The sequence below is a fragment of the Urocitellus parryii genome, chromosome 6 (genome assembly GCF_045843805.1).
Source record: "Urocitellus parryii isolate mUroPar1 chromosome 6, mUroPar1.hap1, whole genome shotgun sequence".
NCBI classification, from domain to species: Eukaryota; Metazoa; Chordata; class Mammalia; order Rodentia; family Sciuridae; genus Urocitellus; species Urocitellus parryii.
In genome coordinates this window covers 172,779,974-172,851,474 of record NC_135536.1, presented here as the reverse complement: position 1 = coordinate 172,851,474, position 71,501 = coordinate 172,779,974, and the positions used below count along the sequence as shown (strand labels likewise).

The 71,501-nt window shown below is 46.9% G+C and overlaps 2 protein-coding genes across 2 annotated transcripts in view; both read right to left on the bottom strand.

The window, feature by feature from the left end:
• Nucleotides 1-37,974: 37,974 nt before the first annotated feature.
• Nsfl1c (NSFL1 cofactor) lies at nucleotides 37,975-59,709 on the bottom strand. The gene is made up of 9 exons (XM_026402109.2): nucleotides 59,566-59,709; nucleotides 56,995-57,092; nucleotides 51,147-51,221; nucleotides 48,342-48,507; nucleotides 47,607-47,699; nucleotides 46,140-46,249; nucleotides 45,654-45,791; nucleotides 41,155-41,319; nucleotides 37,975-39,684 (listed from the first exon to the last, which is right to left on the bottom strand). The coding sequence occupies exons 1-9, from the start codon at nucleotides 59,668-59,670 to the stop codon at nucleotides 39,522-39,524; spliced, it is 1,113 nt and encodes a 370-aa protein (XP_026257894.1). The 5' UTR covers nucleotides 59,671-59,709; the 3' UTR covers nucleotides 37,975-39,521.
• Nucleotides 59,710-70,345: 10,636 nt separating this feature from the next.
• Sirpb2 (signal regulatory protein beta 2) overlaps nucleotides 70,346-71,501 on the bottom strand; it is a 4,543-nt gene continuing 3,387 nt past the window's right edge. Inside the window, exon 4 of the mRNA XM_026402133.2 lies at nucleotides 70,346-70,950. Within this exon, the coding sequence (XP_026257918.2) occupies nucleotides 70,850-70,950 (101 nt within the window). The 3' untranslated portion in view covers nucleotides 70,346-70,849. The remainder of the gene's footprint in view (nucleotides 70,951-71,501) is intronic.

Here is a 71,501-nt window from a genome sequence, read left to right as displayed (position 1 = left end):
TGCTAAATTACCAAGGCTGGCCTTGAATTTGCAATCCACCTGCCTCAGACTCATGATTCACTGGGATTATAGGGTGCGCCACCATGTTGCGCTGTAGCATTATTCTTGACAGTGTCTCAGAAGACATCCTGTTGGAGACCCTGTGCCTCCCAATGAGTCCAGCAGCAGCCATTTGTCCTAGCGCCATCTTCTCTTTGGGTAAGCATCGGGGGCATCTGTAGAGTGTGTGAGACCTAAATTGGAGTCTCCACCATGCTTAAAACACTCTTGCACAGGGGGCCCAGATCCAGAGCCCAGGGTAAGTGGAACATTGTCCGTCACCTACTGCCTATTGTGGGAGATGACTACTCTCTTTATTAATTAACATAATAAAATGTACTGATCTTAAGTGTACAGATTAGTGAGTTGCAAAAATCATGTATGCTGATTTAACAAACACCCAAGCAAGATGCAGAGTACTACAAATTAAGGTGGCAGAGTTTACCACCCTGAAATATGTCACTTGTTTGGAGCTGAAGGCATTTGAGAAACAGCAGGTGCAAGAAGAGCTTTCTGACCTCCCCCTTCCTTCCTGAAAGCTGGAGAGAAAACGCCCCTGTAAAAGCTGTCCTCCTTGTACCAGGAGGAAAGGAGCCTTCCTACTGCAGAGCCCGGGAGTAAAGGGTGGGAGAATTCTGGAGAATTCTGCCTTTAGTCTCCCCACACATTTTAGCTATTCTCCCATTAATTGCTTCTCTTGTACAACTTAATTTTTGCCACTTCTTTGGGTCTTCATTTCCTTCTGAGCACTTGTGTCATGTATTACATTTATATACTTTTCTTCTGTTAATCTGTGTCAATTTTATTCCCAGGTCTAGCCAAAGATCCCCAGAGGGCAGTGGGAAAGTTTTCTTCCTGCACACCTGTGTAGAAAGTCCCCTATTGTCCCTTTCCAGTTAGACACCTTCCCAAGAGGTGATCATGGTCCAGATTTCTATCCCCATAGGTTAATCCTAGAAGAGTGCTGTCCCGTAGAAATTTCTGGCATGATGGAAATATTCCATATCTAGACTGACTAGTATAGCACCTACGGGTCACATATTCAGCCCTTAAATGTGGTTAGTGCGGATGAAGATGTGACATTTTTTTGGGGGGGGGTACCAGGGATTGAACTCAGGGACACTCAGCCGCTGAGCCACATCCCTAGCCCTATTTTGTATTTTATTTAGAGACAGGTCTCACTGAGTTGCTTAGTGCCTCGATTTTGCTGAGGCTGGCTTTGAACTCATGATCCTCCTGTCTCAGCCTCCCAAGCTGCTTGGATTACAGGCGTGCACCACCTTGCCTGGCTAAGACATGACATTTCTATTCTGTATAATTTTACTTAAATTTGGACAGCCTCATGTGACTAGCAGCTACCCTATTGTACAGTGCTATCTGTCTTCTTTGTCTCAACATGGTTTTAACATTATTTCAGTGTGCCTCAGCAGCTTCTCACTGCTGAGTAAGGTTTTCACATTTTTTTAATTTTTATTTTTAATTATATGCCAATTATATATGTGTATATATATCATAGAATGGACCATTTAACCTTCTTAAGTGTGCAATTCAGTGGCATTAAGTCCTTTCACATTGTTTATTGTGTGACTGTCACCCCCATCTACTCCAGAACTTTTTCACTTTCCCCAAGTGAAACTCTGTGCCCATAAAACTCTAACTCCAAAGTCCCCCATCCCCAGCTCCTGGCAACCATAACTACTCTCTGTTGTTAGATGAGTTTTCGTTGCCAAGTTAGATTTTTGCTGCTGTAGAGCATTCATCTCTCTCCATCTCACCCTGCATTGCGTAGGAGCTGATCCTTGAAGGTTTGCTGTGCAGAGTGACAGTTCATCTACAAGCTTTGGCTTCTGCACATTCTGCATGACTAGAGCAGGCTTTTTGCAGCAGAGCCTTCCCTTCTATTTCTTTGAATCACACTGGATGCCCCGCCATGTGGTTGATAGAGACATGTCTGCTCACGATGAGTTTTTGGCATCTGTTGAGGAACTTGGGTAGGACACCAGCATTTGCTGAATTCTCAGGAGTCCTAGGCAAGTTCTCTCCAGTGTGTCAGCAGGCCCTCCATAGCCCAAGGTCATCTAAACCTGAGCTCCTCACTACGGCCTGGGCCAGAGCTCAGGAATCCACCCTCAGGGCTCCTTCTCTATTTGTCTCCAGGCCTGTTCTTTCCCAATAGCTGAGGACTAAAATGAGCCATGCCTCCCAAAATTTGACAGAAAGTTGGGAGAAGAGACACTGTTTGCATTTGAAGGCTCAACTAAATTGCTGAAGTCATGGTCAGGGTGTATTGATCAACTTTTATAAATAGGCCCATCACGCAAACACGTGAACACAACAGAGAGTATGTTTATCCCATGGAACATTCCAGGGTGAACGCTCCAGCAGGGGTGGGTGGGTGCTCTGTTCCACATGCCCACTCAGGGACACAGTCTGCCAGTTTCAGAACATGATCCCAAGATGACTCTACTTTGGGTCACTTCAGCTGAAGAGCAGGAAGAGAGAGCATGAGGAGTGGCATGGGAGGATTCTTGGCCAGGACCAGAGTGACACCAATCACTTCCATTTAAGAGAATTTAGTCATGGAGCAATACTTAACTACAAGGGAGGCTGGGAAGTGTGCTTGGTAAGGAGAGGGGACTGGATTTTGGTGATCACTAGGTGTGTTTGAGAGTTTCTGAGCAATAACATTTTTATAGGAATCTTCTATGGGGACTTTCACTTTTGAACTTTGCTTCCTGAGTCTCTCTCTCTCTTACACACACACACACACAGTAAGCACACAGTAATAATCAGCTGTCACTGTTCCCAGTTGATTCTTCTTTTTTTTTTAAATCTTTTTTTTCAGAGTTTTTTAATATTTTTTTTTTTAGTTTTCGACAGACACCACATCATTTTTTTTTTGAATTTTTAATATTTATTTTTTAGTTCTCGGCGGACACAACATCTTTGTTGGTATGTGGTGCTGGGGATCGAACCCGGGCCGCACGCATGCCAGGCGAGCGTGCTACCGCTTGAGCCACATCCCCAGCCCTGATTCTTAGTTCTTACTCAGCATTTACTAAGCAATCCAAGTTCCCCATCTAGATTCACCTAGTGGGAGAGAAATCCTCAGCTAGTGAGCGGGAGTGTTAGGCTGTCTAGATAAGTAGGTTTTGGGCTAGACATTGCCATCTGCCCCAATCCTTCCATCCTCTCCTTACTGCAGAACCAGATTTTGTACAAAGCAGCGAAGCACTTGTCTGACGCCCACCCACCACCCCTCCCCAGGCACTTGTTGAGAGCCACAGCCCAAGGGGCCTCAGCAAATTTCCAGCTGCCAGCAAACTTCTAGCTGCCAACTGATTGGCTCCTCTGCGGTGATGCTCATTAGGCTGTCTCCCCGCCCTTTCAGACCACAGAGCTGCTCATTGGGGGACTTTTTTTGGCTCCACCCACGTGACCCAGCCAATCGGCCTCAAGAGCACGAGGAGTGGGGGAGGTGGAGAGGCTTGTGGGAAGCTGGTGGTGGCAGTTGGGCTCTGAGGGTTTTCCTGAGGAGCTGTGTGGTGAGGTGTGTGTGTTCTTAAAATAAAGTTCGTTTCTTTTGACAAGTGGCTCCTGAATTGTGCCCAGCCAGACTGCAGCAGGCACTCACTCTTGCACAGGCTCCTATGCTGCTAGAAGTTGTTGGGTAAAAGGTTAATAAGAGAAAAGCAGAGGTGCCCTGGCTGGGGCTTCTGGAATGCCATCGTATTCCTACTAGAGGAGAAAAAAAGACATGGCGGGTTGGCTGGTCTTCTGCTCTGTCTTCCCCTCCATCTTCTGCCTTCTTTCTATCCAGGGTGCGCTCATGGAGTAGAGCAGTCACCTTGAATCCAGGAGGGGGAACAGATGAAGGAAATCTGAATCAACTGTAACAAAAAGTGTTACTGTGGTGTAAGATACTAATACTAGGGGAAATGGGGGTGAAGATGGAATGGGAAACTCTTGGGACTAGCCACTCAGTTTTTCTATAAACCTAAAACTGTCTCTTGGGGCTGGGATGTGGCTCAAGCGGTAGCGCGCTCGCCTGGCATGCGTGCGGCCCGGGTTCGATCCTCAGCACCACATACAAAGATGTCGTGTCTGCTGAAAACTAAAAAATAAATTAAAAAACAAAACAAAAAAAACCTATCTTTAAAAATAAAGTGTATAATTAAAAAGTATATTTTCAAATGGAAATTATAGAAATAAAAAATATGATATGTGTTGGGCAGAATAATGGTCCTCAAAGATGTCTATGTCCCAATCCCTGGACTCTGTAAATATGTTGCTTTGCCTGGAAAAAAGGCCTTGAGATGAAGAGATTGGCCTAGAGTATCTTCACATCATCTATCTAATAATACAGGCCCTTAAAGGAAGAGACTCTTTCTCAAGTTTTGTCAGAGAGAGAAGTGACTATGGAAGAATGCTCAGAGAGATACAGCATTGTTGACTTTGGAGGTGGAGGAAGGGGGCCATGAGCCAAAGACTATGGGAAGCTTCTAGAGGCCTGAACAGTTAGGAAACTGATTCTCCCCCAGAGCTCTCAGGAGGGAATGTAGCACTACTCACAGTTTAATATCAGCCCTGTGAAACCTGTGCTGGAGTTCTTAACTATGGAAGAGTAACACAGTCTGTCTGTGTTGTTTTAAGATAAGAAGTTCAGACTTGTTACTACAAGTCTATGGCAGCAATAGAAAAAACTAACAGAACTAAAAAATTCATTGAATGAGCTTAATAACAGAGTGGAGATGACAGAGGATAGAGTTAATGAACTCAAGAATGGAGTAACAGAATTCACCCAATTGGAACTAAAGGAAAAAGAAAAAGGGGTAGAACCTCAGGGAACTATGGGGGCAAAACCAAAATATCAGCATTTGTGTTATTGGAATTCTCAAGGGAAGAAGGGAGAGTAGTGCTGAAAGAGCACTCAAATACACATGCTCCTTGATTTATGGGATTACATCCTGACAAGCCCATCATGATTTGAAAATATTTTAAGTAAAAAATGTATCACACCTGATCTGCTGAACAGCATAGCGAAGCAACACAGACTACACCTGCAGGATCGGCTCTTACCTTCACAGGCCCGTGGCTGACGGGGAGCTGTGACTCACTGCTACTGCCCACCATGGCTAGGGTCCCCTAGTGCACATTGCCAGCCTGGGAAAAGATCAAAATGCAAAATGGTTTCTAATAACTCTGCATTGCTTTCATGCTGTTGTAAAATGGAAACAGCATTAATTTTGAATGGTTGGGAGTCATCAAGGACCATATCTAATGGCTGAAAACATCCAAAATTGGGCTGGGGTTGTGGCTCAAGCAGTAGCGTGCTCGCCTGGCATGCGTGCACCCAGGGTTCGATCCTCAGCACCACGTACAAACAAAGATGTTGTGTCCACCGAAAACTAAAAAATAAACGTTAAAATTATCTCTCTCTCTGTCTCTCTCTTTAAAAAAAAATCCAAAATTTTATTTAGTATATGAACCATAGATTCAAGAAGGTGAGAGAACTCTAATCAAGATAAAATCGAAGAAACCCATTTAAAGATCCATCCAAGTTAAACTTCTAAAAAAAGAGAAAAATATACTTAAGAACATCCAGGGAGTAATGGCCTACAGAGGGAAAAACAAACAAACAAACAAACAAAAAAACTGACTGTGGACTTCTCATCTGAAAACATGGAAGTAGAAGGAAGTAATACCAAATTTTTATGTGAGAAAACAACTATCAACTGTAACTTCCATATCCAGCTAATCTATCATGCAGGAATGAGGAAGAAATGAAGATATTCTCAGATGAAGGAAAGCTAAAGGAATTTGTCACCAGCAGGTACCCTTAAAGACTGGGTAAAGGAAGTTCTACAAACAGAGGATATAAGAGAAAAAAATCTTGGAGGATCAGGAAGGAAGAAGAAAAAATAGAAAGGGCAGAAATATATGGATACATGCAACAGACTGTCCTTATGAGTTTTATGAATCCTATTTCATGACTGAGATTTTGCCCTGATACTCAAGACAATGATATCAAAAGGGGGAGAGTAAAGGTATCTATGGGGAAGTGATGTTGGAGTGGTAAGATGGTAAAATGGTAATACTAGTGATGGTGATTTACCACCTTTGTATATTGTAATATCCAGAGCAACTACTAATGAAGTATACAAAGAGATAAATAAATCAAAATGGAATCCTAAACAATGTGTGAGTAACCCAAGAAAAGACAAACAGGGATGAGAAACAGGGAAAAACCAGAAAACAAATAATAGACTGTAGACTTGCAGCTGGGCGCAGTGGAGCTCACCTGTAATTCCAGCAGTTTAGGAGGCTGAAGCAGGAGGATGGTGAGTTCAAAGCTGGCCTCAGCAATTTAGCGAGGCCCTAAGCAGCTCAGCTAGACCCTGTGTCTAAAAATATATAAAAATGGCTAGGGACATGACTCAGTGGTTAAGTCTCCCTGGGTTCAATCCTTGGTACCAGAAAAAAAAAAAAAAGGTAGCCCTAGGCACTAACATGTTCATAGTTACCTTTGAGGAGTCCAACTCTAAGCCAACAAAAGCTTTTCCTGGTCTTTCCTTGTCCCAAGGTCACTGTTGACACTGTTCTCTTTTCAGGACATGCTTCTTCACTACCACCTCCAACTGGGTAATTTCAGCGCATCTTTCCCACTTCAGTTAAAACATCACCTCCTCCAGGTCTTCCTGACTGCCCAGGCTAGAGGAGGGTGCATGATCTGCTGTGTTTCCCAAAGTCCTATGGGTTCCCTCCTTCCACGCCCAAGATGCATTGTCATTTCTTATTTTTGCCTGTGCCTGCACCAGAATGTGAACTCCATGTGAACAGAATGGTGTATGTTTTGTTTGCTATTGAACAGTACCTGGCACCTAGTAGCAGCTCAGAAAATGTTGAATGAATGATTAATCTCTCTGCTGAGAGACAAACACAGGCATGTGGCCCTCCCGGTCAACTGGGCAAATTTGGTTTAAATTAGAGTCGTGGTCTTTGCCTCGCAGGTTCAACAACAGGAGCAGAGTTGGTTAGAATGTTAAACCAAGATGCAGTGGAAAGACCACCAACTCCAATTTTAAATAAAATTAAAGCAAGCTTGTAATTCTGGCCAGGACTGTCTCTCCCCCAAACCCTGGGCTACCGAACAGTCCCCCAGCTCTCTAGAAGCATAGTTTATTTGCACAAAAAGTTGCAAAGGCGGGGGTGTCTTAAGAACTTACAGATAACAGGATTTTGACAAGCACAATACAAAGGCAGATAGTAGGTTAATGATCTACATGGCTTAACATTTCAAGGTAGGGAATAAATTTAGATCCCAATATCAGAATTTATGAGGTGCCGCTGAGGTTTCAGAGAGGGTTGTTATCTGGTCACAGGGAGCCAGGCACGAGTGAGTTCAAGACATGGGCAGGCATTCAAACAGGTTTAGAAATCGCAGTTATTTACAGTAAAACAAAAATTAACTTTTCATGACTTCGTGACAAGATGGCTCCCAATCTTAAAATGGAATTAGGCTGGGTTCATCAAGAATGGCCCAAGAGAAGAATGGAAGATTTCAGTGAGCGTCACTATATGAAATGCACTAATGACATTACCTGTGATGCCATTTGTGTTTAAAACACAACATGACACCATGCACATTTCATGCCACTATACTTAAGAACCACCTAGGTCCAACTTTTTTTTTTAAACTTTTTACTATGAAAAATTTCAAACATGAAAAATTCAAATAATGAAACTAGTGCCATAAACACCCCTGTACCTACTCGAAGCTCTGCCCAGTTATTCACACACCCACTGTTTTTATTCCAGATTATCTCAAAGCAAACACCAGATGTGATGTCTCTTTCCTCCCGAAAGCTCAAGTGTCCTCTTACTGATATCAAATTTGTGGACATTGATTTCATCTGAACCCAGTTCATACTCAGATTTCCTTGATTGTCACAACTGTGCTATTGAGACCTGAGCAAAAGCACGGTTGGTGTAGATAAGGAATGATTGGGTCAGGAAGATGGGAGCCAACTCAAAAGGAAGTAAAGTGCTAATACATCCAGAGCACTTCCCTCTTCCCTTCACCTGTTGCCAAGGTCACTGCCTCCAGGAAATTGTTCCTTCCAGCAAGGAGTTGTTAATGAATACCTCATGGGTGGTTCCTTTCCTTCCTTTCAGTCAGATAAGGAAAACAGCGGTTGGCTCTCTTCCTGTCCTTTTGGTACCAAATAGGTGGAATGGGAGGAGGGGGCATGAGAAGAAAGTAAACCTGAAATCCATGAAGGGGCAGGACACCCCCACTCCCTTGGTGCACCAGCTCAGAACCACCTCCTCTCCAGAAAGTCACTTCTCTTTTTCTCTCTCTCTCTCTCTCATCCTTAAATAAAACTTTTTGCTCTTGCTTCGGCATTACTCAAGTATTCAATCTTCCACACCAGGAATGGGACTGATCCTGATTTTTAAGACTGGTTTCAGATGGGGGCTCGTCTGGGATCTTTACCGAGGTAAGCTCCTCTGCACTCCACATCTTTCTCAGTTGCGCCTTTCTGTCTCTTTCTCTCTTTCTGGAGGACAATCATGGGCACCTGTTGGCTAATTAAATGTAGTTAGTGCAAGCTGCTGTTCTCCAAGACTCGGGTGGCAGGATTCACAGCCTAGGTCACTTCTGGTCACCTCTCCTGTGGGTCAGGCATGTTGGGTTCAGCCAAAGCCATTTCTCACTGTCCTGTTCGGGCTCAGAGTCTATCTGGCCTGAGTGCACAGTGTCACTGATCCCAGTCTGCCTATAGATGCATGGAGACAGACAAAGGATTGAAACCGCTGTGAAATTCTGGCTGGGGCCACTCCCTGGTTGAATATTGAAGACTTTTTCCCTGACCTCCTTTCCCAACTGCCCTTGTGGGGTATCTCGTGGCACTTCGTCCAACAAAAGGTGCTGAGCAAAAGCCCCAGTGACATATACCTCCAGATGAGCCATACTGCACTCCTCCTGAGCACTCCCCTCACCTCACTGATCAGACTCTCGCTCTTCAGACTCTAGGGTTGACCAAGGGACCTGGAGTGGCTCCTAAGGAAATTCCTGGGTTCCCTTTGTTTGCATATTAAGCCTTTACAGGCCTCTAGGGATTCCCATTGTTGTTTCTGTGCTCCTGTGTGCCCTGTGTGCCCCACTAGGAAGAGTTACACCCACAGCCCTCTGAAGATTCCTTTGGCCCATGGCAAGTGTCAACTCTTTACCCCCAGTGTTCTGCTGACAAGCACAGTCTCAACACAAACTCTGATAGAGAATCACAGCCATCAGAGGGAAATATAAATTTTCATACCATTCTGCAGCTCAGCCTGTTCTGTAAAAAGGGAGGACATAGTCCAAGATTCCTATGTGCAAGCCTAAGGACTTCTTAGACCTTGTTTTTTAAAAACAAACAAATTGTGCCAAAAATGTAAATTAGACTCAACTATGATCCTCTATTCTAAGTGAGGCCCAAATCCCACCCCCCAAAATTTATTATCTAATGGGAGGCTCAAAACTGACAGATTCATTACAAAACCAGCCCTGTGTTCTCTCTGGGATTTCAAACCACATGGTAAAAGTGGATAATTCGGGGGCTTGCATCTTTATCATGGCCACACATGAAAAAGTACATGGGTTATGACCAGACTGGCGAGGCAGCAGTTAAATCCAGAGGTCATACAGGGAAGGAGGGGCGAAAACTGCTGACCACTAAAGGCTCCAGGAGCTAGAGGCTCCAGCATTGGGGAGATGTCCCCTAGACAGAGAGACAGTTCCTTGTTGCCTCTGTTCTCTTCCTGTTGTTCATTTCCATGTCGTTGTTCAGAAGGGAGCCTTGTCCTCAAAAAGTATTAATGGAAGATGATGTCTCATAATTTTCTGCAACCAAACCTGGCCTGATTACCAACTAGGAAAATTTAAAAATGATTAAAAATCCCTGTGCATGAGGTTTTGCTCAAAACAGCAGCTTCCTTACTTAGATGGAGACTGCCAGGTCTCCATCTCTCCAAGGCTTGCATTTGAAATGTAAAAATGCAGAGGCTTACAGAACTTAAAGGCTTGCAGAAGACTGACTTGAGACTAAAGGAAAAGAAAAAGGTGTCACTTTTAGATTCAAGTCACTGTGGGACCTAAATGACTGGCCATCATATCTGCTCTCTCACTACACAACCCTGCTCTCTTAACAAGTTCCTCCTTAAACACAAGGAGGAAAAATGAAATTATCTCATATATACAAGTCTTCTATACCTTGAGAATCTTTCTTTACCTGAGGATTTCAGGACTCTGTCATTCTTTGAATATCTGAACTTCTAAACTGAGCAAAAAACTGAACTCTGATCTGATAAAAATGTTCTGCATGCTCCTTTACTAGAGCAATTATGGCTGTGTCATTTTTTTTTCAGAAGTGTTGTTTTTTTTTTTTTTTAATTCTATACATTTGAGCTCATGGTTTTATGGTGAATTCACGTTTGATCCTGTAGCTTAAATGAATATACTTTTTTGATCAGTCTTATTTTATCTAACTATGGAGTTTTGTTTTTTTTTTTTTTACATTCTGTTTTTCTTCAGAGGCCAATTTTCAAAGGTTAGCTCTCAAATACAATGGAAAAATCTCCTTTCACAAAAAAAAAAAAGGACATAGACATGGTGATTTGAAGAATAAATCTAATAGCCATTGAGAACAAGTGGCCACATGACCCTTTGATTTCACTGAATAGTTCTGCCCTATACTTAAGTCATAATGTAAAAGTCTTACAGGCTCTATTTTAATTCTAACAAGTTAAATCTAATAGAAGCTTTAATAAACATCTGTATCATTTTCTCCTTGTGGAGAGATACTTACAAACAGCTACAAGATCATTGCTTTCTGTCTGTTTTATGTATGTGTGCATACCTGTGCATCATATTTTTGAGTCTATATATGTGCTAATGTCATATATCATGTACATGATATTGAAATTGCATAGATAAATGAGTGCTCATAAATTAAAATTTCAATGAGAAATGGCTCCAAATACCTTGTGACTTAAAAAAGATTCAATTTAAATTAGGTAAACAAATGAGAGTAAATATGTCTTTTTTTTTTTAAAGAGAGAGTGAGAGAGGAGAGAGAGAGAGAGAGAGAGAGAGAATTTTTTTAATATTTATTTTTTAGTTCTCAGCGGACACAACATCTTTGTTTGTATGTGGTGCTGAGGATCAAACCCGGGCCGCACGCATGCCAGACGAGCGCGCTACCGCTTGAGCCACATCCCCAGCCCGAAATGTCTTTTAAATTACTAACTCACAAGTTTTTCTAGGTGGTCATACAATTTACAGAATATTTTTTTATATAAAATGTCTAGAATGTAATATCCATTGCTTCTAGGATTTTTATTCAATAGGGAAGATCTGGCTAATACTGTTAACTTTACTTGTCTGATATCTTGGTTTTTACAGTTAAAATGAGTAAATTAGATTTAACATAAATAAGATTAATCTTCATAAATGAATTTATTCTCATAAATTAATCTTATTCTCATAAATGTTAGAGGAGACATCTGATTAATTTACAAAGTTAAAGTGCTAAAATATCAACTGCTAAATTTAAAATCAAGTACTAGTGACTTATATCACATAAAGTAATATACTTAAACATTATGTGTGTTTTCACTGGTGGGCAAATTAAAAAGAAGGTTTAAGATTGATTGGTTTCTGTGTTTTCACTAAAAAGAAAGTTACTAAGAGTTAAGATTCTACCAGGTATAATTTTATATACAAAGGGTAAAAAATGCTTCAGTTGAGTTTCAATTAAAGTACTCTGAAAACAAAGCATTTCATCTTATTAAAGTGGAGTAATTTGTCTAAATTTACAATTTCATAAAGATTGTTTCAGAATGTGAATTTCAAAAGGGGTCAACTGCTAGGAAAGAGATATAAGAAGTTTCTGGGTATGGAAATATATTTTAGTATGAAAAATAGAAGGAAAAAGAAATGTTTCTACATGAGAAAGTCTTTGTGTGGTAAAGTAAAAAGTTGTAGAATGTCTAAGTTACAAAAGGTTTGTGGAGGGTAAATTTTTAAAAGTTTGCATGTAAACCAAATTGGCTATAATTAGCATAATCAGTTAAAGTTATTTAAGGCTTTTTTCTAAGGTTAAATATTAATGTACTGCTATAAACCAAAGTTTATTACTATATGGAGTGAAGTAACAAATATTTCTTCAAACATTAATCTGCTCTTATCCATCAAGATAATTTCATGTGTCTGTAAGTTTTATTCTCCAGAGAAACTTGTATAACTGTTACTTTAGAGTATTACACTACATTCCAGATTTTAGATTTTCTTTAAAAGCTAAACTGGTTAATATAAAAACATTAATGTAATTGTGGTGCTGTTACTGGCTTTTTTGTATACTAGATATATTCATATCTTCCAAGCATGCAAGTCTTCAAAAGATAAGACTTAGAAGAGCATTTTACAAAGCTGGAGTTCTTCAAACTAAAGTTTAAAGTAAAGGCTTAGGATGATAAAAATTATGTTTCTTGATTTATAGCTATTATATGAACTAAATATGTTTTAATTCTTGTTAATTTCATTTTACTTTTTCTTATAAACTTCATAACTATTGTCTGTTAATACCTTGCAAAAGTACAACTTTCAATATAATAACCTGAGTTAATTTGAGATATTAAGCCATCACCTACAGGACATACAGAATGTAAGGCTAACTTCCAGTACTAATATTGACCTCAATTAAATAGAAGAGTAAAATAACCATAAAGTTATTGACATTAAAGGTAAAACCCACCCCTCTTACTTTAATACTGGTAGAACTAGCTTGCTGGATGTTTAAGACCAAAACTTGGAGACTGAAGCTAACTAAGTAAGAGCCAAGAAAAAAAAAATAGCCAATATTTGGCTCTTGCCCTCTGAGTCAGTTTGGACCCAGGGACAGAGGGGTCTTCTCTGAGGGCTTTGCAACTCTGGGCCACATGACCTCCCTATCAGGGGGATCCATGAGACCATGGAGAATAGAAAGTTGACTAGTGCACATGCTGCAAAGATGAGGGTCATTGGAGAAGGGAGACATCCCTGGTGCTTCTAAGGGAAACCACATGGTCAAGAATCTTGACCTATCCTGGCAGATGACACTAAAATATATAAGAGGCTGCTCTCAAATTTCCTAAGAGTGACTCCTGCGGGAACTCAGTTGAATTTTAACAGTAGATAGGAACAAGAACAATTTGATTGGCTTGGCCTAAAAAAAAAAAAAAAACTAGCAAAAACAGTTATAACCAAAGTATAGCCCTACCTGGGCATTTAGAAGAAAAGAAAATGGTTCTTTGAACTTAAGGAGTACACTTTGGGAAAAAAATATTTACCAAATTCACCTTAGACAGAGCACTAATCTCCAGGATATATAAAGAACTCAAAAAACTTAATGCCAAAACAAACAAACAAACAACCCCACAAATAACCCAGTTAATAAATGGACTAAAGAGCTAAACAGACACTTCACAGAAGAAATACAATTGATCAACAAATATATATGAAAAGATGTTCAACATCTTAAGCAATTGGAGAAATGCATATCAAAACTACTGTAAGATTTCATCTCACCCCAGTCAGAATGGCAATTATCAAGGATAGAAACAACAATAAATATTGACGAGGATGTGGGGAAAAAGGTACACTCATACATTGCTGGTAGGAATGCAAATCAGTGCAACCATTATGGAAAGCAATGTGGAAATTCCTCAGAAAACCTGGGATGAAACCATCAGTTGATCCACCTGTCTCACTCCTTGGCTTATACCTAAAGGACTTAAAATCAGCATATTACATTGATGCAGCCACATTAATGTATATAGAAGCTCAACTCACAATAGCTAAACTATGGAATCAACCTAGATGCCATTCAACAGATGAATGGATAAAAAAAATGTGGCATATATACATAATGGACTATTAGCCTTAAAGAAGAATGAAATGATGGTATTTGCCAGTAGATGGATGGAGATGGAGAATACCATGCTAAGGAAAATAAGACAATCCCCCAAAACCAAAAGCTGAAGAATGTTTTCTCTGATATGCAGATGCTAATTCCCAATGGCGAGCAAGAGCTAGGGAAGAACAGAGTTACTTCAGATTAGGTAGAGGGGAGTGAAAGGGGGAGAGGGGGTATGAGGATAGTATGATAAATTAGACATTATTACTTTATGTATGTATATAACTATAAGACCAGTGAGATTCTACCTCATGTATAATCAGAAGAATGAGGAATTATACTCCATTATATATGATGTATCAAAGTGCATTCTACTGTCCTGTATAACTAAAACAAATTTAGAAAATAAAAGTGACTATCAGAGACAGAAGTTTTTGTAGTCAATTTAAGATCTGCAAATCTTCCTAACTTCCTACAAAGACAGACTTGATCTGTTTGCTAGTATGTTTATCTAGCCTTAAGTGACAGAAATAAAGGGATCTCTACTCAACACAGAGGTTATGCCAATAGAAAGGCTTTTTACAAAAATCAGATGACCTTAGCTTCTTAACTATATCTTATGGGGGCATCTGTGACATTATAAAAACTAAGTGTGATATTTATATTCCTGATAACTCTGACAATGTAAACAATATCCTTAAAGATTTACATTTCCCAGTAAAGGTATAATGTTCTTGCTCAGCATCTGGATGGCCAACTTAAGTGACAACCTCCATTTTCAGAAAAAAAGTTTTGCTTTCCTGCCCAAGGGCTTTTCTGAGAAAGGCTCACCACTCCCTCATATCAACCCAACCCCTAACCGCCCACATTAGGATCCCTCTGGCTGTTTCCTGAGCCTTCCCCATAAAAGTCCCAGAATCCAAGCCTGTGTTGCCTCTCTCTGCTCTATAGAGAGTTGGCCTTTATTCTTCAGCTCTGACAAATAAACTCTCATGTGTACCTCTGCCTGGTCTCCATCTTTCATTTCTCGCTTATCTGTCTCTCGTTCCTTGCTTTCCCTTCATTTTGGTGCTGAAACCAGGTTCCCCAGTGTGCCCACATCCCTCTTTGAGGGTCACTGAGCATCCCTGCGTCCCAATCCAAATTCCATCATGGGACCAGGACCTCGATTCTGCCAAACACACTCTCCACACCCACTACTGGACATTCCAGATAAGACCTGTGTTTCCCAACGACCTAAATGACCCTGGGTCCAGGGAAATGACCGTCCTATCAGTGGTCTTTTATTTGGGTCCTGGGTTTTGAGTTCTCTCTCGCCCCAGAACCTAAGCCCCGCAAAAACTTACCCGCTTGTACAATTAGACCTGGCCTCAATATCCTTTGGATAATGACTATAAATGGCCACTTAACGGCACTCCAGATTCCAATATTATCAGGGATCTTTTCAACTATTGTGAGGTTCAGGAAAATGGAAAGAGATATCATACAGTCAGGCCTTCTCCCTTCTACATCCTAAGCCCTCTCTTCAACTCTTACTCTCCCTCACAAGTCCCCTGAGCTCTCACCTCCTCTACGCCTGCTTCCAAAGGGACAGAAGACCTACCCATGACTCCTCCTCCTTTAACCCAGCTGATGAGCCCCCACCGTACCACAATTCTCTTTCTGATGAAGCCACCGCAGCAACTGTCCCCTCAGCCCCTCTGCCCTTCTCTCCTCCTGCCACTGGCTCACGGGCTGCCACTGCCCAACCAGCATCTCTGTGTCCTCTACTCAAGGTGACTGGGATAGATGGTGTAATCCAGGTCCACGTGCCTTTCTCTTTATCAGATCTTTCACAGATAGAAAAGTGGTAGATCAAAGAGTTTCAATATCTGACTCAGTCATACGATTTGACCTGCCACGATGTCCATATGATCTCGTCTAACACCCTCCTGCCTGAGGATTGCAGGTGAGTTTGGGGGTAAGCTACAAAGTATGCTGATGAGGTACATCCAATTGGCACTGAAGTGGTCTCTGATCAGGACTCCAATTGTGATTATAATTCTACTATAACTAGTAGAAACCAATTCATTACTTGCCACGTGGCAGGACTTAGAAAGGCAGCCCATAAGGCTATCAGTTATGAAAAGCTCCAGGAAATCATCCAAGATAAGAATGAACACCCTTCAATATTTTTAGATCACCTCATCAAGGTTTTATTACTCTTTACTAATCTGGACCCTGAGACTCCAGATGGAAGACAACTACTAATGACCCACTTTTTCTCCCAGATTTTCCCTAATATTAAAGTCAAACTAAGGCGCCTTGAGAGGGGGCCTCTAACACCCCAAGCTGAGGTTCTGGGGGTGGCCTTTAAGGTGTATAACAGGAGAGACGAGAAGGCCAGAAACATCCGATGCTCACTCAAGCCATCCATCTGGCCTTAGCATCTGTCCCTGGTTCCACTGCCCCCCCCCCATGGAAGGGTCCCTTGGGACCACCTGGACCCTGTTTTAAAGGTGGTCTGATGGGTCACTGGGCTCATACATGTCCCAAGCCTCACAAGCCTTCGTGCCCTTGTCCTAAATGCCATCATGAGGGACATTGGGTCATTGCCTTTCCCTGAGTCCATAACGGCTCCTGGACATCCGGCCCTTCTGATCCCCTTTCTAACTCTTAGGACTGGCTGCAGAGGACTGACAAGGCCCAGGTCCCCATCACCTGATCACCACCATCACTCCACGGCGACCCGGGACAACTCGGCATATTTCAGGGAGGCCTGTCTCCTTCCTCCTAGACGCTGTGGCTACATATTCGGTCCTCAAGGTGTTCTGGGGGCTACTACTCCTTCTGTGACCTATACTATCAGGGTAGAGGGTAAACCTTACCAACCTTACAGATGCCTATCCTTGTTTGTGCTTTTGGCTCTCTAATTTTTACCCACTCCTTTTTGGTCATTCCAAAGTGCCTTGTTCCCTTATTGGAAGGGACATTCTCACAAATTTGGGGGCTATACTTTCCTTTTTCCCTTCATATACATTTCCATGCAGACTTGTCTACCGCTCCCCTGATCCTCACCCTTACCTTAGGGCCATCTCCAATTCTGTCTGCTACTGTCTGGGATCGCCTCACACCACAAGCCCATTCACCTCTGTCTCAAAACCCCCTCCATTTTCTGGCCCAATCACAATACCTGCTCTCCCTCCTTGCTGCTGCTCTTATCCCAGGTGTGTGTGTGTGATTAGTCCTGTGCCAAATTCCTTAATTGGTGCAGTGACTTGATCCCGTTTTCCCAGCAGCTTTGCTCTACCCTCAGGGGATTTGAGCTGCTTTGGGACCCTGACCTGAGAGCCCAGGACAATCACTACACACCTTCTTGCATTCACTGAGCGCCCTTCTTCTCCATCCACACACCGGCGTCATTTGGGTAAGTGATTTAGCCTTTCCCCTCCCCTCCTCCCCATAAGTCTACTTCCTAGGGATGGCAGTGACAAGTCTCCTCTCTAGAGATTAAAGTTAAATTAGATCTTGGCCCAGCACCAAGATTCTTGACCTTCCCATCCCTTCCCCTTGGCGAGTCTCGGTTCTCAGCTCCTCAGCAGAGCTCACAAAAGTCCTGGTCAGGCACCAAGACTCTCGGGTGGCAAAGCCTGGGACCAGGGAAGTAGTGGGTGATGACTCCCTTCTCCCAGGCCCAGAAAGGCTTCAGCCCCAGGACCCGTGAATTGGGGGTGATGACCCCTTTTCACTGCTGTCCCCCTCTCACTCTCTTTGGTTTAGAGCTGGGGACGCTTACCTCGAGCCACTCCAGCACTCCAACTTGCCATGGGGGACTCCCAATCCAGAATCCCATCTGACTCACCCTCAGCTGCCTCCTCACCCACTTGGCCCTACTCGGTTTGGCTCATGACTAATTCAACTTTCCACTCAGTCATGGCCCTTCTATGACTTGGACAATGGCCACCTCATGGCACCTTTGATCTGAATATTTTATGAAATCTTTGGCGAGCGCTCAGAAAAATGGAAGGCTATTCCTTATATGCAGGCTTTCTCCTTTCTCCACTCTGAAACTTCCCTTTGCTCCTCTTGCTCCCCCACCCAGTTTTCTACTTGCCACTAAAGCTCTGGATTCCTCCAGAGACCCTACTTCTAGACAAACCAGGGACCCAGAACCCTCCTCCCTTCTTCTGTTGGCATAGTACATTGTAAAGCCCTAGGCAGCAATCTCCCTGGCCAAGGGCCATGCTGAAGCTATGTCACAGCCCATTTCACCTTTACATGGCTGAGAAACGGGATTTGCTCTAGGGGTCCTAGGACACATGCTGAGGACAACCTTTGCCCCTGTGGCTTATCTATCAAATGTCTTGACCCTACGGTTTGGGGATGGGCCCCTTGCCTACCAACGTGGGCCATAGCCTCGCTACTCATTAACAAGTCAAAGAAACTCACCTCTGGGGCCCCACTCACCATCCTGGCTCCTTATCGTCTAAAGGAACTCCTCACCTACAAGGGCTTACATTGCTTACCTCTCTGTCACCTTTTATCTCTACCCATTCATGCACTGAAACTCTGGAGGAGCTTCTCCCACCTCCCTCTCACCTACAGGAAGGCCCCTTGCTCCAGGCAACATATACCCGGTTCACAGACGGCTCCTCCTCCCCTCAGGAGGGAGTGATCAGGCAGGGTAGGCCTAGTCTCTCTAACCTCGATTGTGGAAGTGGCTCCCCTCCCCAGTAATACATCCAGTCAGTAGATGAACTTGTGGCCCTCATCAGAGCCTTCACTTTGGCAAAAGGAGCTTCCCTCAATGTCTGCTATCCCTTGAATTTTCATTTAGATTGGGCTAAACTCCTTCCCTTGGCTCTTCTTAGGTTACAGGACCTCCAAGAGAAGCCACTCAACATCTCCCTTTTGAGCTTCTATATGGACGGCCTGTCTCCCTGCTCAGCTCACCACCCTCTGATTCTCCACTACCCCTTGCTCCTCATCTTTTCTGGCCCCTTCTTACATACATTAGGATCCTTCTTTGGCAATACAGTGATGCTCTTCTGGCAAAGCCTAGTTCTGCCTCTTCCCCTTCTCCCACTCTGTCTCCTGGCGACCTGGTACTTTTTAGCCTTCCCCAAAATCTCCCCTCCTCCTCTCAACTCTCCACAAAATGGAGACCCCTACAGGGTCATCTTACCACTCCCTTGGCGGCCTGCCTCAAGGGCATCCCGTATTGGGTTCATAACTCCCATTTAAAACAGTTTTCTCCCCCCTTTTATACAGTAACACCCACCGTCCCTCTCAAGTTGCGTTTCCTCTAAGGCCAGAACCCCCAGTCTGCCTCCAGTCTCTGAGAACCACGAGGACACTGCAGAACCGAGAGTGTCCACCTTCCCTTTTTCATTTCTGCCCTCCTCCCTCATTCTGCACTCACCTCCCAGGGGGACCATTCCCAGGGAATTTCATTCCAATTTCCAGGAGACTTACAGCAACTTGCTCAAACCACACTAACCATACAATCCCAGCTTGATTCTTTAGCTGCTGTGGTTCTGCAGAATCCAAGGGGCCTTGATCTTAGGACTGAAAAGGGCGGACTTTGTCTGTACCTACAGGGGGAATGCTATTTCTGTGTCACTCAATCTGGTGTAGAAAAGGACAAGATGGAACAACTCCAACAGGACCTTGAATGTCAGAAACAACAGCTCTTGTCTGCTGAAGGATGGCAGCTCAGTCACCCCTTCTCCAGTGGGCACTTCCCTTCCTGGCCCCTCCCTCTCCTTGTCACAGGCCTTCTGTTAATGCTGGCCCCCTGTGTCATTAGATTTGTTCAAGACCAGATCCAAAAAATCTCTAAGCAAACTATAAACCAGCTTTTGTTACAGGAATACCAATCCCTCACCAAAATTGGGGCACCGGGGACAGCATTCCACCAGCACTCTACCTTGTCATAGTTCCAATGATTTAAATGCCTCCCCTTCCCAGCAGGAAACAATTACAGAAGATTGACCTATGTCCCTGTTCCCTAAGGGGCCCCCCCCAAAAGGGGGGGGAATATAAGGTCCTTGCTTAGCATCTGGACAGCCATCGGCCATCTTAAGTGACAGCCACCATTTTAAGGAAAAGGTTTTGCTTTCCCGCCCAAGGGCTTTTCTGAGAAAGGCTCACCACCCCTCATACCAACTCAACCCCTAACCACCCACATTAGGACCCCCCTGGCTCTGATTCCTGAGCCTGCCCCATAAAAGTCCCAGAACCCAAGCCTGTTTCGCCTCTCTCTGCTCTATGGAGAGTTGGCCTTTATTCTTCAGCTCTGACAAACTCTCGAGTGCATCTCTGCCTGGTCTCTGTCTTTCCTCTCTCGCTTACCCATCTCTCGTTCCTCGCTTTCCCTTCAAGAGGGCATGTCCCCCTGGCCTGGTCACGAGAACAACTTCTTAGCTCTCACATCGACTGGCACAAAATCACTGGTTTCTATCCTCATGACAGTCATGGACACGTCCCAGATGCTGAGCCATGTATTTTATATTACTCTCACTCCAGTACTCGGGTCTTCTCGTTGCTCTCCTACAGCACCCGCCTCTCAGATAACCTTACAACCCGTGTTCACTCACCAGACTTTCACCGTGGACCCCTCAAAGGACCCCAAACACTCCTAAAAGGGAAACCCCAACTGCTGGCTTGCCCCACATGGCCCCCTCTCAGCCCCAGTGGTCATCGTCCATCTCCCCTCCCAGCAGTAGGGGTTCCCTTAACAGCGGGGGATTGAGATAGGGCAAAAGAAGAGTCAGTGCAGATAATGAAGGATCAGGTCAGGAAGGTGGGGGCGATTCAAAAGGACTTAGAATGTCAGTACCCCAAGACCAGGGCCTCTAGGGAACTGTTCCTCCAGCAAGGAGCTGTTAATGAGTGCCCCCTGGGTGGCCCTCTTCCTGCCCATTTGGTCACCAAATAGGTGAAATGGGAGGAGGAGGAATGAGAAGAAAGGAAACCTAAAATCTGTAACGCGGCAGGACACCCCTACTCCCTTGAGGCACTGGCTCTGGACCCCCTTCTCCCTGGAGGAGTCTCAGTCTCTCTCTCTCTCTCTCTCTCTCTCTCTCTCTCTCTCTCTCTCTCTCTGTTTTGCCTTGGTGTTTCTTGGGTGTTTAGTCTTCAACATGGGGGGCATGGGACCTGATCCTGATCTTCAAGGTGGGTTTCAGTCTCTAACCGTGGGTTGGTTTGAATTCGCCTGAGTCCTGGGCTGCACGTGGGTGGGATCTTGTCCCACCTTTCTCTTGCTCCATATGAGGCCCTTCTCCGATTCTCTCTTCCTCCACCTCCATTTGTTCTTTCCTTCTCTCTCTGTCTTTGGCCATCCTTTATGGGAGACAGGGCCTGGGGTTGGCTGGGGAACGTCTTCTTTGGGGTGGTATTTCACGTGTTCCTCTGTCCACGGCATTCCTCATAAACTGGTGGCCAGAAGAAGAGCTCCGTCAGATCTGGCGTGAGGATCTTAGGAACACTGCATCTGGGGGTGGTGTCCTTCCTGTGTCAGCCTCAAGGACCGTCGGGTCTGGTTGTTGCAGCCAGCATCAACCTCCCTCCCAATGTTCCTGGAAAGTTTTTTTGGTTTGTTTCTTTGTTTGTGTAAGGCAGCGGCGACCAAAAGGAGGCAGATTTTAAAAGGCTGCTGAAGGAGGCTGTATTGAGATTTCACTCCCGGGTGGGACCCTCAGACCCTCAGACCAATGGAGTGGGTCTAAGGAGAAGTGGGCAGGGGCTGGACTGGACTGGAATTTTTATTGGGCTTAGGGAAGGAAGGGAGGGCTTGGGACAGGAAAAGGGGGTTTTTGGAGTCCCTTGTCCTACTGGGGTTGGTGGGTGGGGGAGCTGGCTAAGATCCAGAATTGGCCAGGACAGCCCACTGATTGACAGGCAGCTCCATCAGGGCCTGATGGGTGGTTCTTTTGAATGCGCTTGGGTTGCTTGGTGCTTTGTTCCTTAGCCACCTCCATCCACCTAACAGTTTGTTTATTTTAAAGGCACTTGCCAGTCAGGCACAGTGGTGCATGTTTGTAATCCCAGTGGCTTGGGAGGCTGAGGCAGGAGGATCGAGAGTTCAAGGCCAGCCTCAGCAGCACAGTGAGGTCCTAAGTGAAAGGGTAAAGTTTCTAAGCTGCAAAGCCTGAGTTAAAATGTAAAGGACTAGGTATTGTAAAGTTTCTGAACTAACTGCACACAGAACCTGAAATTCCTGAGGCAGTTAAGACAATGCCCGGTACTGACCGTTTAGTTGTTAAATAACCTGGACCCTGTGCAGTTTGGCACGTAGGCATTCAGGGCCCAAACCAATCAGTTTGAATGTACCCCCCTCCTTAGGACTGACCTATCACCCCCGCCTGACCTGTTCCTGCCAATGAATGGACTAATCGTGTTTGAGAGTTGTTGTTCAATTTTCCCACGCCTCATGATGATTTGCTCTGATGTATGCAAAGCCCCCGCCCTCCCCAAAAAGTGTACTTAAGCACTGCTCAACCCCTGCTCGGGGCTTTTTGGCCGCTCTCCCTTCTTGAGTGAGCCTGGAGCCCCAGCGCGCTGGATTGGATCCTCAATAAACCCCCTTTTGCTTTTGCATGAGTCGGTCTCTTGGTGGTCTCTTCCTCCGGCATTCGCCGGACCCTTACCTAAGCACCTTAGACCCTGTCTCAAAATAAAACCTAAAAAGGGCTGAGGATGTGGCTCAGTGTTCAATCCCTGGAACCAACAAATAAACAAACAAATAGGCATATCCTTGTCACCACCCCAGACTGAGACAGAATTTCTGGGGGCAAGACTCACATACTTGAGTTTTGTACACCTGTCCCAGGCAGTTCTAAGGCACAGCTGGGGATAAGAGCCACTAGAGGTAGAGATTTAGGTATGGCTCAGTTTAAACGCATTCCAGCACTCACAGCAGCATGGCTGGAGAAGGCACGCCTGATTGGTGGTTTGCCATCCGGAAATGGGATGGTGATTGCACATACTGCACAGTTTTCGGGAATTTCATGTTTGTTGAGCCCATGTGAACCACACTCAATGGGCACAATCACCTCGCCCCCAAAGCTCAATGTTAGGCAGCGAGTGTTGTGGCTCACAGAGGTGGGGTGACTTGCCGAAGGTCACACGGAGCAGAAGTTTTATCCAGACCCTCTGGCCTGGCCCTGCTGGAGCAGCGGATGCAGGGGTGGCCTGCTAGCTAGGGGCTGGCCTTTGCCCTCTCTTCTCTAACTGACTCCCACGTTGCTTTGGCCTCCACCTCAGCAACTGAGCCATCTGAACCCGGGTATTTCTGAACATTTTTCAGCCACATTGGTATTTTCTTAAGGAAAACTTATGCAAAAAGCCAGAAGATAGAATACAAACTGATGAATTGAATTCTTATACAGAATGACAAAGTGCGCCATGGACCTGCAGAGGCCCCAAGGAATGAGATCTTCAAAGCTTGAGCCAGAGAGAGTGACCTCCATCTGTAGCCCCAGTCACTGTCCAGGGCTGCCAGGGGGCCAGCCAGGCTGTGGGTGGAGGCGGTGACAGAATGTTTGCTGAGGAACTTTTAAAAGTATCCCATGTTTTCAAGTCATTGTAAATCAGACCTTTTGGCTTTGGCCCTAAAAATAGACACTATGAAGAACAAAGGAGCTGTGGTGTTCAAAGTAGGGAAGCCCAGGCCACCAGCAAAGAGTCTGTGTCCTCTTAGAACACCAGAGACTCCTGGGCCAGCCCGTGTGCCATTTCATGGAGCTATTTGGAGCACTCTGAGCTAGGAAATGAGAATGACTATCTTTGTTTTTAAAAGTAACAAGAATGATAACAGCTGTTATCTCTAGAACTTACTGTATCTGGAACCAGGCTATAAACTTTAGTCCTCATTTCAACCTGTTTTATAGATGAGAAAAGTGAGGTTCAGAGAGGTTAAGTCACTTGTCCAGGATCACACAGAAAATCAGGGGTGGAGTTAGCATTCAAACCCGAATCTGCTGGGGTTTCGAACCTGTTTCATAAGGCTGCGTGTCCTGGCTCTCTGGATTTTGGGCAAAGCTGAGCAACCTCCTGCAAGCTTTCACCGTCTCTGTGCCTATGTCTCTTGCATAGAAAGGGAGTGGGACAGGAATTTAGGTGTCCCTTCGTCTGTCCCCTACCCAGAGTCCATCAGGATCTTCCCCCCAAGTCTTTCTCAGTGGTTGTCACCTGGGGAAAGAGGAGGAGCAGACACTTCCGGGAGGCGGGAGGAATGAGGAGAGATGAGGGGCACCTGAAAGCACACACCTGCTTCGGAGGCAGGCCGCTCCTCGGCCACAGAAGCAGAAGTGGATTTATTAGTGTAAAATTGTTCATAATATTCTGTAATTATCAGTTCTTTTTTTACACTAATAAATTCAATAACTAACATGAAACAGACAAATTCCTAGAAAAATACAAAGTGCTAAAGTTCACTCAAGAAGAAATAGATTATCTTAACAGCCATCTTCTAAAACTTAATAACTTTGAGAGAGACATGGGTATTACTGTCCCTTGTTTTACAGATGAGGAAACAGGCTAAAAGGTAAAGTCTGTTGCTCAAGTTCATGTTACTGGAAAATAGCAGAGCCAGGATTCAAACCCAGGTCCTCTGCCTCTGGATCTAGTGCCCTTTCTAACATACCATGTTGCCTCTGAAGATCACAGCTCCTTATTTATGAGGAAATCGTTCCTGCCCACTTCACAACCCTCACCCCATTGACCCCACCCATCCTCTCTTAAGCACTGTGTTTATGGTTTCATCGGGTATTCACTGTCTTTGGAATTCACATTCTGATTTGCGTTTGGGGGGAAAAAATCTCTTCCACCAGCTTGCATTTGGACCAACTTGGGGGGGAAAAGAGGCTTAAATGCTGTTGCTGATATACAATTTTAAAATGTGAAGTTTGTAGCTTTAATTTTTTGTAACATAAACTAATAACACCGGCTTAAGTGCTGACTTGAGATGCTATTTTGTAAGGTTTGGATGTAAATAATCAGTTGAGGTCAGCAGTTTGTATATGTATGAGACATAGTTTTCTCCACTGCCCCTCCCTTTTGGTTTGTTTTTTTAAATTTGAGATGCTTACTATGTGCTTTTATGTTAGAATTGTTCTCCAACCTTTCTTCTTCCAACATCTTGTTTTAAATAAACTGTCCTTTGGACCACAAAAAAAAAAAAAGAAGCAGAAGTGGACGCTCCGATTCAGTCCCTGCCTGGGGGTTCCTCGGCACCTCTCCCCAGCCCCCGGCCCCTGAGCTCCAGCGTCGCTCGGCAGGGAAGTGCGTCTCTCAGCTGCACTTGGTTCCCGGCCACCTTTCCTGGGACCTCGCCCTGCGCACCTGGGAATGGGGTCGGTGTCCTCTGGTGCTACAGTGGGGGTCCCGCCGCTGCCCGCTGGCTGCCTTGGCAAAATGCTTGTCACCTGCGTCTGGGCCGACCCAGCATGCCTCAGGGTTTGGGGTTCTCCTGTCAGAGCCACCACCAGGGGCCACAGGGCATAAGTCCTTGGGGGGTGCGACAGGTCCCCACCATTCCGGTCACCGCTGTCTGCAAGCTGCCCAGAGAGGGAGGTGCCCTGGGCCCCTTTCCCTGACCTTTCTCCTCACCCGTTCAGAGTCAGGAGGGGGTGTGGGACACACAGAGGCAGAAGTGACAGCTCAGGCCCCCGTGGGGGTTGGGATTAGGGAGGTGTGTGGGGGGGTGCTGGGGACCTGCTGTACCCTCAGCTTACCTCTCGGTCTTCAGTGACGTCTGGTGGTCTCAGCAGGTTTTGGTGATCTCCCTGATGATGTTGACGAGGCAGCCAGTAGGGCCAGGGTCCCCAGGTCAACAGTCAGTCCTGATCCCAAACCCTCTGAACTACTTCTGGGGCCTGGAAGGGACTCATTAAATGGTTCTCTCCCTTATCCCTTCTGTCCCCAACTGTCATGAGTTCGTGGTCACATCTATCCGAGAGAGCCACACGCCACCACCCATAAGGAATCCATCAGCAAATCCTGACATGGCCAGATCCCCGTCTGAGCCCCTGGGGTGTCTTTTCCAGGGACAAACACACTCCTCCTGTGCTTCCTACTCCACCCCACACCCATGGCCCCTGCAGCAGCAGCAGGGCCCGTGACCCTCCTGGCCCGCATCCCCAATCCTCCCCAGGCCCTCCTGCCCTGTGGTGCTGCTGCCCTCACCTCCCGTGAAGCCCCCGGGTCTTTCTCCCCAGCAGGGCTGGCCTCCTTGCTAGTCTGACAACAGACCAGCTCTTCTCCCGTGCCAGGGCCTTTCCCTGGGTGGGGGTCTTCCCTGCCTCCTCAGGAAGCCTGACCCCCTGTGTAACAGGGTACCCCCTCCCAGCCTTCCCTGTCTCCTGCTTTGTTTGCTTTGCCAGACAGGTCACCATCACAGATGGACTCTGCAGGCTGCGGGTGCCCCTCCCCCAGGCCTGGGAATTTGGCCTCTTACTCATTACTATGTACACACAGTGCTGGGCCAATGATAAATGCTTGGGAGATATTTGGTAAATGGATGAACAAATAAATAGTGCACTAGGCTGCATACAGCAGGTGCTTAACAATTGGGAGAACTGGGCAGGGAGGAGGTGAGAAATGAGAGTTGAGTTCCTGCTTCCAGGTGGGGGGTGGGGAGAAAGGTAGTCAAGGAAATCCCTTCTGCCATCCCTGATAAGGGCCCCAGAGACTGCTGGGAGGAGCCAGGTGGGTGCACCAGGTGGAGGGGAGACAGGACCCTGTTTCTGATCTCAGCTCCCAGACCAGGCACCTGGGGCCAGCCAAGACCAGAGCTTGGAGCAGCCCATCAGGCCGACACATGGGGAATGTTGAGGAAGTTCTGTGTCCAGCCAGATCCCCAGCCAGATCCCCAGACAAACCCTCTTTTTGGTACCAGGGATTGGACCTGGGGGTGCTTTACCACTGAGTCACATCCCTATCCCTTTTTATGTTTTGTTTAGAGACAGGGTCTTGCTGAGTTGCTCAGGGTCTCACTAAGTTGCTGAGGCTGGCTTTGAACTCATGATCCTCCTGCCTCAGCCTCCCAAGTGGTTAGGATAATGGGAGTGCACATTGTACCTGGCTTCCCCTGACCAACTCTTAACCACTCTGATCTCAAATCTCTCCTTCCTCTCTTGCGCGGATGGACATGTGACTTCCTGGAAGTGCCACCTTGGCTATGTGTGTTTTGCTGGTCTTCTCTGGCCTGGTCTTGCAGGACTGGGAGCCCCTTCCCTATGTTCCCTCTACCACCAGGGCTTCCCTCTGCCCCCCTACCTGGGATCCCCTGGTTTATGAGACAGTTTAATCCAATCTTTGACCCTCTAGAGGCCAGCTTTGCTCAGGTGAGGAGAACCTGCCAGAGGCCCTGCAGAGGGACTGGACACTTGAATCCTAAGACCTGCCATCAAACTGCTCCTCTGGATTGTCAGCCTGAGAACAGACCCAAAATCTGGCCAAGGAGGAAGCCATGCTTGCTTCTGGCCTTCACTTCTCCTTTCTTTGTGGCAAAGGAACCCCGACTCCCTAAGAGAGACATCTTCTAGCTCCATGCAAACATTCTTCACTGACCTTCCTGACAATCCGGGGGGAAGGCCTCCCTGTCCCACTGTGCAGAGGAGGAGACCCAGGCTCCTACAGGCCAAAGGCTGTGGTAGGCCACCCCTGGACAGCACAGATTGTGTCACAACCTGCACAGCTGTTAATTAAAAAACCTGGCGAGGGGGAATGGGGGATTAGAAAAGACAAACAGACAAACATAGAGAGAAGAAGCTGGAACCAGGTGGGCATTACACTCCGATAGAGATACAATGACCAGAGCTAGCTCAGCACATTTATTAGATAGGTTTTAACATCAAAAGGATTTTTTTGGATGAGAAAGTTTTTTTCAAAGCACACAGGATGAAGGACCAACTTCTGGGCGGCCCAATTACAATGATCAACTTGTGCTCATAATTCCTTTTTACCCCCCAGCAGCTGGTGCCCAAATTCAGGGTCAAGATGATAGTCCCATGGCAAGCATGGAACCTCCTTTGAATAGGGTGTCACCATAGCCATTGGGCAGTCTCAATCCGTGCCTTTGCACACGGAATTCCTGCACTCCTGTCGCTGCTCCCAAAAAGCACGGAAGCATTCAGGGAACTGACAGCCTGGGGGGGTGGGGCATCAGGAAACAAAGGTGGTCATGTACTTCAGGGAGATGGTGAACCAGGAGGCTGTGAGGGACCTGGCTCAGCCCTGGGCTTCCAGGAGGAGGATGTTGCCCTGGAGGAGGAGGAGAAACTGGGCAGAGGAAGAGTGTTCAGGCCATGGGAGTGAGGTGGGAGCCCAGTCAAGTGGGAAATCCATGTTTGATGGGGTGAGGAGGGTGAGGGGAGGAGGAGAGAGATGACAGGGGCAGAGGAGGAAGCCCAGGACCTTCGCCATGCGGGACCTTGGGAGTCACAGCTGGGAAGTGGAGCTGTCTCCAGGCTCTCCGACAGGTGGGCCAGGCTGGGGTGTGAGTTTGGGAGAAGTCACCTCATTGGCTGGAGAGTGGAGCCAGGGGTCAGGGAGGCCCCATGGAGGCTTCTGCCAGCACGGGTGTTGGGGGCTGGGGACGCGTCTCGGTGGTAGAGTGCCTGCCCAGAATGTGCAAGGCCCTGGGTTCAATACCCAGCACCTTCCCCCAAATAGAGCCCAGGAGGGGTGTGGGGCCTGGATCAAGGTGGGGAAATTGGTGGTTGAAATGGCATTCCAGGGCCCCCCCCCCCGCCCTCGACCACACTGCAGCACCCCAAGTGGGAAACTCCAGCTCTGGCTTTGGCCTCTGTGAAAATGCTGGTGCCCAGACATTGGGTCCCATGGACACAGTTTAGGGACAGTCTGAAAGTTCACGAGCAGCCGACTGCAGATTCCCTGGGGGCTCATCTGACTTTTATCCAACTATGACCCAAGTGGACGTCCAGTGTCCTCAACAGGCTCCTCTGTTTCCATGCCTCCAAACCCCTACCGCAGCTGTTCCATCTGGATCTTTGCATGGCGAGGCCAGGGGTGAACACCTCTGTGGAAGCGGCCCAGACTCCTGGACCAGCCCCTCACCCCCAGGGAAAGGGGCTCCCTGCCACGGTGTGCTCCTCCTGGCGCCTGGGCCACATCATTCCAGGGCTCGGCACATTGTACTTCAGTTCCACAGGGTCTTTCTGGTGCCAGAGCAGTGCTGGCTGCTGACCCTCAGGGGCACAGTTTAGGTGAAGGGTTGAGACACTTTGGGGACACTTATCGGCCTAAGCATGTCCAGGGCAGAGGGCAGGACAGAATCGGACCTGAGGATCCTGGCGCTGTTAGGGCATTGGCACCTCACACTGTCTGATGGCGAGATTGAGGCACAAGCGGTTCAGCAGCGCATCCCAACCCAAATGCCGGGGGCTGACTTCCGAGTCTGTGTTAACTCTGCCCCTTGAGCTCCTGCCTCTTGGGAAGGGAGGGGAGCGCTAGCAGCCTGACTGTATCAAAGGGCTGTGGAGTCTCCTTGGGTCTGATCTAAATCCCAGCTCTGCCACCGGCTGGCTCCGTGAACCCGGGCAGGTCATGGCTGTTTGAGAGCCAGCTTCTTCATCTGTAAAAGGGGATTAACTCACTATTTCTCAGGGCCATTATCAGGACGAAATGAGGTGATGCGTGCGACATGCAAGCCGGGCCTGGCGTGTATCCAGTGCTCAATAAACGGCAGCTGGCCCTGCTATTGTTAGCTGCGAACCATCCGCCCATCCCCAGACTCGCGTACTAACAGGTGCATACATTTGTTGAATGAACATATGAATGACTAATAGAGTTGAGTTAACAGTAACTAATTATTGAGTACCTACTATGTGCTGGGCCCTCTTGGGACATCGGCTATCGTCCATCCTGGCTCCCAGGGCCTCCCCTTGGCCTCTCTTCCTGCAGCCCTTTATCTACTCCCTTGCTGAGAGTTCAGCTGCTCCGGACAGAGCAAGAGCCCCACACTCAAATTCTTCCCTCTGGGTCTTTGTTGCCAAGAGTGTCCCTCCGTGGTGATGGCTTCCTGGGTCTCCACCAATGACCCTCTCACAGCTTTGGCTAAACATTGAATTTCATGAGGCCATACCTGGGTCAACCTGAAACAGACCCAAAGACACCAGGGCTTCTCTTGTACAGGAGTCTGAGCTGCTGTAGGAACCGTGGTCTGCAAGGTGGTGCTGCGCTCACTCCATTCCTAGGCTGTGACCCTGTTTGGTGTAGATAGCCTCCAGGTAATCTGCATTCCTGCCAGAGGGTGGGACAGACACGGAGCACAACCCACACATCCCGTTGGCCACACTTTGTCACTTGACTATTCCTAGCTGTATGGCAACACTGGGAAATGTACTCTTTATCTAGGTTAAAAACTGGAGTTTTGGCAGGGCATATTGGTGCATGCCTGTAATTCCAGGAACTTGGGAGGCTGAGGCAGGAGGATTGCAAGCTGGAGGCCAGCCTCTGCAACTTCAAGAGCCCTAAGCAACTTAGCAAGACCCTATCTCAAAATGAAAAATAAAAATGCTGGGGATGTGGCTCAGTTTGTAATCACCCCTGGGTTCAATTTCCAGTACTGCAGAAATCAGAAACAAAAAAATGGAGTTTCTGCCACAGTGAGAGAGGAAGGAGAACGACATGGGGCATAACTGGGAGTTTCTCCACCGAAGCAGCCACTTGCTGGGAAATCTGAAGGCTTAGTCTGTGGTCATGCTCAGGGCCCCTGGGACTGTGCTGAGACCATTATAAAGTTAGAGAGGCGCATGGGACACATGTGTCTGTGTGTACAAGTGTCCCGTTTCTCAAGAGGGCCGAAGCAGTGTACCAGATGTGTTGAGCTGCAGGCCATGGGGTACTCAGCTGAAGGAGGGGTCTTGACAGCATCACATCTACATCTGAAACCAGAGACCAAGGCAGGCCGGCCCAGGATTGGTTTGGTATCACCAACCAAAGACCTCGGGGTCCCTGCACGCTTCCACCTGTCACCCCAGCATGTTGGAGAGGTCTCCCTTCAAGCTTTCAGGATGCTGCAGTAACTCCCAGCATCCCCTCCTCAAAGGAGAGGAGAGGACCCTATACAGGAAACAAGGGAGAAGCTTTTTTTTTTTTTTTTTTTTTGTGCAGGGGACTGAACGCAGGGGCACTCTATCGCCAAGTTAAACCCCCATCTCTTTATTTATTTATTTATTTATTTTGAGACAGGGTCTCACTAAGTTGCTGTGGCTGGCCTGCAACTAACTGGTAATCCTCCTCCTCAGCCTCCCAAGTTGCTGGAATTTCACGTGTGCACTACCGTACCTGGGGGGCCCGGGCTTTTCATTCTCACGCCTCTCTCTTATCAGGACTGACAATCTTTTCCTGAAGTCCACAGTTGACTTTCCCAATTTTATTCCTAGACTGGGCATGCAGGCACTCAAGCAAGGGCAAGATTTGCTATTAAGGCCAGCTATCGTGATCTGTAGAACCAGTTGCTCCCAATGAAAAGGGCCCTTCATAGGAAGCCAACCGTGTGACAGGTGAGCCTATTAACATTGTGGCCATTAATTAACTCTCCTGGCCATCTAGGTAGTATGGAAAACTAGTGAACTTGTGACTTAAGATTTCCGAAAGGGGTGTAAAACCTATCTTGGCTGGATCTTGATAAAGATGGGAACCAGGCAGGCCAGCGGGACCCAATCTGTTCAAGGGTGCCCTCCATGTGCCCTTGTGTGCTTGGCACACACTTCATTCTCACTTCAGCTCTGACAGGCAGGTCGGTGTCCATCCCAGGATGTCCTCATCCTCCCTGGACCTGCTTATGTTACTTTATGTGGCAAAAGGTTAGGGAGAGGGCGTTGGATTACCCAGGTGGGCCTAGTGTAATCCCAAGACTCGTTAAAAGTGGAAGAGGTTCACAGAAGAGGAGGAGAAGGTCAGAGTGGTTCGAGGTGAGACAGACTCTACCTGATAGGGCTGCTTTGAAGATGCAGGAGGGAGGCCGTGGGCCAAGGAGTATATGAGTTGGTAGAAACTGGAAAAGACAAGGAAATGGATATAACCCCCCAAATACAGAGAGAAACATGGCTCTGTGGGTGCCTTGACAGCAGCCCAGTTAGGGTTAGGGTTAGGGTTAGCTGTGTTGTTTTAAGCCACTACATTTATAATGAACAGCTGCAGAAAGCCCATGAAGTGGCCGGGCCAGCCCGGCAGGTGCCAGGCCATTTGCCTATAGAATAGTGCTCTCAGTCCTGGCTCGGCCATTAGAACCCCCGGGAGCTTTTAAAAATCATTTTTAACTTATTGAATGGATTTGTATCCATGTGATGAATTATTGAATCGAGAGCTACTGCCTTAGCATTCCTTACTATGTGATAAAATGCATCACAGAAAGTATACAATACACATATGTATATTTATATGTATTATACTGCATTGATATAATACAAGTATATTAATTATAATTAATATCATATTAATAATTAATATTATTAATTAATTATGATAATATTGAGTATTTATATGTATACATACATATAGTCCTTAAACATCATACTGAATCGTGGTTGAAACAATTCTGATACTGGGATAATTTAAAATGTGGTTGGTGCTCATCAGTATTATGCGGTGAGTTTATATCTTCTGTCGGCTTAAAGCAGCTTTCCCTGCCCGGGCACACGCTTCATTTCCATCGGTACCACTGGTTGATTGGAAGTGGTTTGCTAGGGGCTCGGGATGGCTGTTCTTGAAGTAGTATCTGAACTGCTGGGGATTGTGATGATTCACCGTCTTTGGAAAATATGCTCTTTTATCCTCACTTCCTGAGAATCACTAATGTAGAAGGCAGAAATATAGCCAAGGAACAAATAGACTATTTTCTTGGTAAGACAGATTGTTCACTTTAGACTATTTCCCAATAGTGTGAGGACATCTATTGCTGGTGCAGTGGAGAGCTTGCCGTGAAAATATGACACTTAATTTGTTTACATCAGGTATGGTGGTGCATGCCAGTAATCCCAGCCACCCAGGAGGCTGAGGCAGGAGGATGACAAGTTTGAGGCCAGCCTGGGCAATTTAGTGAGGCTCTAAGCAATTTAGTGAGACCCTGTCTCAAAATAAAAAGTAAGAAGGGCTGGGAATGAGGCTCAATGATTAAGCACCCCTGTGTCCAAACCCTAATAGCCCCACAAAAAAGTTGTTCAAAAAAGTATTAAGCTATAATATCTTCTTTCAGAAGAAGGGAACTGTTAAGTGTGAATGCTTTATCTGGGGAAAGAAGCCAGTGAAATAAGTGATACACTGTACAACTACCCCACAGCCTATTGATTGCTTATATTTATCCCTTGGTCCAAGATCTTCCTTTTGAAGAAGTATGGACACATCTCATTCTTTGCCCCTGAATATTTGTAGTTGTTTATTCCATATTCATGTTGAAACACCCTTACTTATTGTGTATTTGTTTAAGAAATATATGATTGACTTCTCAAAAAAAGGTCCCTGGGGCTGTTGTAGCTCAGTGGTAGAACGCTTGTCTAGCACATGTGAGGCCCTGGGTCTGCACCACATATATAAATAAACAAACAAACAAACAAACAAATAAAGGTATTGTGTCCATCTACAACTATACATACACACACACACACACACATTTTATATATATGTATGTGTGTGTGTGTGTGTGTGTGTGTGTGTATTTTTCCTATACTTATATATGGCCGTGGTAACCAAGCTCATGCCTTATGGGGTCGGTCTGAAGATTAAATGAGATAATGCATGGGAAGAATACAGCTGGTAACGAGGTACAGAAAAGAACTCCATAAATGGCGTCTTTATTCTTAGAAGAGCAATCTGTCCCTCACTTACCTGGCTAACAAATCTTCACAGTGCACTCTGCTGGTGAATCTTGGGAAAGACAGGCTCAAGCCCAGGGCAGGAGGGAGTTGGTGAGCCCTTTGACCTGGCATTTCCACATTTCGGAATTTTCTTTCTCCACAGTTTTGCACACAGAAGTTGCCCTTTCACATAACCATCTGTAAGAGCAAAACACTGGGGACACCCACATGTCTATCCCAACAAACTATCTCCAAAATCTACTGTTAAATGGAAAAAAGATGTGGACAGGTAGGCAGGCTGCCATTTGCCAGGGAATCATTACAGTAGATGCCAGGGGTGACAAAAATCAGCATTAACTTATGGGACACTAATAAAGAAAGACCACTGCTGATCAAACTGGCACAATGCTTAGCTCTTTATATTTGAGAGCTTGTCTACTTATATAGACATGAAATTACATCATATGTCACTTTTAGGCATAGGTGAAAAGGAAACATACAGGCAAAATAAATGTTATGGTTTTCAGTGATGTCGGCCTGCCTGGTCACATGATGTATCTGATTTTAGAGGTGTTAAAATGTGGAAATGCTTTAGACTAGACATAGAGTATTGATTTATATTTAGGAACTCTAGAAGGACACCCAGGAAATTCATTGTGGGGAGGGAGGGTAGGGGACTTCTCATGCAGGAGAAGAGGCAAAGGGAGAACTTTGTGAATATTATTACATTGTGAATTTGAATCTTGTGAATATATTGCCTGTCTTAAAATAATTTTTAATAAAAGCCATTCCCATGCTAGAGTCAAGATTTTGAACTTCATTTAGAGGCACAGTTTCTCCTGATCCATGAGGGCCAGGGTTGCAGGAGTAGGAAAAAATAAAGGCAGGGGTAGGGAAGGACCTGCTGGCTTCCCTGTGGCCAGGACGGATGCTCCAAGCCCGCCTCTGGGAGCATTTGTGGGCTCTTCAGTTCTTGGTCCACTGTGGGAGTTCTCCCCCGTACTTCCCTGGAGGAGGCCAAGTGCGTGTCTCTGACTACTTCTTGCTTCTGTCTCAGTCCTGAAGTAAGACATCCATCCTCCACCCAGGTCCTTCTGTCCCTGCAGGGAGGGACTCAAGGCAGTCCATCCAGCTGGCTCTGCAGACCCCCCTCCAGCCCACTGGAGATGCTGTGTGTCCCTGGGCCCTGTAGACTCTCAGGGTCTAGGCTCCCCAGTTCTTTTTGTTCCAGCAGCCTCTTCCATTTGAGATGGCTGGGCATGAGGCAGCGGTCTGGTACCTTTGTAACCCCTAAGGGAAGTAAATACTGCTTCCCCTTTTCGGTGGACTCAGTGCCCTTTAGCAGCTTCCTTCAAAGAAAACTCTTCTCTGACCTACAACCCCACCCTTTGCATTTTGTGTGAGGCAAGAGCCAGAGTCACACAGTTGCTTTTCGACGTCTTTGTAAGCCCTGTGGACTTAGGGACTCACCTTGGACTGTAGGGATGCTGGGCCTCCTCTTTTCTCAGGGCCTCAGTCAAACTGAGAAGGAAATAGTTCTATCTTAGTATACTGTCACATGGGTGGTCAGGTTAGGAACTTTCCAGGGTCCCATAATCAGTACCCAGCAGTCTGCTGAGCCTGACCTTTACCCACTGCATGAAGTTTGCACAGAACCTGGTTTAAAATAAGCTCGTAGCTGGGAATGGTGGCACATCCCTGTAGTTCCAGCTACTGGGGAGATTGAGGCAGGAGGATCACTTGAGCCCAGGGGTTGAGACCAGACCTGGCAACATAGTGAGACCCCGTCATCAAAAATAAATAATAAAATAAGCTCCTGGGTCAGAGAGCATAAGGATGGAGTTAAATAGCTCTTAGATGGAATTTCAGTTCTGTCATTTATTAGTGGCATGTTGTTGACAAACTTTCTCCTCTCTGATTCTCAGTTCATTTATCTGATGTATAGGGTGATTGCTATCTATAAGGCATTTGGTGTCCTCTGTGAAATGTCAATAAAAATGGTCATTTATGGAGATACACATTGTGATCCCAGTGTCTTGGGAGTCTAAGGCAGGAGGATTGTAAGTTTGAGGTCAGCCTTGGCAAGTTAGCAAAATACCCTGTTTCAAAAAAATAAGAAAAAGGCTGGGGATGTAGCTCAAGTTCGGAGTGCCCCAGGTTCTATTTCCAGTACTGAAAGAAAAAGAGGCAGGAGGATAAAAGCAATTGCCACAGGAGGGTCAAGACTTAATAAGATCATGCTTGATAAAGTGTTCCCAGTGCCTGGCAAGAGCTCATTCAATGGCAAGTATTATTTACACTTATAGAATTCCTGTTGTCCTGGGCACAGTGGCACATGCCTGTAAGAGGCTCAGAAGGCTGAGGCAGGAGGATCATGAGTTCAAAGCCAGCCTCAGCAAATTAGTGAAGCTCTAAGCAACTTAAGTGAGATCCTGTCTCAAAATAAAACATAAAAAGGGCTGGGGATGTAGCTCTGTGCTCAAGTTCTCCTGGGTTCAATACCTGATACCAAAAGGAGGAAAAAAAGAAAAAAAGAAAGCACAAATTCCTGCCTGGGTGGCTTAGTTTCCAGAGGTGAGCCACAGGAAACACACGAATGGAAAATGTACACTGTACCAGATGGGGAGGCTAACCAGGGAAATAAAACAAGACACAGGGAAAGTGGGTGGGGGGCAGGGACTGGGTCCTTAGGCTCTTTGAGTCTTAAAAGTTTCCAGGGAAAACAGGAAGCTCCTAAGGGCTGTAGAGAAAGGGGTGGGCATGAGGACTATGGAGGGCAGGGGCAGAGGCAGGGCAGGGGAGAGATGAGGAGGATACCGTCGGGTAGGAGTGATTCATAGAGGGTGGCCCAGGGGAGGAACTGGCTGGGTTTGGTACAGATTTGAAGCTGCCCCTAGAGGACTTGCTGATGGGATGTGGTGAGAGGTTTGAGGCCACTGAAACAAGAGTGGCAAGGTCCATGGTCCAAGGGCAGGTTTGTTTTTTTTTTACTCTGCTTCTCTGGCCTGGCCTGAGAAGAGTTTGGCCAGGAAGAGGGAACTGGGAGGCCACAGCGGAATACCAGACATGGGAATCAAGCACATTGGAAAACAGGAAGATCTCCTATTATCTGGGCCTGGGAGGGTGTCTGGAGGCAGCAGTTCCCTGGGGGTTGGTTTAGAGGGAGCAGCAGGGAACCCACGTGTCTTCACCAGCTGCATTTCTTGAATGAGCACCAGGTTATCTTGAAGGCCCTGGCAGGGAAGGATATGCTTTGTGCTGTTGGTGGGCAAACAGGGCTGCTGGCCCTCTGGAAGGCACTCTGACGATGTCATCCAAAGCATGAAGATATGCCCAGTGCTCGCCCCACAGGCCACTTCCTCCCAGGCTCTCTCCCGAGGAGGCAACCTGATCTTTTGAGAGGGATGTTGGCATGGTTAGCAAGACCAAACAGCATCTGTCCCAGGGGACTAGTTTAGACTGCACTTGTTAGAGAATCGGCATTAGAATACTTAACTTGCCCTTTCACTGGTGGATCTGGGGTGTCTTTCCACCGGGACACATCCCAGGTGTTACAATGCATGCTAGGCTGGGCCCATTAACACCAGCCATGTTGGGATGACCCTAAATGCTCCAGTGGAGAACAACGCCCTGAATTAAGAAGCCCTGGGACTAGTGGCTGAGGATCCCAAGAATCCCCTCTGGGTGAAAGGACCTTTTCATCTCAGCCACCAGAACAGAAAATCGGGGGCTGGAAACTTCCTTCCCCAGCCTAGAATCAGATCAGTGCACTCTCTCTGGCCTTGGGCCAGATGCTGGCCTGTCTGGACTGCATCAGCTATAGATAGAGTGGGCTGCACTCCCGTCCCAGGGCTGGGTGCAAATCCCAGAGCCCTCTGCAAACTACTATAGGTGAGGCAGGGTGTAACTGGGTGTTTCAGGATATCTTCTGATGGGTGCTAATTAATGAAGCAGAAACTCTTCTGGAGGGCCTGAATGTAGGTAGGCAGGGCAGGGAGTGAGTCCTGAATGCCTGCACACAGGGCTGGGGTTAGACATGGGTTCTAGAGGCCGCTGGTGGCACCTCCCCACTCATACCTAGTCTGTGGTTTGGGCTTTAGGTTTGGCACCATAAGTGGGACACTTGTCATATACCAAAGCATTCAGGATGGCTGCTAATTCCCTCCAAGCAACCTGTATGAACTCCAATGTCCTCATTCTGGATTTTAATGGTCAAGGTGACAGTAATTTTCATATTTCCAGATTTGCAGTTACCTTCGCCACCAGAGAGAACACCATGGTAGATGCTGCAGCCTGGGGAGGACACTGTGTTTGGGAGATTTGGGATGGGAAGCACCAAACCAAGTTCCTTTTTCAGGTGGCCTTGGTTGAAACCATGAGCCCTCTGCAGCTCTGAGAATCTGGGTCTCTCCAGAAGCTCCTCTGCCTCCCTTCCTGTGGTTAATGCCGGTTCCTGGCGCAGGGAAGGGGCCAAGCAGGAAAGTGCCAGTGACTGATATTGACTGCTGCAGAGGGGGAGGGAGGCACATTATGACAAGGCTGGCAGATTCAGTCAGTGGAAAAAGGTCCCACCCAAGACCAGGTGTCCCTCCTCCCCACACTGGTGAGGAAGCAAAGTGATGGGGTGGAGGACCTTCACCAGGCCACAACCATTGCCCAAGTTGCTGCAAGTCGGAGGTCAGCAGGGCAGATGATCACTGTGGGTAAGACCTGCAGCCCAAAGTCACATGCTGATGTTACACTTGTCCTCAAAATTTGCTCATTTTAAGACTCTTGCAAACCAACATGGGGGCTAGGGACGTTTAACACTTGCTTAGCATGCATAAGACCCTGGGTTCCATCCTCAGCCCGGTCATAAAACTAAAAAGAACACCAACATGGCAAAGGGCGCTTGTAGCCCAGGACAGCCACCTTTCAACCCTCGATTGGCCACACAGTTAGTGAAAAGCTCAGTGCCATTCTGACTCTGCTTCTTAGGCCAACATACCCAGACTGCACTTACTTGGGTTGGCATGAATTGTATCCAAAGGAAAAATGCCCCCCTCGCCCTACAGATGTGTACACGTGGAGCACACAAAGCATGACACAACTGAGAATCACCAGGGAGCAGCCTGGGTGGCAGGGGGCAAAGGCCTGGGGCAGGAACAGAAGCTTAGCTGGTCAGGGCTGAGAGAAGGGCATACAGTGCAAAATTCTTTCTCCTGAAGGAGGGAGTGTCCACAGCCCAGGCCTCATCCCTCAGGGGCCTTTTGTGTAGCAGTTGTGACAAATGATATACTCTTGTGGAAGCAAGCAGCTGCGAAGCCCCTTCCTTCCCTGTAGCGGGGGAAATCCTCTGGTCACCTCTCGGGTGGCGGGAGAGATGTGGATGTGTCGTATGCCACAGCAATTTTCATGGAGGATGGAAGGAAAGTCCCCCCACCACCAGGCCAAGATAAGATTTTATAACAATCAAAGTCTACTTCAGTGTGAGTTTCCATACAACATGCTGGTGATATTTCTTCAATTTTTTTGGTTGTTTTTATTTTTTTTTTCTTTAAAGTTCATTGATCGTCACAAAAACCCAGGAAATGCAACTAAGAAGAAAACAAATGTCCAACTGAGATCTAAGGACCCAGAGCAACGGAGGAGACGTGGCACTGGACCGCTGGGTGTGCACAGGGACAGGAGGGCTGATCCCCACGGGGCAGGGCTGCAGCGTGGAGACACAGGAGGGTATGAGGCAGCGGCCAGGTGGTTATGTTAACCGCTGCACGATGACGGCGTTGAGCAGGTTGGCTTCCTTTAGGGTCTGGTTCTCGTCAGCCAGCTCTTTGTTTGGGAAGGTAGTCATGAGGACAAAGCTGGTGGCAGCCATGGCTGGCCGGGCGTCCACGATGAAGAGTCGGATGTCGCTGATCCTGGAGGAGTGGGGGTGGGCGGAGGCGGTGAGCAGGACCCTCCCTGGTGCCTACCACCCGGGCTCCCAGAGGACGAGTCCATCCAGAGCCCCTTTCCACGCAGCAGCCAAGCTGTCAGTATGAGGCCAGCCCCCCCCCTTCCTTCAGATGAACCCCAACATCCCCAGTGCGCTGCCACGGCCGCCTACGCCTGCCCTCCCCCTCATCCCCTTCTCCCTCTTTTGTTATCAGGCCACACTCCCCTACCACATTCAGTCTCCCCAGAAGCTCTCTGCCTTCCTGCTGGGAACCCTGACCACACCGTGGGCCTCAGCGGGATGCCTCTCCCAGGGCAGCCTCGCCTGCTCCTGGTTTCCACCTCACTTCAAGCAATGATCAAGTTTGTAAATAAACACTCTGGGATGCGCTGGAATCACTGTCCCTTCCTGAGAGGCACTCGAAGCTCTTTCAGCAACTCCTCAGGGCCAGGAATCCCTTCTCTACCTGCTGCTTGTGTCCTGAACCTGGTATGAGAATGATGTCCCCAGGAACAGCCTCCTCCCTAGAGTGCTTCCGCGAAGTTCCCTTCTCCTCCAACCCCTAGATTCTATGCATCTCCACCAGCTCAAGGCCTGGGGATGCAAGATGCAGCCCGAGGCCTGGGAAGACCAGTCCTCACCAGTGCCCGGCACAGGCTTCCACCTGGGTGAAAGTATCCTTCTGGGGCTTCTGAGTGGACTGAAACTGAGGCAATAACTCAGGTCAGCAAAACGGGCCACTCTTCCTTCAACTCACACCTGGGCAAGCCTCCCGAGGCTCCAGCTCACACCTGGGCTTGTTACATGCCAAACCCTGGCCCCACATATGGGTCCAGGGTTGGTTGGCCCATGACTGATGAAATTTAAAGACATCCCTGCTCTCAAAAGAGGGGCTGTCACATATCTTTATTGGTGATAGCCCTTCAGCACCTCCCTTGCTGGTCTCTTAAGCTCTGGTTGCCTTACTTTTTCCATCTAACACACAGAGGAGAGTTTGGCCTGACCCATCCCAGACAGCCTGAGACAGTGAGCAGGTATTCCCAGAATTCCCAAAGACCAGATCCAGAAAAATCTTAATAGCCTAGTGGTTTTCAGAGGCTCTGGGGGAGAGAGGTGGAAGAGGCCAGGTGGGTGAGGTGCGGGCCCTGAACCCTCCTCCTCCACCAACTATAGCAGTTCTAATTTGATCTATTCTGTACCCAGGCTTTGGTATGATACCTCCTTTGAAGAAAGAATCTGGTGACTTAAAAATCCCAAGGATGAGGAACAAGACCCACAGGAAGGAGTGAGCTGCCCTTGGCACACTAATGGAAGAGGAGGACAAAGACTTCAGACTCGTAGTGCCCCTCCTCCCTGCCTAGGGAAAGCCTGTTCATGCTCAGAACAGCTCCCTGCTTCCCAGGCTCCAAGTCATTGCTAGCAAAGCCAGGCCAGGCCAGGCAACACGCGGTACCTGTGGCTGTGGTTGAACTTCTGCACCAGCCTCCCGCCATCAGCAAGCCTGATCTGGATGTTTGTGGTCGGCTCTGACTCATCGATCAGGATGGAGGAGCTGGCTTTGGCTTCGTTTTCCGCCTGCTGGGCTGGGGAGCTCGTGTTCAACAACTGGGGGGCCGTGCTGAGGGGAAAGAGGCACATCAGCACAGGAACGGGGGGGGGGGGGGGGGACCTCGTCTCAGCATGCTGGTGGACATCAGATGTGATCCTGGCCTGTGTTTGGTGCTGCTGATCTAGAGACCAGACAGGAGGAATCCCAGCCCTGAGGGACTCGCGGGCCCAGGAGAATCCACCCTAGCACCAAGTCACTGCTGCCTCCCTCTCTCCTGAGGAGGCTTGGGCCAGTTACTTGTCCTCATCTGCCCAAGGCCTTGAAGGGAGGAAGCCTGAGGCAGAAGAGACAGGCTCAAGACTGGAGGAGCCAACAGCAGCTGAGGGGAACACTCCATGTCTGTGGCAGAGGCAGCCTTGGCACAGTCTGGCAAGTGACCAGCTGGGATGAAATGTTCAGGCCCGCGACCTCATTCATGTGTGTATCTCACATACAGGTGCCCCCAAAGGCCCCATCTCACCCCCATCACTGGCACGAGTGCCAGGTCTGTTGGGATTCATTATACAGTGAACAGGATATGGTGTCTGCCAGTGTTGAGATCAAATCTTAGAAGTGGGTGGACCAGGGTGTGAATTCACCCACTAGCTCAGTGACCTTGGGCAAGTTAATCAAGCTCCCCTAATTTCAACAAATGTAACAGGACTTTTTTTTGATGTGTGGTAGTGGAGATTGAACCCAGGCCTCACACTTGCTAGGCAAGCATTCTACCCTTAGCTACATCCCTAGCCTTTTAAAAATTTTAACTTGAGACAGGTTCTAAGTTGCTAAGGTTGGCCTCTAACTCGTGGTTCTTCTGCCTTCTCTCTTGGGAGCTGGGATTACAGCATGTAACACTACACCCAGCAGTTAGCAAGGACTGGTAACCAGGGTTGAGGCTGCCTGTCTTGCTTAGTTGTTGTGAAAATTAAAGAAGAATTGCATGAAGTAGTCTGGGTGATGGAAATGCACATACAACTCACTCCCAGTTCTCCATGAGCCTTCCTGCCACTAAACCACCCACCTGCCTTGTTCTTAGCCTTCCTCCTAGCAGATGAGCTGGGCCAGAACTTTGCAAAGAAAGGTCATTAGGTAAGAGTTTGATGGCTTCTCCTCAAAAGCACCTAATTAGATAAGTTCCCGTACAACTCTTCCAATTTTTATGACCTAAAAAAAGCATACTTGCGGAACCAGGCATAGTGGTACCTGTAATTCCAGCAACCTGGGGGACTAAGGCAGGAGGATTACAAGATCAAGGCCAGTTTCAGCAACTTAGAGAGACCCTGTCTCAAAATAAAAATGGAAGAAAGGACTGGGGGTGTAAGCTCAGTGGTAGAGTAGCCCTGGCTTCAATCCTCAATACCAAAATAAATCAATAAAAAAGGGTATTTGTAGCAAATCCAACTGAAGGTGCTCTTCAAAGTGTGCTCCATAGGACACTTGTCCCTTCAGATACCTGCAGGAAGGTTTAGGAAACATCACATACTATTCCAGTGGCATCACAGGGCATTAGCATGTTCAGTGCCTTGAGAAAGGCGCAGTGACGGCATCTCATTGACTACCAGGCCCTTTTCAGGTGTTACACTTATTAACCTCCGGCAGCAGAAGTCAGGGAAACCAGTGTGTGAAACACTGCCCGGGAACAAAAAATAACAAAAAGTCAACATTCTTTTCTGTGAAAGTGAAATATAGGCTTAGAGAAGACAAACTTGAGCTCAGAGGCGAATGCTTGCCACATTTGTGCATAAGGAACTGCTCCTGCTTATCAGCCTCACAGCACATGGGATTCAAATGTGGGCAGAACCCACAGGTAAATCACACCGTCCCAGGCCCAAGAGACGCCTGGAAATAGTGCAAGTGCCTGTAAATGCCTCCTCTCTTCTAAAGCTGTTTTGTTCACTAGTTTTAGGGGCATTAGACTACAACTAGACTACAAGCAGCAGACCCCTCAAGTTAAGAACAAGTCCAAGTACACATGACAGGTATTCATGTCATGGTACAGCATGATGAACACGAGAGCTGCTTATGAAGTACCTCTACCAAGCCAATTCCTACGCTGAACACTTCATACATATGAATTCACTTAGGCCTCAGCCCACAAGATGGGGGCTCATCACCTCCACTTTTCAGATAAGAAATGGAGGTGTAGTGGGGTCAGGAAAATTTGCCCAAGATATCAGTGTTGGTTTGAGGTAGAGCCAGGATACAAGCCAAGCTGTCTGGCTCTGGTCCTGTGCTCTTTTAACACTGTCACATTCTTGTGCCAGATCCGGGAGTCAGAGAGATTAAGGCCTGGATTTCAGGAACCTGACCCCAAGACTCAGTTTCCTCATTAGTAAGAGTTCAGCACACTTTCCAAGGTTGAGAAAATAGCTAAAAATATGCACTGTACCAGGCATATACAAAAATGTCTACGTGGCTGTGAAGAACATCTAGGATTCCTTCAGCAAGACGGGCAAGAACAGAGACTGGAGGGAACCCTGCGTGACATTGACCAGCAATGTGGCCCTGGGCAAGGCCTGGCCTCTCCAAGCCTCAAAATCCTTATCTGTAGATTGAGGATCAAAATAGAATTAAAGGAGACAATGCATGGAAATGACTCAGTGCTCAGCCGACAGAGAAAACCCCTCAAATAGCTGCTTACTATCTTTTTTCAAGATTCTGCCCCATCATGTTTGCCATCACTTGGCAATAGCACTGTCTACCCATGGGTTGTAAGTGGAAGTCACCTACAAGGTACTCCCAGCCAATGCTGCTCTCAGGATGGATGGGGTGGAGGAGAAACCTCCATCACTGGGCCTCAGAGTGAGATGCTCAAGAGCATTAGTTCACCAGGTAGGACAGATGCACGCTTCTGTCCAAAGGACCAACCTGTATCCAGTTTCCTGAGAACTGCTCCCATGTGGGCTACTGCAAAAGTGAGGGCATTTCACCTAGAGGCTGGAGAGGCTGAAGCAGACTTTAGAAAACAAGGCATTTCTAGTATCTCCCTGCAAACACTATAAACATTCACAAGTCACAAGGAAACTGAGTCTCTCAGAGCAAGACCCTCAGCCACCTAACTGTTCATTGCCTTCATAGTGGAAAAAACTGGCATTAAGATACTTTCTTGTCATAATTTCAAATCCTGAGACTCAGCCAGGCCCGGTGGTGTACACCTGTAATCCCAGTGACTCAGGGCTGAAGCAGGATTCAGTTTGAGGCCAGTTTCAGCAATTTAGCAAGACCCTGTCTCAAAATAAAAAAATGAAAAGAACTGGGGATATCAGTGGTAAAGCACCCTGGGTTCAACCCCCAGTATAAAACAAACAAGAGATATGTCATGAGCTTTGTAATGTTGTGAACAACCAATAAAAAAAAAATTACAAAAAAAAAAAATAAATTAAAAAAAACAAAACAAAACAAAAACAAACAAACAAACAAACAAGAATAGAACTCTAGCTGGTTGCTGTGGTGAACATTTGTAATCCTAGCAGCTTGGGAGGCAGATAAAAAAACCAAAATCCAAAACCCCCCAAATAAACAAAAACCTCCAGAAACATTTATTTCAAAAGTTACCATAAATGGTATATTTGTTGATTGATTTAAGTTTTTTACAGGTGCCCCACATCTAGAATGATGGGACTTCATGGGTTAATAACAAATGGAAAAAAAAAAAAAATCGGGTGCTCTCCAAAGCTCATCACAGCTACCATGGAAGTTCACTTGAGAAAGGCACCCTCCAAGTGGCAGATGGATGAGGCGAGCAGGCCAGCTAATGTAACTATTTTGGTTCCAGTAAGTCACAAACCACTGGTCTCTAGTGTCCTGAGCTCTGATTCTTGCTCCTTGGCAAGGATAGACAACAGGGAGGTAGGGAAACCAGGAGAGCACCAGCCAGAAGCTGAAAAGGGCCTCGCTGCTGGCACACCAGGCTCTGAGTCCTTCAGATGGCTGTGAGGAGAAAGGCAGAGAGGGTGTCTTGCTGTGCAGGAGCATGGCAAGGAATGCCAGTTAGAAGGCTTCAATACCAATCCCAGCTCTGCCACACACCAACCATGTGTCCAAGGGCAAGCTAAGAGCCAAAGAGCAGAGGCTTTCTGCGTGTAAAACCAGGACAGTACTGGCAAGAGAGGGTCACTTTGCTGAGTGTCAAATGCAACAGTTCCTTCAGAAAAACACTGACAAAGTGAACCCATGGCCACGGTCAAAGCTGAGTGGGACCCTGAGAGAAGGCAGCCTGCCTATAAGGGTTGTTAATCCCAAAGCCCACACTCTCCATATTCTTCCTCCCATAAAAATAAAATCTGAATGCCTCTGAAAATGGTAAAAAGCTATCCACAGTGAGGACACAAGGTCTGCTGGGCCTGGCCAGTGTTCTTCCTTACCTGCCTAGTTTCTGGCCCTCACCAGTGAAGGCTTTGAAGGTTCCCTTGGGCTTCACGAAGTCCTCGTCCCGATGGTCCTCCATATCCAAGTTCACCTGCCCACCATGTGCTAACCTCCGCAGCTCAGCTGGCACCTCCCTGAGAAGGAAAAGGCAATACTGGGGCTTGCAGAGGGCAGGATGGAGGGTAAGGAGAGTGCCACTGGTAGGGACCTGCTGCTCCAGTGGCTTCCTGTCTACCTCTATCTTCTCTTGTCTCCTTGGTCACAGTGGACAACTATTTCTTATTTTGCCATTTGGCTTTGCTCTAGACCCAAAGGGGAAAAATGGACACAATATTTTTGGAGCAGATCTGTTCATCTGTATTTCAACTGTGCTAAACCTGCTTCAAAAAATTTATTTCTCAAATCATAAATGTTTTGCCTCGTCCTTTCCTATTGCCATCTCATTCACTTATTTGGAACTCAAAGGAGGGCTTTACTCTTACCCTCTGCGGATAGACTCCAGAAACTGGGCATTGGCTGGGTCTTGGTAGCTTCTGAGTTCACCATTGTCCAGGCTGAATCCACTTTTCCAGAGCTTCAGCACTACATGAACCTGGGATGACAGGAGGTAAGCAGTTGTTATTATTTTTGGTACTGGTAACTGAACCCGCGGTACTTTACACTGAGCTACATCCCCAACCTCTGTAATTTTTTATTTTGAGACGGGTTTTGCTAAGTTGTTGAGGCTATCCTTGATCCTGTGATCCTTCTGCCTCAGTCTCCTGAGTTGCTGGGATTTCAGACATGTGCTACCAGTCCAGCAGGTGGTAAGCAATTAAAACATTGACAGGAACCTGGAAAGCACACTGATTTGAACCTGCAAATGAGTAAGCTTTTACTATTTCACCACATTATTAAACAGACAAGCAAACATACATATACACATGTGTGCAAAGGGAAACCAATAAACAACAAAGCAAATAAGCATTAACCTAAAGTAAGAAGGTGACCCGGTACAAGCTGGGAGCATAGGCATTGTATTAAGGAAGCCTGGGGTTGTGTCCTGACTTTGCCACTCACTGGTGAGTTGGCTCTGAGCAGATGACAGATGACTCGATTGAAGCTGTGGCCTGCTCCTCTGTAGGACTGCCAGTGTGGTTGGTATGTAGCTAGTGTTTTAATAAAATACCCTGGTAAATCTACTCCTGGACTATTTTGCAATCATTAAAAAAATGATGTCTACAATTTCTGTCAACAACAACTCCCTATATGCATTCTCAGAAGAGTTTAGAAGGCTAAAAACAAATGCCTTAGTAACTGCTGCCACAAGAGGACAGGATTTTTACTTTCAATTCTGACTTTTTTATTTTGGAACAAAATCCAAAATGATTTAAACATATATTCAGGCTGGAGTTGTGGCTCAGTGGTAGAGCACTTGCCTAGCATGTGTGAGGCACTGGATTCAATTCTCAGCATAAAAATAAAGAAAGGTATGGTGTCTATCTACAACTAAAAGTATATTTTAAAAAAGGAACTATTCACAAGGCTACATGAAAGTGTTTGTGGCATAATATTAATGTTTTAAAAAGATTAAAGTTTATTCATATGGTATGATTGCAAATTATAGGAGAAGGTCCCTATGCATATGGAAAAAAGTACTGGACAAGTAATAAGGCAAAATAGAGAATCCTAGATACAATGTCCATATGTCTGAGATCCATGGAATGCCCAAAAAACTTCATCTGGCCATCCCCCCCCACCCCCCACCATCCTTTCTCACCAGCCCCTTGACCAGCCAGATGAGAGGCGCCCCAATAAGCCCCTCTATTTAGACCACACAAGGACACCATTTCTACAGACCCCCCCCTCTTTAAGAGGCTGCTGGTTCACATACTACACACAACTGATCCCTTTCAGAAAAAAGGGCAAAATAGCCCCCAAACTTCCCCGAGGAAGGCGGGCACACTCACGTCTTGGCTGGAGTGCCGCCTCCTTTCCCCTGCCACGTAGGCAGACTCTTCTTCCGGTGCTGCCCCAAGGCGGTAGCCACCACCTGCAAATGGCTATAAAGGACAAGTTCATAAACACCTGGTGATAGGGCTTAGATTCAATGATGCATCTTAGGTGAGTGAAAGAAAAGAGGCAGGGATTCTGATCACGCTTATTCACCACTAGATGTGCTTTCTCTGAGTAACTCAGTGCCCACAGGGCCAGGCACTATGGCAGATGAATTAAGTAACCAGGATTAGGGTAAAAACAGGAAAGGGGAGGGGGAGCACAGTTAGATGAAACAGCTATTAAACTCTAGTTAATTACAGCCATGTAGGAATCCAGGAGCAGATAATTCCAAAGTCTTTTTCATTTCCCCAAAGGCAGAAATTCAGATTTTATATCAAGTTGGTGTCAATTAAAGTCAATTAGAACAAAAAAAACCCTGAGTTGGTCAAATTGGATAGGCCAAGACAACACGCCTGCAGGACTGAATCTAGACTGCAGGCCAAAGGTTTGAAAATTTTGCCCCCAATTGTGGTTGCATGTTAAAGGATGGGAGAAACTATACTAGTTTTCTGCATAGGAGACCAAGTAAGCAAACGGGGGGGGGGGGGAGGGGGGACAAACCAGTCAAGACTGACTGGATGAACAAAGTCTCCTTTTCCAGGCAAACCCTGGGTCTTATGGGCATACACAGGGACCTTCATGCTCACTCTAGGTTTACTGGTCTCTCCTGGGCTCTTGGTCACTCGTTCCACAGCTACAGCTCCATGCTCCTTGGCACCTTTAAAGAGATCATCCACCAGCTCGTTGGGACTTCTCTTCCGGGGAGGGCCAACAATCTGCTGTCCACTTCTCTCTGAGCCCCCAGCATAAAACCTGTGTAGAAAATAAGCTTCTAACACTAAATGCACACAGAAAACAAAAAGAAAACAAACACAGCATGCACCAGGTTCTGGGCCCAGTGCTGGGCCCACTGGAGAAAAGGGCACAATGCCTGTCTTAAAGGAACTTACTGGCTAGTTGGGGACACATACAACAGAGGCAGGCAGGCACAATGCAATGTGAGCAGCCATGACGTCAGAAAGGGGACTCAGGCACAATGAGAGGGGAGGACAGCCACGGCTTCCTACAAAGGCATCTTCCAGGCTGAGTCTTGAGGATGAGTTATCAGGTGAAGGGGTCAGGGAAGGGCATTCCAGGCATGCACAGCACCGTGCCAGCACAGGAGCATGCCAGCCGGGAACCGATCGTCCCCCACATCTCTTCAATAGACAGCAACTACAGTCCTAGCCAGGTGAGGCTACCTCTAGTAGCTCTGGGTTAATGGTGGCAGTGGCAGGGTTAGTACAAGCAGCTAGGCTCCAGCACTGGCTCTGCCACTGTGACCTGTGTAAGCCAGTGCTCTATTCTGGACACTTTCCTTGTCTTTGAAATGGGAGGGAGGAACCGCATGCCCTACCTACCTGCTCCTTAAGTCAGGGCGGTGAGGTTCAAATCAGCAGATGTATGCAAAAGAACAAGCAGAGTAATGCACACACGTGAGGTGGTGTGACAGCACCAAGAGCTCCCCCAAGACTCACCTCACCATTGTGATGACACACACTGGAGAACCAGAGGTGATAGTACTTGAGAAGGCCAGGGAAGCCCAGATCTCAAATACAAGCCCCCACACAACCACATGGGGCTTGGTAATGGGTTAAGGGTGGCTTGAGATTAAATTAGTAGTTTTTGTTTTTTTTTTTTTAAACTTGAGCCTGAAAACCAGTTGTCATATAGCAGCTGCCTTCTTATCACTCTTAGTCACAGCCAAGTCACAAAACCTAGAAAAATTAGTTCCAATCCTCTAATTCCTAGAATTCACCTGGGAATGTGAAGCAAAGTTTAGGTCCTGACAGGGCAGTGTCATTTCAGGTCTGAAATGCTGAGGGGCCAAGGGAGCTATGGATGTGAAATAATGAGGGCTGGAGAGGAAAAGGTGGAGGCCATTTAGGAGCCCAGCATTCACATACTTAATGACAACACATCTCACTCAAGGAATATAAAACCATAAAATTAACGTATGTTACTGAACTTTGTATTTAAATGAAGGTTCTAGGGAACACAATATAGGTGAAATAGAAGAACACATAATTTCTCAGCCCTCTTGCCAAAGACTAACCGATTCAAGGAAGCTGCATTTCCATGATTACATACAATGTTTCTAAGGAATATTTGGTGGACCAAGGCAGACCCATGGAGAACCAAAACCCATAAAATGAGGCTGAAGCCAGTTTATTCCCATTCAGTCCAGCTACAGTTCTGCTCAACAGACTGTAAGGTTTTCACTAAAGGATCCCCAAGCCTTGGCTTAAGAACTGGGAGCCTAGGATCAAGAGCCTTAGGAATATGCATGCCCTTGACCTGGTATTTCCACACCAGGAATTATTGTAAGAAAATAACCTGAAATTGGGTCAAAGATTAATACAAAAAGATGCTCACTGCACTGATATTTATAGTAGTAAAGAAACTGGAAACAGCTAAGGATGCATCTCAGTGATAGAGTACTTGCCCAATATGCTCAAGGCCCTGAATTTAATCTCCAGTACTGACAAAAACAAACAAACAAAATCCAAAATACCCCCAAATAACAAACAAACAAACAAAAACTGGAAACAACCTAAATGTTGGTTAGTCCACATGACAGATTTTATTTAGCCACTGAAGTTGCCATGTGTGATGGCACATGCCTGTAATCCCAGAGACCAGGGCGGCTGCTGAGGCAGGAGGTCATCATGTTCAAGGTCACCCTACACAAATTAATAAGACCCCGTCTCAAAAAATTAAAAGGACTTGGGATGTAGGTCAGTGGCAAAAAGAGAAAGAACACGCTCATGAAGAATTTTAATGACATGAAGGGCTTAAGACCTAGCATTAATCCAACAAAAGAAACCAAAACCTGATCTTCACCTTGCAAAATATTTCACAGGACAAAGACCCATTGGGAATATACCAAAATATTAACTGCAGTTATCAAAGGGTAAGTGAATGTTATATTTTATATTAGTTCATATTTTCCACAATGGACATTGTTTTTAACTTTTAGAAATGTTCTAATAAAATCAATCTGTGTGTGTGTATTGGGGGAGCACACATTTAGAAGCCTATTACTCTATTTATTATGTGATGTACTGCTTTATCCGTAAAAAGAAAAAAGCTGGAAAGAAATACATCAGAAGTACTGACACCCGGTTATGTCTGTGTTGATGTGAATGATTTTTTCCTTTTGATTTGTTCCTGTCCCATAATATTCATCAATAAATACACAGTTTTAAAAACAATTTAACAAGACAAACCCATACAACTACAAAAGGGTGAGGGAAAAGTAACAGGGGACAGGGATCACTTCTAAGCTATAGGGAGTACGGTTAGAATGTACCCCATCCCCAGCAGTAAGACTAACAGTGACCCACATGTGTTCCATGTCCTGCTCTAGGTGATCTAGCACCACTGTGGGATGTGCCCCATCAAAAACTTACCTCTGTCCTTCCTCCTCCTCCTCCTCCTCATCTTGGTCATGAATGAGGTCTCTGAAAGATGTCACCCTATTATCACTGGAGACACAGAAAGGAGCAAAATGATTTTTGGGGAGTTTAAAGAAGGTAACCCCATCACCAGCTTCGGAGTTGAGAACAATGGAATTAGAGATATATATATGTGTGTGTGTGTGTGTGTGTGTATATATATATTTATTTATTTTTTGGTGGGATGAGAAGCTGTATGTAGATGAGGGTTAACTTCCCCTAAGCTTATTTGTAAAATAATGTGGCATTTATTTCTTCAAAGCCACACAGGACTGAGAATAAATTAAAAAGTGATACTATGAGGTAATATCATAATATTATGATATTATGGGGAATCTAACATAAGTTGTCCTGGGAGGGGGGCAATGAGGTCTTTACTTCTTTAAAAGCATACTACTGGATAACTGTTTTCATAATTTAAATTTTAAATACTGAGGGATGTCTGCATGTCAGGCACTGAATAGATGCTGGGTCTGTACAGATCATCCCATAATAGAAGAGACCGGCCAGGCAACCATCCATTAAATTCTGTGCCAGAGGGGCCCAGAGACAGCTCATAAGGCCTCATAAATATGAGCCTCTTAAGAGGGAATTGGAAGAACATTAAAAAATACCATTCCACCCCCCGCCCCCAAATCTAGGGACATTCTACTACTGAGCTATATCCCTAGCCAATTTAAAAAAAGAAAAAAAATATTGTTTTAGTTGTCAATGGGCATTTATTTTATTTATTTATATGCGGTGCTGAGAATCGAACCCAGTGCCTCACACATGCTAGGCAAGCGCTCTACACTGAACTTCAACCCCAGCCCCTTCAGTCAACTTTACTTTTTTATTTTGAGACAGGGTCTTGTTGGCCTCAAACTTGTAATCCTCCTCCCAAGTTGCTAGAATTACAGGCATGTGATACCACACCTAGCTAAAACACCACATGTGGACTAGTGCCAAAGAACTGGTAGGCAGGCAACCAGGTGCATGAATGGTGGTTAGGCTGGTGGGCAAGGGGACTGTACAGCATTACAGGGAAGTTGCATATGCAAATATACAGTCACACACTGCAGGAAGGGTGAGGAGCCAGGAAGCAGAAATGAAATGAACATGAGGGTGGGCAGCCTCGGGAGAAGAGAGGCCCTGCTTGCTTCTGCTGCAGGTCAGTTAAAAAAAGGTGTTTATTAATACTTAGGAAAAAAGCATTGTAGTGCAGGTGAGGACAGCACACTAACAGAGGCCTGAGGAGGGTGAACTCTCTCCTCCAACGCTGTTTTACACTACTATTTTCTTCCTAGTTTAGTTCTCAAGAACAGGCTTAGTTTTTCAAGGACAATAAGACACAAATTTTATAGATGAAATATTTCTGTATTTCTCCCAGGAAAAAATAGCTTTCCTAGAATATGGGGAGTAGAGGCTAACAGAGGTTTCATGAGGCTAGACAGGAGGAGTTGTTTACAAAGATTAAATTTCCAGCTTCATCTTGAAGATTTTTAAGGAGATAATGAGAATAAGAGAGGCTCTGAGCTTCCCTCAACAAGAAGTGAGAGAATCCCTGCTTGAGCTAGCTGAACAGCCTACTGGACATTCCTTTGGCTAAATACACTACAGTTCACAAGGATCTGAGTGCTGACATCTCTATGGTGCCCAGACAGGCTACTTCTACTTGCTCACCTCAGGGGAGTTCAGAGAGAATCAGCCCAAAGTCTCCTCCAGTGATATGGTTAGGATAAGTATCCATGGGAAAACCCCTCCCCCTGTTGCTAAACTCTTTCATACAGACACACGTATGTCTGCTTGAGCAAGTCACTTTCTCTGGTTTTGGTTGGAGGTTTTCTCCTCCCCCACCCAAATCCACACATCTAGATTTTGAAGGTATCTGACAGATTCTGGTGTCAATGTATGTGAATCCAATCCCAGTTCTGCCTCCTACTGTAGGATCTTGGGCATGCTATTTAAATTCTCTTAAGTCTTCATTTTCTCACGTGTAAACAGTAATAACCCCAGCATTAGCTTCCTGGGTTTTCTGTGTATGGTTGAGGTACTGATGGAGAAAGAGTCCTTTGCATACTGTGGCACATTCAAGTACTTCTCTTGAACAGCAATTCTGAAAGCATGGTCCTTGATCAGGAACATCAACATCACCCGTAAACCTATGCAATGCAAACCTCCTGAATAAAAAACTCCGGGAAGGGTACCTGGCAATCCAGTTTTAAGAAACCCTGCAGACAATTTTGATGCACCCTCAAGTCTGAGACCACTGTTTTGGAGTAATGCTCTGAGAGTCACCTTATGGCATGGACATCCCGGGCATATTACCAACGTTAGATTCCTCTATTCTATGGTCTTCACAAAATGTCTCAGAAATTTCCTTTTTTTTTTTTTTTTTTTGGTCCATCAAACTATATTCCCCAGAACAGTGAAAAACAAAATTCTATTCCTCGGACTACCTGGAATCCCAAAGAAGCACAAAATCCTTTATTAGATCATATTTTCAGTTTTTAATCTGGTCATCTTGGTTCTGTGTGGCAGCATCTTCCTGTGAAGATGGAAATGTTGTATCTGTGTGGCTACTGAACATCTGAAATGTGGAAAGTGCAAAGAAATAACTGAATGTTTTATTCAGTATTTTAAACTTAAATAACCACATTAGGCTAGTAGCTAACTTACTGGACAATTTAGTTCTGGAGAATCTGACAATGGCAGTCCCTGAAACCCTAAAAAATTATACATCTTGTTAGATAAGAGAGGAAAAATACTGGAAGAAACTGTTACCTCTTGCCTGATCAGCATATAGGGGACAGGGGTGGGAGGTGCTGGGCAGTGAGACAGCATATGGTAGTATAAGCAACTGTGGTTTTAGACAGACTTCGTTTGAATCTGTGAGTTATTCAACCTAAGACTGAGCACCATGACACATGAAAGGAGAGCACACTGTCTATTCCCAAAGCTGATGACAGATATAAGAATACAGGTGGGAATACCTGGACGAGCTAGACAGATGGTAAGTGTTCCTGAAGTGCCAGCCCTCCGCTTCCAATTTGCTTAGAGAGAAAAAATTAAGTTAAATATCAGGAAGAGTTCAAGACAACACAGGAGATGTCACCCAGTAGTAAGTGGGTATGGTCAAAGTGAATGAATTAGAGTTGCAACTGGAGTTCTGAAGAACAGGACTGTGGAGTACTGCTCAATAGAGAAGTGGGCATGGAGATGAACTTGGAGGAGGCAGAGGGCAAGAGTGTGGGCACTCACTCAGATGAGAGGCTTGAGCAAGGGCAAAACCAAAAATAAGGCAGTGCCGGGACACCAAAGAACTTGGTTTGGTTGGAACAAAGGTGAGAAATGAAGAAAAGGGGAAAGCCTAGGAAGGTAGTTCAGAAAGATGTTGAGTGCCCACAGGAGAAGCAGTATGTTGCTGGGGATGAGAGCCGAGATGCTGGAGGCAGAACAGCCCTGACCTGAAACCCTTGTTTTACTAACTGTGCGATCTTGGAAGAAGCCTAGCTCTAGTGTCCTCATCTGTAGGATGGGAACTATAACAGTACTCAACTCAGGGTTGTTGTAAAGACTAAAAAGGTATGTATGGAAAGGCTTACCTCAGAGCCTGGCACCTACTAAGTGCTCAATAAACGTCAGCTGTTATCACTGAGGATTTTACACCTCCTTCCATAGCAAGTGCTAATCTTTTTAGGTCTACTCCTTTAAGAATGTAATAAAAGGTATGGACGCTTTTACCAAAAAAGGTATCTGCCAAAATACATACAAACTTGTGCCTATAATTCCAGTTAATGTGTAGAGCAACTCATATCCATTCCATAGACTTCTCTTAGGAGGAGTTCTCAGGCTCCACATCAAACATCCCTGTCCTAGAGTGACGAAGGAGCTCACTGATTGTGGTTACAGGGCAGTCGTGGCACGATAAATGGAAGGTGAGAAGATGACAGCAGCAGGTTAAATACTCTGCAACAGCCAGGTCAGCAGGAAGCAGGCACTCCTCAGATCCCTTCGGGTGCTAGCACAAGTATGGCTTATGGTGAGAATACAGTTGACACTTTCCTACTAGACAAGGACAATGACAGAACAAACAGTGCCTTCCCTCTTCCTCTTCCTAGGCTTCACCAAAGTCCATTACCAAAACCAAGGCTTAATCAAGACAATGGGACAAGGCCTCTTAGGCCTAAATGTGTGCCTAGTCTTTCATTCCTTTCAGGCTTACCGTTAAACTCTATTTCCTTGATTATTTTACTTTAATGCTTATTTTTAAACATATGCATTTGCTGTGGAATGGGACAGGGTACAAAGAACCAAGAAGTTGAGAACGGACGCCCAAAATGATAAAAATAAAATGAGAACAGAGATAACATATACTGTGCTCTAAGTGCTATGTATGTACTGATTCATTTAATTGTGCGGCAGGCACTAATATAATTTCCATTTAACAGGTGGGGAAAACTGAGGGATTGAGATAAGTAATCTGTCTAAGGTCACAAAGCTCTGAAGTAGCAGAGCTGGAATTTAAACTTGGCAGTTAGGTTCCTGAGCCCCTACTTTAATGAACACTGTCTTGAGGGGACTTTAGGATAATACAGAGGAGAGGAGTGTACCTGTGACTGGCATTAGAAACTAAGTTTCTAATCCTCTCCCTTGGTATTTCTGACATGTCAACATCCCAACAGTGATCCACGATAGATATCAAAAGTTTATGTTCCAGGAAATCAGCCACCTCTACCAGCAGCTGCAAGAATGACCCTTATCCTAACAACCAATCCCAGGCAGTAAAATCCCAATATGCCATTACTAACACCTCACAGCTTAACACCTGCAAATAACTCAAAGATCACTTTCCTATTAGCTCTTTTCTCTGGAGATGGGAGGCTGCGAAAGATGTGAAGGGAGCAATGAGATTTGGACTTTGTGTTCCTTATTCAAAGGGAGGACATGGCCTTAAACTTCAGATGCACTCAGAAGACAGACAATTTACCACATCATGGCAAAGAAATATCCTTTTTGCATTTGGGGTTGAATTCAAATTCAAATAACCAGCACTGTCCCACTCTATTGATCACAAGAGTGATCTGCCATGGGAGGCAAGGGGCCAAAAAAGTGATGCAAATGGGATCCCAGAGGTTAACACTGTGTCACCTCCCCAAATCAACTTTGGAAGGGGTAGGTTACATAGGTTAATTTTCTACAAGACTTGTTTTTATCTTTCTTTCTTTTTATGGCTGTCCAGGGACTTGTGCATGCTATGCCAGCACCTATCCACTGCATCCCAGCCCCTCTTTTCATTTTGAGCAAAGATCTTGCTAAGCTGCCTAGCTTGGCCTTGAACTTGTGATTCTCCTGCCTTAGCCTCTGGAGTAGCTGGAATTACAGATGTGTGCCACTATACTAGTTAACAGCATTATCAGCCATCCTAAAATATCGAAGCAGCATCCCAAAAGGCATCTGACCTAATCTCTTTACATCTACAGTGACACTGAAAGGAAGTCGCCTGGCTTCTGCTTAACAATGTCAAGAGATGGAGTAGTCACTCCCTGTGTTTCATAAATAAAAGGCCCTCAAAAATCTTAAAAAATAGATTCTGTAGTTTTTCCCAGAATTAGATTATAACAACACTTGGGTAAGAGTTACACATGCTTCTCCACAGGAAATGATGAGGCTTTCAGGGAGTTACTAGTCAACACTTGGTCTAATTTTCTCACTGGAACCCAGTGGCTCACAAATCCAGGTCTGAATCCTCTAATAAGTCAGAAACTAGCTCCTCATCACTGCTGGAAACGCTCATTTAGCAGGAAGTGAAGTTGGCCCTTACCTGGGGGCTGTGCCTCTGGACACTGAACTGGGGGTTGCCTGCGAAATGGTCACAATGTCTTCATCCCCTCCGTCCTCGTAAAAGCTCGCTAGCGCGATCTGAAACAGAGAGGTAGTACCTTGGGACCCTTAAAACAGCCCTTCACCTAATACATAGCTCATCTGAGCACAAAGGAACAAAAATATAGACACAGCCTACACTTACAAGATGGCTTGTGTCTGGGGCCATAGAAAATTAGACCAAAAGGTAGTGGATGAACTGTTAGACTTCATGTCACCTGAAATTCCACCCACTAAGGGGTAAAAAGGGCAAGAAAAAAGATACTCTTCATTCATATTTTACAAAGTAAAAGCAGCATGTATTTATTGAACATTTATTTATGTGCCAAATTGTTTTCAGCACTTGACATGTGTCAATTCATTTATTCCTCACAGAAACTCATGCGATTAGTACTATTACTGTCTCATTTTATATTGATACAGAAGCACTCTGAAGTTAAGAAAATTGCCCAAGGTTATGGTTACTAAGGAGTAGAGCCAGGTTTGATCCCAGGCAATATGCTCAGATCCTCATTCTTAAGTGGAGTCCCTCCAAATTGCCACTTTTCCTTTCTTTCTGAAGCCCAATTTCTATCTTCCTCCTCCCCCCTCTTTGGTACTGCGGATTGAACCTAAGGGCTTTACCACTAAGTCACATCTTAAACTTCAGATGCACTCAGAAGACAGTCCTTTTTGCTTTTAATTTCCAGACATGTCTCCCTAAGTTGTGATTCTCTTGCCTCAGCCTTTTTGCTTTTAATTTTGAGACATGTCTCCCTAAGTTGTGATTCTCTTGCCTCAGCCTCCTAAATTGCTGAGATTACAGGTTACACAGATTACACTGTGCCTGGCTCCTAGTGTCTTACTCTGGGAAATGGGGACACCTGTCCCATCAACCCTGCATACTGGATAAGATGATTAAGATTTAAGCACAATCACATCTTAGCTCTATGCATACAGAAGGACTATATAAGAGTCCTTTGGCCATTTGTGACTATATGTCTCTCACCAGCTCAATTACACGTATTTACTAATCATATACTCTGCACAAAGAAATAAGAAAGAGCACTGAGGTCTACAGAGATGATGAAGACACCACTCCTAATTTAAAGGAGACGCTGAATGTATATAGTCAGTGTACAGGAGGCACCGAGCCAACATGGGACATATCAGCCTGTTGGGAGGTAGTGCATTATCTTGAAACTTGAACTGAACTGACATTCAGAGAGCCTGCATTCAAGTCCTGGCCCTGTTGGGTAAGTCACAGCACATACATGAGCCACTCTCTCCACCTGGAGAGACACAATGAGATAGATGACCTGTTGACCATTATACTATGTGCTTTCAGGAAGAAGATTTTCTATTTCGCACTTCTGCCCAGCACAGGGCCTTTGCCTGTTCAGGTATGTGATGCTTTAACTCTTACATTTGGGAAGCAATTTAAGTGGTGCTGTCAGCAGATCCAGTTCAAATCCCAACTCCACTACTTACTGGCTGTGTGACCTTGGGCACATTCCTTGTCCTTTGGGATGTTAATTCCTCATCCATAAAACCGGGCGAGTCTTTACTTGTTTGGTTAGAATCAGATAGAACTGAGTTCCGATTCTATCTCCCACTTGGAAGCCAGTAAGGCCTTCCTTGAGCAAAGCCACTTAATCTCAAACCTCAGCTGTAAAACGTGAAGGTTAAATGACATAAAACATGTAAAGCAGTTAGTACAGTGCCTGGCTTGTGGTAAGTACTCAATAAATATTAGTCATTCATCATCATCTACTTAAAACGTAGGCTGGCCAAGAACATTTATGCAACTCCTTCTATAATTAATTACTGAGGGCTTCTTACATGCCAGGCATTGTTCTAGGCAGTGGGGGCTCATCAGTGTGCAAAAATCCCTGTCTCATGAAGCTTGTCTTCTTATTCAACAAGTATTTAGTGAACACTTAGTACGTGCCAGTGAATTAAATAGTAAATTCCAAGAAACTCCCATTTTACAGTTGAGTTAACTATGGGGAAGAGGCTCCAACCCTGCGCCACCTCCCCAGGGGTAGTTTCTCCCAGCATTAGGTAAGAGGGGGCGTGGGCCAACTCCACGGCCAGGTTCTTCCCTCCGCCGCCGCCACGTTGCGGCTACGGAATTGAAGGATCGCGTCGTCGGGAGCGTGGTTCCACCCGGGAGCCAGCGGCTCCGACCCTCCCGGCCTGCGACTAGCGCCCGGCGCGGCAGCCACGCCCCCAGGCGACCCCTCTCCACGGCGGTGGCTGCTGCGGCAGTGCGCGAAGTCTAGCCAACGCCGCGAGCGGGAGAGGCAGAGGGGAAACAGATCCGGTAGGGCAGGCGGGGGCTGGCCCGCGTTCCCCGACTCCCAAGCGGGGCCGGTGACGCGTGGCCAGCGGCCCCAGCACCATGAGGCCTGGGTCGGGCCCCGACCGGGCAGGGATGACTATGCGCTTCGGCCGCCTCGGGCTTAAAGCGCCAAGCGCCCGCGCCCGGCAGTCCCCGGCCCACCCGATGCGGCCCGCCTCGCGGCGCTACCTGCAGGTCCCAGCCGGCGGACTCGAGGAAGAAGCGGGCCCGGTCCTCTTCGGTGCCCGTCACCGCCACGAACTCCCTCAGCGCGTCCTGTCGCTCCGCCGCCATCTTCGCCCCGTGCGCTTCTCAAACCGCTCCGGCTACCGCCGCACAGCCCCAAACCTGCTGCCGCGTTCCGCTCAGCGGTCGACACAGCCCAGACGCTGGGCGCCCGCCCGCAGGCCCCGCCCCACGAGGTGCCTCACGCAAAACCCTCCGTGCGGAAATCCCCGCCGCTCCGCGCCCTCTGGAGGCGGCAGCGCGGACAGCAGCTTAACGGCGGGAGTGGGCGGGGCGGAGGATGAGAGGAGGAACAGGTCTTCCACTCCCGGTGGGAGGAAGGTCCCTTAGAGAAATGAGACTCATCATCTCATCCCCTCATTTCACTCTTCCATTTATTTACTTGTTCAAACATTTCCTGAGGCCTGGCTATGGCCTGATGCGCTTCCAAGGGTTATGGATTTGGCAGGGAACGAAGTTGCTGCCCTCTTATTGCTTACAGTCTTGCAGGGGTGTGGGGGATGGGGGAGGAGGGCGGTGCCCAGACCTTAAATCTGTCAATCCTCTACTCACAACCTTTCCATGGTTCTTTGTGTCACTCTGCACAAAAGACAGTCTCATGGCATGCAAGACTCTTGTGAGATGAGCCAGCTCCTCCATCTCATTTTCCCCAGTTCCCACTATGCTCCCGGCTCTAGGCACCTTGCTCCTCTTGCTGTTCCTGAAAGGTGCCAGGCATGTTTTGGCATCAGGACCTTTGCATTTACTGCTTTCTTGTGTTGCTTAGAACACCATTTCCTTGCAGCTCAGCAAAGTACTCTCCCACTGCTTCAAGAGCACGTCTTCAGACATAAGTCTATCATTTAGGGACTCAGCTTCTTTCCCCTTTTGTCTCCTGCCACCCGGTCTGAGACTCTCTTCCCTTTGTCACCTCCTGATTCTTCTTCAGGTCTCTGTATAGGTGTCCTCTTCTTGAGAATCCTTGAGACACTCCTCAGCCTCTGTCCAAACCCTTCTTAATAAAGTTGTTTTCTTGGAAACTTTGAAATATAGCTGGGCTCAGTGGTGCACACCTGAAATTCTGGCTACTATAGAAGCTGAGGCAGGAGGTTGGCACGTTCAAGGCCAGCTTCAGCAACTTAGTGAGCCCTGTCTCAAAATTAAAAAGGCTGGGGATGTAGCCTTCAGTGGTAGAGTGCTTGTTTAGTATGAGTGAGGTCCTGAGTTCAAACTTGAGTACAAAAAAAAAAAAAAAAAAAGGAGAAAACAAAGAAAACTTGATGCACATTAAAACTGTGCAAAAAAAGAAACTTGACATTTATCTGTCAAGTGTGTTAGGGTCCTGAAATACCAGTTACTTTGGAGGATCACAATTTTGAGGCAAGCCTGAGTAACTTAGACTCTGTCTCAAAGTTAAAATTTAAAAAGGAACTGGGGGCACAGCTCAGTGGTAGAGTGCTTCCTCAGCACACACAAGGCTCTGGGTTTAATTCCCAGTACTCTGAAGACAAACAAAACAATAACAACAAAAAAGTATTAGGGTCTAGGTTCTGGTTATTATGAGTAGGTTTTCAGCTTTACTGGGTCCTGGCAGGAGTCATAGGAGGAGGGTTTTTTTTTTTGAGTTTTTTTGAGACTCATTTCCATTTCAAGACCACCTAGCCCCACCCCTGCTCCTCAGTCCCTACTCCCTTCATTGCTTTGCCAACTCCATATGCCCCACAACCTCATGGAAAGTCCAAGAGGTGGAGGCTCGCTCTGGACCATGCTCATGCATGACTGGAGACTAACAACAATGAACCCCAGCTTAAAGATGGGTGGTATCTGGGCATGGTGGTACACACCTGTAATCCCAGGTACTCAGGAGGATTGCAAAATCGAGGTGGTATCGTGCTTTAAGACCTCAGCAACTTTGCGAGGTCTTTCTTAGCAAGATTCTGTCTCAAAATAAAAAATGAAAAGGGCTGGGGATGTGGCTCAGTGGTTAAGTGCCTCTGGTTTCGATCCTTGCTGCAAAAAAAGAAAGAAAGTAATATGGGGTGATTGGCTCACCTGGTATTAGAGACTGAACCTGGTCATCACCTCTTCTTCAGTTTGTTCCACTGAGGGGAGCCCTTTCTTAGGCCAGGGGACCCCTCGTGTCTCTCCCAGAGGCCTTGGGGCATCTTTCCCCATAATAGTACCTGGCAGTTATGTTTACTGAGCACTTACTATGCCCTAGACACTCTTTTTTTTTCTAATCTTTATTTTGTTTATTTATTTTTAAGTGGTGCTGAGGATCAAACTCAGGGCCTCACATGTGCAAGGCAAGCGCTCTGCCACTGAGCCCCAGACCCAGCCCCACTCTAGATACTCTTAAAAGAGCTTCAGATTGACTAACTCATTCATTCTTGTGGCACCTATGGAGTGAGTTCTGCTATTATCATTTTATCAGACCTCCAAGTGGGCTTGAATCCAGGTATCTCGTGCCTCCAAGTCCGTGTTCCTAACCACTGCACCACTCTGCCTCTCCTTGCCCCACGGGTCCCTGATCACCAATTCCTTTGTCTGATTTCTGCCGGAAGCTCCTGACATTCTGACTAGAGGAATTTAGGAATTTGATCAGAAGCGGATGTGAGGGCATGAATTTGAAACTGCAATTACGTAACACTTAGATCTAAGTGTCCTGCACAAAACTGGGTGTGTACATGCTTATAAAATGAGGAAAATACACAAGCGCAGGAAAACACATGAAATTGTGCAAGCCCACCCTGGATCCACCTCCAGTTCAGCTCCTGACACAGCCTTCTATAAATATTGGGCCCTCAGCCCAAGTCTGGGATGCTTCTCACTCTCGAGACAAGCCGTCTGCTTCCTTGAAGGTGTATCCACTTTCCTAGATAAACCTCCGTCTATGCCTTTGTGTGGCTCGTGCTGAAATTCTTTTCTGTCATGGCCAAGAACCCCGTGGGTCCTGAGTTCAGTTCCCCCTCTCTTCTGGGACTCCTCAGACCCTTCGACAGAGACATCTTTTCTCCCTACAAGATGACACTGGACCCTCCAGAGGCTTCTGCAAAGAATGTTAACAACAACAACAACAACAACAAAAAACAGTTATTACTTTTTGCAGTACTGGGAATTGAAACCCATGGTTCTCTATCACTGAGCTCTACTTCCAGCCCTTCTGATTTTGTTTTTATCTTGAGACAGGGCCTCACTAAATTGCTCAGGCTGGCCTTGAACTTGTGATCTTCCTGCCTCTGCCTGTTGAGTGGCTGGATGTAGCTCCTTTATCTTCCTGATTCCCTACTCTCAAAACTTGTCTCTGGAATATTAGTACTTGGAGGAGTTTTGTTATTATTGGGGTGTCCAGGTGGGGTCCAGGTCCCTGGTGTCCCAAAGAATTGAACAAGATCCTCACAAGTGACAGGCAAAGTACAGATTTGCGGAAGGTGAAGGTGGAAGGCACGCAGAGTGGACTCAGCAAGAGGCCCCGGGGTCTGGAAATCCGTGTCTTATCTGCTGATGTGCTGAGCTGTGGGCTGTTCTCTTCCCTCTATGAACCTGATGGAAGACCTTCCCCGTTGCTCCCTTTGGTTACCTTATGATACCTGACCAGAATAGTGTCCAGTTTCCCCCCATGGGTTAATTAATCAATTAATTTTTGGTACCAGGGATTGCACCCAGGGGCACTTCACCACTGACCACGTCCCCAGCCCTTTCTATATTTTATGTTGAGCCGGGGTCTTACTAAGTCGCTTAGGGCCTCGCTGAATTGCTGAGGCTGATCTCAAATTTACAATCCTCTTGCCTCAGCTTCCTGTGTAAGCAAAAATAACTCCAAATGGGGGCCGACCTGGGATCAGCAAGCTGTCTTTTCCAGGAGCAGTGGAGTGGCACATTTTCAGGGGTGAAAATGGTGACTGGTGACAAGAGGGGGTCTGTTTTTTATAAGTCTTAGTGTGAATCATAGCAGAATGTTTAGTGTGACTTAATCATTAGAGACTTGGGAAGTGCCGGCTGGGCAGTCTGGAAACTAGTCGTGCAGATTATAAATCTAACTCAGGAAAACAGCTGGAGAAGCTCAAAGCCACTAGGGAAGGATGACCGACCAGAGCCCAGAGCCTAGTGTTTACCTCCTTCTCCCTGGACTCATCATCCCTGGGAAGGGCTGAAAGTCCAGGGCCAGGGCCTGATGTCTACCTTCTCTCTCCCGGACCAGACCGTTGTCCTCCCTCCTCCCTGGGGGCCGTCACTCCCCTTTTCTTGGGGGGTGTTATTTCCCACACCCTTCACCCTGAGTCACTGAGATTACAGGTGTTCATACCAGGCCTGGCTCCCACTGGTTAATGCAGAGAACCTAATCAGAGTACTGTCCACTGCACCCTTGTTGGTCATTTAGAGTACCAAAACTGTCGAGGGAGTCGTCGTGTGACAGGGTGGGAGTTGTCATGGCAACGGGACTTGTGGTGCCTCATCTCCTGTCATGTCCTTCAGGGACATCTCTCTGGTCCCCTGCCTCCGCCATCTTGGTGTCCTAAACTCCCACCTCCAATCTGATTCCAGTAGTAATGAGACCCAGTCCAAACCATTGTGGCAACTGTGAAATATTTTACAAGTCTGGCCACAGGAAACACTGGTGGGGCTGCCTGGCAAACAGAATTGTCCAGGTCTGATGGGGGTGTGCGCTGGCTCAAAGGCACATCACTGATCATTTCCCAAATTTTGGGATTTCAGCCCCCTCCTCCTCCTCACTTTTCTCTTTTTGTTGTACCAGGGATTGAACCCAGGGACAATCTACTAATAAACTACATCCCCAGACTTTTAAAAAATTTTTGTATGGAGACAGGCTCTACCTAAGTTGCTTAGGGCCTTACTAAGTTGCTGAGGCTGGCTTTGAATTTGTGATCCTCCTGCCTCCGCCTCCTGAGTCGCTGTGATGACAGGTGTGCACCACCGCACCTGGCTTTTTGGATTCCTTTTCTCTGGAGCAGGGTCAGTGATGACATGGGGGGACAACCACATAGAATAAAGTCTTCTCAATGGCCAGTGAAGGTGGGCGGGGGGGACTAGGAGTTTGCTTTCAAAGCATGTCCCCTGTCCTGCCACAGTCTGGCTGGGCACAAAATCACGAGCCACTCACAGCCTTGTAGATTCAAACAGCAATTCTTTATTCCCGAACTCACACCGGCACTCTTCACATGTTCTGGGGAAATTCACGTTCTTCTCCACCAGGCTCTAATCAGCAGGATATGCCCTATTCCCGGCAGGGTACACCTTAAACCTGGAACCGCCCTAAACCCAAGGACGGGATATTGCCTAAAGCCTGATCCGCCCTAAACCCAGATCCGCCCTGGTCCTTGAGCAAGGTCACCTTACTCAAGCATACATGCAGTGTCACTGCGAATGTCAAAGGCAAGTCCATTTCCACGAGTCCTTCCTCTAAGCAACATGGGGTACGCTGGCAAGGAAATTTCGATGCGTCATTCCTACTTGGCAATGGCTCTCAGCACTGTCCAAGGGAGCAAAAGGAGTAGGGTTGTATAGCTGCTGGTGGTGGGGTCACCCAGCAGGCAGGTGAATGGGCAGAATATTTAGAATTTTTCTGCCCCGCCTCCATAAGTGACCATATTTGGTCCATTCTAGCAGTTTCCATAGAAATTGTAAACTGTCAGCTGGGAGTGGGTGGGAGTTTTGCCGTGGAAATGTACAAACTCCTGTCAACATGCCATGGAAACCAGCTTAGACCGGCTTAATCCACTTCTAGACACTTGGTGTATGCCTTGCTTTTCTCTAAAGATGCTTCACATCTCTGACTAGGTCATGCCTGTGCTGATCACGCAGGAGTGCTGGGGACAACAAGAAGAGAAACAGGAAAGAATAATGGACCCCGAAGGGTCTCAGAGGGGCTCTGTAACCATTGGAACACAACTTGGCAAACCCAGCAGAGCTGATGACCTGTGAATTCTACTTGTCGCTGTGCACTAGGGAAACTTGCATGTGTGCACCAGAATGTAAAGAACCAGTCTCTGTAATAGTGAGATGCCAGAACAACTGAGGTTTCTACCCATCAGTGGAATTCACAAATACATGACTACAAAGGAATACTATACAACCGTGTACACAAATAAACTAGAGCATCAGGTAATCCACCTGGATAGACCTCAGGTGTGGAACCCAAAAATCAAGGCTGGGAATGGTCTCTGTAGCAAAGTGTGCATATATAGGGTCATTTATAGAGAGATCAAAGCATATTACACTGTGCTTGGCTAGGCCTGGTCACTCTTGCTTCCTCAACCCAAGGGCATATAGTGGCACCTGAGCTGTGTGTCTTGAGGGGAGGATACAGTGGTCTTTGTTTTTAAAATGATTATCACTAACACATATTAATTGTGCACATTGATGGGGTCTTTCTGTACACATTCACCTCATGCATTGAATGTGCCCAACCCCCTTCCACTCTCAGCCCTCCCTCTCCCTGGCATCTGTCCCAGGCTCTAACAGCCCCTCCTAATTCCTCCATCCCCTCTCCTGCTTGCCCTTCCCCATCTCTAGCAACCACTGTTCTCTTTCCACTTCTACACTACAAGGTTGACTTCTTGGTTTCCTTCAATGAGTGAAAATGGATATTTGTCTTCCCAGGTCTCCCTGGTTTCATTCAAAATAACCTTCTCCAGGGGCATTCATGATGCTGCAAGTGACAGGATTTCATCTTTATGGCTGGACAGTATCCCATCGTGTGAATACCATGCTTGCTTTCTTCCTTTTTTTCCCCCTTTTGTCCTGGGGATTGAACTCAAGGGTGCTTAACCACTGAGCCACAGCCCAGCCCTTTTTACTTTTTGAAACAGGGTCCCACTAAGTTGCTTAGGGCTATGCTAGTTTGCACGCGCACACACACACACACACACACACACACACACACTCCTACAACTCATTTTTTTTTTCCAGAATTGGGGTTGGAACCCATGGGTGCTCTATCACTAAGCAACATTCACAGCCCATTTTATTTTTTATTTTGAGACAAGATATTGCTAAATTGCCCAGGCTTGTGGGAGGCCGACATAGTACGTGACCATGTCTGTTTCCCCTTCTGACCAGTGCGGCATTGTCTGGTCACTCTGTGATCTGATTGTGTAGGTAACCCAGACCATAGCCCGGATCTTTAGGGTGCAAGCGACTGTGTCTCCTGCCTGGGCGTGTCTTCCTACATCCCTGTGGGTGGAGCTATGCTCACCTGTTCCTTTGTGATATTACCCCCTTGCCCTCTTTGGGATAGAATGTTCCATGGAAACACCCTTTGTGTGTCCCCTTCTCTTACTGTGCCCTTGGGTGTGGCCTTCCTAGATGTCAGTCAACCTGCTGACAGCAGACACCATGAAACTAGACCCAGCCCCTTGAAACCTAACCCCTGGCCTCATTTGAATAGCTTCTCCTCAATAAAAGGGCTCAGCACTTGCAGGCTCTCCCCCCCACCTCTCTTTCTGTGGACCCTTAAGGTTAGAGTGAAAGGGTAAAGTTTCTAAGCTGGAAAGCTTGAATTAAAATGTAAAAGATTAGGTTTTATTAAGTTCCTCTGTTACACCCAGATTCCTGAGATAGTTAAGACAACACCCTACTGGCCATTTAGCCTAGGGCCCTGTGCAGTTTGTCACAGGGCCCGAACCAATCAGTTTGAATGTGTATCCCTCTTAGGAGTGACCAATCACCCCCGCCAATGAATGTGCCAATCACGTCTCAGAGTTGTTGTTCAATTTTCCCGCGCCGCATGATGATTTGTTCTGATGTATGCAAAGCCCACCACCCTCTCCAGAAAGTGTACTTAAGCTCCGCTTGACCTCTGCTCTGGGCTCTGGGCTGCTCTCCCTTCTTGAGTGAGCACGGAGCCCCAGCGCGCTGGAATGGATCCCCAATAAATCCCCTTTTGCCAATTGCATGGAGCCAGTCTCTTGTGTGGTCTCTTTCTCCGACGCTCCGCCGGATCCTTACAAGAGGAGTTGTCACAGCATCCACAAAGAAAAAAGTATGTCTGTCTCTTGTGTGATTATTTTGCACAGCCAAATTAACCCAGTTCCCCTTGAGTGACCCCTGAGTGTTTTGTGCAACCCTGCAAATGGTGTCCCTGGGTGGGCGAAAGGTCTGAGTGTTTAAGTCGCAGGGAACTCGACACAGGCTGGCCTGGAACTTGTGATCCTCCTGTCTTAGCCTCCTGAGTCACTGTGATGACAGGTGTGCACCACTGTGCCTGGCTTTTACTTTTTCCCAGGTAGCAGTAGGTCTATGAAGAAAACTCTAGTGGCTTTAGGGAAATGAGAGTGACGGAGGTGCCATCAGGGGTGGAATGAGAGGCCTCCTGAAGGAAACAGTTAAGGAGACACTGGAATCAGGGGGCTTGGTGTGGCCATGGTCCTGGTGGCTGCCGGAGAGGCCTCACTTTAAGATGAAGTCAGAGGAGGCAGGAGGAATGGGTGCATTCAGGGCCCTGCAGGGTGAAGAAGCTCCAGGGGCGGATCAGGACTCCCCTGCAGTTTTGCTGGAGGCCCAGCCCCTGCTTCCGGCTGCCCTGGCCTCCAGGGGCTCCTCTAACCAATTATCACAAACTCAGTGATTCAAAACAACATTGATTTTCTCTTTGTTCTGGGCAGACTTCTGAAATCGAGGTGTCTGCGGCGGGGCCTGGCTGCCTCCAGCCTCCGGGGGAGAATCCTTCCTGGCCTCTTCCAGATGCTGGTGGCTGCCCACCTCCCTGACTCTGTGGCCACACCATGAGGATTCTCATTGTGGTCCTATCACTGTCTGCTCTTCTCCATCAGGTCTCCCTCGCCCTCTCTCTCTTACAGGGACGCTTGCCATGGCATTGAGGGCCCAGCTGGATCAGCCAGGATCATGGCCCCATGCCAGGATGGTTAATTTAATCACACCTGCCAAGTCCCCTCCCCCACCTTTTTTCCAGGTCAGGCCACTTTCACGAGCTCCAGATCAGGATGCGGCTATCACTGGGAGGGGGCCTTATTAACCCTACCCCTCTACCCTTTCCAAGGTCTGCAAATAGAATAATTCATTCGATTCTCAGACTCAATTAGTGTCCTCTTTGGCTTAGTTCAAGCTGTTTCTCTCTCTGTTGTAACGAAAACCATCCACACCCACCAATTTCCTTCCGTGTAGGTGCTAATGAGTGTTGGCGTGGGAGGAGGAAAGGCAATGCGCCTGTGTTGAGGGTCCACGATGCGCGCAGTCCGTCCCCTTGAAATCGAACCACTTCTGAACTTCCAAAAACTCCACAGGGTTATTTTAAATGTTCTGCGAGGTGAAGTGACTAATTAGCCACTAAGCGCCCACAGTGAGGGTGGGGAGGCCAGGTGTGTCTGCTTGGGGCTTCTGGCTGTCAGCCCTGCGGACATTCTGGGGCAGACAGGGCTTTGTGTCCCCCCACCCCTCCATCTGCCCTTTCCCAGGTATTAGAGGATGCTTGGCAGCACGCTTGGCCTCTTCCCACTAGATGGCGCTAGCAACTCCTAAATTGTGGCCACCAAAACTGTCTCTGACCTTGCCGAAATCTAACATCCAGACAGGTGGTGGGGGCAATATCACGCTCTTCATCTTCCTCCTTCTCCTCCTCCCCCTCCCCTCTTCTTTCCCCTCTTCTTTCTCCTCCCCCTTCTTCTGGTACTGAGGATTGTTTATCACTGAGTTACATCCAAAGTCCTTTTCCTTTTTTATTTTGGGACAGGGTCTCACTAAGTTGCTGAGGCTAGCCTCTGAGCTTGCGATCCTCCTGTCTCAGTCTCCCGAGTCACAAAACCACTCTTCTTGAGAACTGCTGCACCACATTATGCTCCTTGGTGGAGGTGATGGTGGAAAGAGGTGGTGGTACAGGTGGGAATTGAACTGGCTGCCTTTGCACCATTGACCTGGACGTCACCGGTTACTCCATAATATCTACCCTCCAGTTCTCTAGTGAAAATTTTCAGTTGGGCACCTTTTTTTTTTTTTTTTTTGGCCAGAATAAAGGCTATAATTCCCAGCCTTCCTTGCAGCTGGGGGTGACTGCTATCATCAGTCTAGTTGGGGTCCAGGTCCTTGGTGTCCCAAAGAAATGGGCAAGACACACAGAAGTAACAGGCAAAGTACAGGTGACTGAAGGTGAAGGTGGAAGTGGCGCTCCGGCCCTTAGGTAGAGCAGAGTGACTCAGCAAGAGAGAGGGGCTCAAGGCCTGATGTCTGGATATAAGTGTCTTACATGCTGGGCTGTGAGGTGTTCTCTTCCCTTTACCGACCTGATTGAAGACCTCCCCAATTTGCATTGATTGCCTTTGATACCTAATTTGAATGCTGTCCACTTTACCCCCTTGATCATTTTAAAATACTGAACTTGTGGCAGGAGTTGCCATGGTAAACGAGCTTTACTGTAAGTAGGGACCTGCCCTGTCTCCCTGTCTAGTCCTCCGGTGGCATCCTTCTTATACCCTGCTTCCGCCATCTCGGTATTCCTGAACACCTACCTAAGTGGCCATGTGACCACCTTCCAGCCAATGAGGTGCGCAGTGGGCAAATTCCTGACCCTGCCCTTACAGGAGAAGGTCATATTCCCCCTTCCCTGACTTCTTTCCCAGTTTCACTGCCTGGAATGAGACCTGTTAGCAACAAGGTCAAGGTGTGTCCATACCAGGGAGCCTCTTTATTGCCTGCCCGGCTTGTGGTCAGATTTTCCTAGAGAAATCAACTTTCTTGATTAAGCCACTGTTATTTGAGGGCTTGTATTTATTTATTTTGCCAAACCTGCACTGTCACAGCACACCCATCCAAGCCAGCCACACTGGGAAAGGAGGGAGGAGGAAGCCGGGAGAGGGGGATGTGAACAGAGAGGCACCATCTGTCTGGCTGGGTGAGCTCAGATGCCCAGGGAACCTGGGAAGAAGATTCTCAATTGTGTCTTGAAGGACAAGAAAGATATGGGAGGGCACCGAAGGAGGGGACTCCCCAGAAGGGGCTGCAGCAGGGGTGAGGTCTTGCAGGCTGAGAAGAGAGAGATGCGCATCTCCAACGGGAGCCCAGCACCAAGGGGAGAATTTCACCAGGTGACCGCAACCAGGTGATGGGATAGAGTTTGTCATGAGGCCTGGGGGTTGGTGGAGGCTGGGGTGGGAGGCTGAGGAGTGTTTGAAGAGTCTGGCTGGTCTCCAACTCAGAACATCTACTCTTGGGCTGACCTGTCACTCATGAGCTTTCCCCACGCTAAGCTGTGTCCAGCTCCGCAAGGCCCAGGGTCTTAAAATCTTCTTGGCCGGCAGGCAGCCAGGGCCAGTAGGAGTGCAGCCAAGGTCACTGCCTTCAGTCCCAGGACCACAGGAGTGAGCACAGACAGGAGGCCTGGGGGCAGAGGGCAGAACTCAGGCAGGATCCCAGCACCTGCACCCCAATGTCCCTGCCCTGCTGCTGTTGAACCCCCCGGAAGGTCCTTTCTACCTTGGGAGAGGACATCAAAGACCATTCTTCCTTTTGTCCTAGGCCCAGAGAAGCCCGGTACCCTGCCCCTGCTGTATCATTTCAACAGCACCCCTAACCTCAAATCAGAGCAAACTGCCCTCATTGATGGCCGCTCAGTCCCTCTGCTGCAGCCCCCAGCCTAATCTCACCCTGAAACGATTCCCACCATGCAGGGTGAGGGTCCAAGTTTTACAGATGAGGGGACAGACCCAGAGTGGGAACTGATTTGCTCAGGGCTGTGTGTGCCCATGGTATTCAGGGACTGAGTTATCACACGGTCCCCCAAGAAACGAGTGCAAAAAGAAAAGGAAGTGACGAGACCCCAGTGTCTGGCTCCCAGGGATGGCAGGAACAGGGCCAAGAACCAGGGAGGCAATCTGGTCACCTCTGCCCCAAGCTGCCTTTGGTCTTTGAGTGCCTCTGAGTTACCAGGT

Coding starts and splice junctions, on each gene's coding strand:
- Nsfl1c (XM_026402109.2), bottom strand. CDS start 59,670: ATGGCGGCGGAGCGACAGGACGCGCTGAGGGAGTTCGTGGCGGTGACG. Junction 46,250..47,606: donor GGCGGCACTCCAGCCAAGAC/GTGAGTGTGCCC, acceptor CTGTCATCCCAG/GTTCATGTAGTGCTGAAGCT. Junction 45,792..46,139: donor CTGGAGTCTATCCGCAGAGG/GTAAGAGTAAAG, acceptor TTTCCTTCTCAG/GGAGGTGCCAGCTGAGCTGC.